Here is a 60,948-nt window from a genome sequence, read left to right on the forward strand (position 1 = left end):
CTTTTAAAAAATCCTGATTGACGGAATTGTTCTCATAAATGGGTGGGAAAATGTGCAAATAATTATAATAACGTTTATCTGAGCTTTAAACGAAAAAGCTGACAACTTCAAAACCCATTGTTCCAGTGTCAGAAAAACAGACACTGAATTTACAGAATTCACTGAATGTACAATTTATTCTGCTTTCCTCGTGTGAGCAAGGAGATAAGAAATAATAAAATTTGCAAACAAAAATTACAGATAAATAATTTAAGAAAATGTATTAAATTATGACCTTTGCCCTTTTATTGTAGTGTAGTGTAGTGTAGTGTAGTGCAGTGTACTGTAGTGTAGCTTAAATGCAGCCTGCCACCACAATCCTACTTAGTAAACTCTAACACTGCTTCCCAGCCGTCCCCTTCTGTTGCTAGTAGCTACAGCACACATGGTTCTGGTTTTCCTAGGTTAATGTTGTGTGGCACTGCTCAGACATAATGATGTATGCCCTCACTAAAGTACGATAAGACATCTCTTAACACATGGCACGAGGAGTTGTTATGACACTTGAAAAATAGGCGTTGTGGTGTCTCAGAAGCATGCATAAAACATATGTTTTTCACCAGGGCGTTATGTATGAAGTGAAGACATAAAAAATACCATCAAACAGGAGTATCCATGACCGTTGTCTTATGCAGCTCTGACATTCGCAATCCATTGTATTTATACGATTGTCAGATGAATACGATGTGCATTTCGGATTGTTTATTTGAGTGTTCGCTGAGTAGGATTTGTTATAAAGTGATGTAGATCTGATATCTTGTGTTATTTCACTGTCAGTTCCGTGAAACTGTGGTTGATCATAGAATATGCCTTGATGGGTGTCAGAATTTTTATGTTGACTTTGTATGTCAAGTAAGTCAAGTTGGGTGACTGCGATGGCGGTAAAACATTTAGCTTCATTTGAGCCGTATATGGATAGACTGATTGATCATGCCAAGGTTCCTTCCTGCAAAACAAGAGCATCTGCATTATTTATACGTGGAGGACAGAGCCAGAGCTAGCTAGGTGTTGCCAGGTTATTGGCAGAGAGTTTTGGTTCTGAAAATGGGGATTGCGTGACTATTTTGAAGGGCAGAACGTGTGTGCACCCTGTACGTATAATTTAAGCTTAGATACTGTAAACCAGAAACCAAGAGTTCCACATCTGTACAGTGGAGATGTTGTAGGTCATTCGGTTCAGTAACATATGCAGGAATATCCAGGATTCAGTTTGTTTCCCTCTCTTCTACGTTGGGCTTTGTCTGAAACATGAGTGGTAGGCCTATTTCACTCTCACGCATGCTCTCTCTCTCTCGCTCTGTTCTCACTCTCTCTCCTCAGTCTCTCTGCTACTTATCTCAATCTAAATGCAATTATTCATTTCTCCATCAACGTTATGTATGTGTTCTTCAGCGTTCAGCGTTCCTGCAACCCTGTCCCAGCAGCACACTTCTCAGTCCGTAGAGACGCCCCTGTTAGAGAAGGAAAGGTAATACGACCCCCCTGTGAAGAGGGAATGTAATGACTAATAGAGTGCACGTGGTGTTATCATTTTATAAGGAAGCTTTCTTCCCCTTTGTTTGGTCCTACAACGGATCCATCTTGTGACACCCAGAGCTTCATTGTGATGCTAATGTCTTTGCCACTCTCAAACCAAAAGAAACAAATGGAAAAAGGAACTAGTTTGGCACTCATCGTCACACACAGTCAGAATGCGTTTGCATCATCATCATCTTCATCATCACCACCTTGAAGTGTAAAAGTGATGATTATTAGAATAAATGCAGTTGAATATTTGCTCCAGTTTGTGTCTCAGAAACACACAGTAAGAGGCAGCAGTGGTTCAGGAGGCAGAGCAGGTTGTCTGGCAACCTAAAAGTGTCTGGTTCAATCCCCGGCACCTTCTGGCCAAGTGTCGAGATGTACCCGAGCAAGACACCGAACCCTGTAACTGCTCCTAGGCCAGCTGGCTGTTAGGGTTAGGGTTACCTAACCCTAACACGGTGGACACCTTACACGGTGGACAATGCTGTCGGTGTATGAATGTGTGTGTGAATGTTTGTCTGAATGGGTGAATGTATAGCAGCTATAGCACTTTGAGTGGCCACTGGTCCGAAGAGCGCTGCATGAATGCAATCCAAGCTGTGAAAGTCATCGATTATTTTGTCATTTTCCCAAGCCTTCTAACACTTTTAATGTTTTAATTTGTCAGCTTGCATCACCGTGTGCCAGTTTGTGCAGCGGCAAGCTCGTTCGAGTCTAGCAGCTCATTACCACATAATTGATATGTAATGTAGGGGCAGTCGTGGGAGAGTTAATTACCTGTCACTCTCTTTGCTTGAAACCACCCTGATTTAAATAAACAAAAGCCACAGAAAAACGAACGGATGAAATATCTAGTTCTGGCTCCTGAGGTTAGCAGACCAACCGACCTGTCTCGGTTTCTGCCCCCACTGAACCAGCACTTTCTTCTGCAGAAAAAGGGGGACCTCATGGAAGCCATCCTTGCAATTATGTATGATGTGTTCGCTGGTAAACAACACAACATATCAGACATCTGAGGTCACTGAGTTGTGGTTGAAAGTACGGTTTTCATTATTACATGGGGAGGGGGGGTGGAGAGCAGTGCATTGTGGGAGAGGCTGCAGCGGGGAGCAGAATTTAAAAGAGAAACACTCCAAAGCACACACACATGCTCCATTTGCTGCCCTCTCTCCATTTAATATCCCAGCAGCAACGGATTCCACCCCCCCTCCCACCCCCCCTGAAATGGTGTATTCATATCTGGCGAATTGAATCTCAGGTATTTCTGAAAACGGTTTGTGACATCTGGTCTCCATATTCCTCGGCGATGCTGTGTAGGCGGACAGCATACCAAATCAATTCATACCCTTTTCTTTTTTCCCTTTGCCTCAACCACAGCAGACAACAGATTGTTGTCTGGCATTCCTGGCGGACGTATCAAATCCTTCCTTAAACCGAGTATGAGAGAGAGAGAGAGAGAGAGAGAGAGAGAGAGAGAGAGAGAGAGAGAGAGAGAGAGAGAGAGAGAGAGAGAGAGAGAGAGAGAGAGAGAGAGAGAGAGAGAGAGAGAGAGAGAGAGAGAGAGAGAGAGAGAGAGAGAGAGAGAGCTCATACCTCTTTCAAACACATACACCTGAAGGAGGTCTGTGTTTTTTAATCCAGAGATATTAACGAGAGGAGTATCAGTTCATCTTTCATTCTCCATTTTGTGAGTGTCAGCCTCCATTTATACAACAATCAGTCAGGGGGGGTGGGAGGCTGGCAGGACAGCAGGCGATGCCCACCACGTGGCTCGTGTTTTTTTTGTTAAAGGTCTGATGATGATTTATGTCTTCAGATTAGTAGGTTACACTCAGCATTGAAGACACCCACCCATTTATTAATAGATTAATATGTAAAATGCTACAGGTCAGGTATATGTTTAGCAAAGGCCGTGCTTGGTATATATGAATGAAAAATCAGAGCTCTATGCATTCTTCACCCGATGGCGTCCCCTAGTGGCCAAACGTAAAACATAAATGAAGCAACTCGATATCGGATAGTTTATAAAGAAGTAGAAATGTATAGAAATAAAAACAATCTTATTCTGTTTGTGTATTTTGCTTCAACTCATTTTGTAATGCATCTCTCTCTCTCTCTCTCTCTCTTTCTCTCTGTCTCTCTCTCTGTCTCTGTCTCTGTCGCTCTCTCTCTCTCTGTCTCTTGCCCCTATCTTGTCCTTTAGACCTCTCTATAAAGCCCATTCGGCTGTGCCTAATGAACAGCATTCATCAAAGCTCCATCCCTTTGATCAGAGCAAATTCACTGTGCTGGGCCGGGGTCTCCACTCCCCAATGCACCAATGTACGCTGCTATGGGCAAACCCTTCCAGTACCCACAATCATTCACAGACACACACACACACACACACACACACACACACACACACACACACACACACACACACACACACACACACACATATATATACATGGACGCACACGCACACACGCACACGCACACACACACACAGGCATGTATGCATGTATCAGTCAGGCGCATGGAGACCCACAGAGCCAGGCTGACTCCCACACTCGTCTGAAGAGAGTGTTCTCCACACAGGGCCTGACACTAGTCTCCTCCAGCAGCCTTGATCCCTGAGTTATGCCGTCTGCAATAATAATGACTTTGTCACTGGATACGGCAAAAGACTCACATTACATGTGTGTTAGCCCACTGCAATTATTTCAATCACATCTCTTTGAAGCCCAGGGTGAGGGGGGTATCTGTGTTGGGTCACATGACCAGCGGTGCCCCGCCCCCTCCCCCGGGGGCCATTAGGAGGTGTCGTCATATCCACCCGGTACAAACGAGCTTGATGACAAATGGCGGGGGTGGCGGGGACGGGCCGGGACAGGTGCAGGAGGAGGGAGGGAGGAGGGAGGAGGGAGGGAGGAGGGTCCTCTCGGACAGGAGAATAATCTCTTCCCAGCATTCCAATCACCGGACACCAAAACTCCACCCTACCCTACCCGACCACCACCGCCACCCTCCCCCCATAGGGTCTACCACCACCACCACCTTGTTGGGGGTGTGCTGATGCTGGAGCGCTGGGTCTAACGTTTCTCCATCAGGCTGGTGGGGATGCAGCTGGAGATCCATCACTTGTCAGCCTCACGTTCAGCCTGTCCCCTAACGAGGGGTGGGGCCGGTCGCTGGGAGCCCCGGACCACCTGGAAGAGGAGGAGAGGAGGAGTAGGAGGAGTAGGAGGAGGACATTTGACAGAGAGAGTCGGGGAAAGAGGGATGGATGGAGTTAGAGAGAAAAAGGTGGAGCAAGAAGTAGATGGAGAGGGAGCAAGCTAGGTAGAAAGAGCAAGCTAAAAAGAGAGAGAGAGAGAGAGATAAAGCAAAAGAGATAAACAGAGAGAGATGAGATGATGGTGGATGGAGAGATGGCGAGACAAAGAGGGAAATAGGAAATAGACCGTTGTCAAAGGGACCGAACCTCTGCATCCTAACAAATCCATTGAAGGAGGCTAGAGTCTAATTGACAAGATCTTTGACCCAGAATGCAGTCTGTGCCTCATTTTATGCAGCATCTGGCAAATCAATAATATGTGGCACCGGGGGGGGGGGGGGTGTACATGTGTGCGTGTGTGCATGCGTGTGTGTTTGTGTGTGTGTGTGTGTGTGTGTGTGTGTGTGTGTGTGTTAGCATGTGCGTAACACAGAAGGGGACCCACCACACCTAGGTCTCTTTAATGAGTCGGGGTTCTTGTAAACCCGGATCCAAAGGGTAAAAGCATAAATCCACTTGTTTATAGGCTCCTATCCTTACCACGTTGGGACCGACTATATACCCAATAACCTCGGGCTAGCCCTAGCGGGAGTGGATGGGACAAGGCATTAAAATCATAAACGGAGCGGCCCTAATGAAATATCAATTAGGCTTGTAATAGAAGACCACTGTTAATCTTATGAGGGAACGAGCTCATTAGGAGCTTGGTCTCTCGCCCGGTGTATCATTCTTTCTTCCCTACGCGGAAAAACCTAATTAGTCCACATTATATTTCTACAGCTGCTGGAGTCGGGGGCTATCCCAGGAAACTTTCCCTGCCCGGAGATTATTATCAGTCTGAGAGGCGATCTAAATGTCAATTAGGAGCCAGTAATGGCCCACCATTATTTTTACCACATAGTTAAGGTTTTTCAGTGAGTAATATGGAGTGTCTGGCCATATAGTTCTGATAGACCTCCACTGAGAGAGAGCAGAGTGTCTCAGAGTGAGCGTTGGGATTGCTGCTGATATCCATCCCTACTTCTTATCGCGTAGTAAAGTAATAATTTTGGAGATTGGAGATTTTGTCTCAGCATGGCAGACAATAACAAAACCTACATTTTTAATCATGTGTTTTTTTCCCTCCCAGCCTGACCTTCAGCTTGCGAAACTTCAGCTCAATAATTCAGTATTTTTCCCCCCTTGGAGGTACACACACACGTGTGCAACAGCACACAGACACACACACACACACACACACACACACATACACAGGGGATTCAGTTCAGTACAGTATATGAATTTTGATGATTTTGATGCCTGGTTTTGAGAGCTGAGATTCTGACCTGGCAGATGGCTTGGCTTCTAGATCCATTTCGCTTTCAAAAATTGATTTATTTACTCCTCAGCATTCTCCCTTCATGTCCTTCTCTGCAAAACACTGGATACCCTTGGCCAGAGACAATTAAATCCCAGTTCTCTAGGTTATTATTGTTCATATGAACACTGACCTGTACAACAAAACGTTACCCATCATTTAATCTGTTTATTTTCCTCCAGCACCGGCCAATAATGACCAATTTCACCCTTAGATGGTGTGTTTACTTATTGGGTTATGGGGTTAGACTGCAGTTGTGTTCATCATATTTTCTATTTCACATAGAGCAGGGGGCACACCCCCACACACACACACACACGCACATACAGTCACACACTCTATGTGTGACTGTGTGTGTGTGTGTGTGTGTGTGTGTGTGTGTGTGTGTGTGTGTGTGTGTGTGTGTGTGTGTGTGTGTGTCAGGTTCATGAATTATACATACATGGGCCGGGTGCTCGGGGGGAGGGCGGGGGTCTGGCACTTCTTTTTTTATATATTGTACACTGTGTTCGGCCATGTCTGTTTCCCGTTTAATTTCACACCTGACCAGCCCAGACCTCACAAGTGCGACTGTCCCCCTCCACTTTGTGTTAATCACACGCAGCGCCAACCATTCCCCCCGTCTCATTGGCCGCAGCGCCGTCTCCTGCTGTTCGCTCAATTCGGTTCGGCCGGGACTTAATAGCTGTAGCTGTTATAGGCTACTGCTCGAGGTCCGGCCTCCGCCCCAAACTCCCCAACACACAAGCCGTTTCTCAATTCGCGTTCTCGTGTGTTCTCGTGTACTTGCGTTCTCGATAAACGTCATCAGTGATAGCCCAAGCACTGTTCCAATTCCAAGTACGCGAGTACGCGAGTACTGTCGTAAAACCCGTGTGTGTTCTCGATGCGTTCTCGATGAGGCCGTTCTACCGAGGACGCATCGGAGGTGACTCGTGTGGACTTGGGACTGTTAAATATCCCAGGATGCATCATCGAGTCCGCTGCTGTTCCAATTGCAGGTGCGTACTCGCGTTCTCGGAAGTCTGTACTTGAAAGTCCGGACTTGCCAAGTACGTACTTCCTAGTCCGCGAGTACGTAGTCCGCGTACTTGGTATTGAGAAACGGCTACAGTGTAATGTTGTAGCTCGCCCCCAGCTCCCCAACACACCGTGAAATGTTGTAGCTCCGCCCCCAGCTCCCCAACACACAATGTAATGTTGTAGCTCCGCCCCCAGCTCCCCAACACACCGTGAAATGTTGTAGCTCCGCCCCCAGCTCCCCAACACACAATGTAATGTTGTAGCTCCGCCCCCAGCCCCCCAACACACCGTCTAAAGTTGTAGCACTCAATGGCTTGATGTTGTAACGTATATACAGTATGTACTACATGTTTACAAAATACATTTATTCTCCTTTAAATGTATTGATTCTTGCATCCACACTGACATGCTTTCAAACAGCGTCTGGTAAATAGGTCGATGCAAACCAAAACAATGTTACTGGTTTTTTCGGTACCCCGGAAAACCAGTCTGATTGGCTGTAGTTATACTTGTCTTCATGAAACCGCAACACTGCGCTTTTCACGATAATAAAACCTGATCCTATATATTTCCTCTTGGATCTTCTGGTGATTAAATGAGGGCCTGAGCAGTCCATTATGACCCCCTGGTGGCTCCAACCAAAGCTTATCAATTAGAGCCTCCATCCAGGGTGGGAATTGGCTCACCCACGGCAGTGTTAAAGCTAGAGTAATGGCTAATTTCAATGATATACACCACTGGCACCATTACACCCAGCTCATTATGGAGTAGAGGGGGGCTCTGAGGCTAGTAGTGGGCTCTGAGGCGTGCTACTCATATTCTCCTTGTGTTCCTAAACATGTAAAACTACCACCTGTTTACCTGGATACAGGTATCTCTCTTCACCATAAGATAAGGTGATCCAGGGAAGCTACACTCACACACAGAGACAGGCCTTGTGATCCAGAGCACCAGCCTTCCCCCTAGAGCCAAATCCGGTGTTTGGAGATGACAGCAGGAGGCTACCTTTGTTGCCTCCTGTAGACATGGAATTATGGATGATGTGAAATCAGCATCATGTTACATCGAGATGCTCCCACTAAATTAGTCACTCACAAAGTTGTACTTTGTTGTACTACAAAGTTGCAAATGAAACACAAAGAGGTGTTCAGTGGTTTGAAGATGCAGACTACTGAACAATAGAGAGAAGCAGAAGAAGAAAGCAGCATGTGCAGCTCAAACTGAAGTATACGTCGTATCAGATATCTTTGTGTAAATGTTTGTTATAGAACAGAATGTTGAACACAAAAGGTTTATTGATCTAAATAGCTGCCTAGCACCACAATCACAATGCATATTAAGTTTCCGACCATTCCGACATTTTGAGGAATTTCCATGAATATGAACAAGATTTTAGGAATGAATTGGTCAAATAATACAAAACGTTGAATAATATGGTCAGTATAATGCATGTTTTTACCATTATGTGAGGCTGTGGTTAGAGGGAGAGCTGTGTTGGTTGACCAACATCAGAGCCTGTGGACCCTTGACTGTGTGTCCGGGCGGGACTGTGTTCTTCCATCTCTGCCCGTGACATTTAGAGAGCAGCGGAGGCAGAGGCGGTGGCCCAGCCAGCCTCCCTCCTGTCCCCCTGCCATCGCTTCCCAAAGAGCAAAACCAGGAGCGGCACTCTGGGGACAGGGAGTGAAATGCCAGAGACCATTTAGGAATCAGTTGGGGGATTTTTCCAAGTCTTCTGTCTCCGTGCGAGATGACTTCGGAGTAGGATTCGGTAGCAATGTGTGTTTGCTAGACAGGACCACAGGAGCACTCACCAGCTTCTGCAAAAGACTCAAAACTTGAGAGTTCAGACTTCACCTATATCCTCCCCCATACCGCCCCACCCCCCCACACCCCTCTTATACACATGCAATTGTTGTACGTCCTGGCACTTAAAAATAGTACTTAGCATTGTGTAGCATCTTATCCTAGCTATCTTTGTTGTATACGGGGAATGGGTTAACCTTGGGATTGTTAGTGCTTAGCACATGGTTATATAAACATCCTTACTGTACCGGCAGCGATATATTGTTTCTCTTTCTTCTGAAAAATGTACTGTAAGTCTTTTTGGATAAAAGCGTCTGCTAAATGTCCCTAAATGTAAATATAAATGCACATTTTTAGCAATGTAGGGGGCGAAAAAAGAACTATTCCTTTGGGGTGATCTACTCTTTAGGTATTTCGGAGACCCTTTATCAAAAGCGACTCACAGGGAATTAACCTCATCATTAACGGAGTGGGGGAGGGTGACTTTGAGTTGAACCACCGTAACCCCCGGCCACTACACTACCTGGCCCCGATATATATTTCATCATCACCATCATTTATCCCCACGTTAAAATCAATACCATTTTAAGCTTTATCAATAATTCACAGCAGGCCTATAATTGGTCCTCATTAGCACCAGTGCTGTCAAACAATAGTGTGCATTTGCATTGCACCGTATTATTGTTCCATATTGTATAACCTAGATATTATCCTCTGCATATTGAGAACGCTCTGAATTATAGAGTGTTAGAATCAAAATTGTTGAAATTGCAGCCACAGGGTTCTAGTTACAAGTCAGAACATTGCACAATGTCCACCCTGAGCATGATAAGGATCCACGTTAATTGACTCATTAGTTAACACTCGCTCCTCGTTAATTATTATTCCTTAACTTAATTTCATTCATGCATGTATATTCACTTCAGAGTTATTATGAGCGGTCGGCATTAGAGAGAAGATAACTCTGCGGTATCCCTGTCATCGACCATCTCTTCCTGCAGGGTCACTGGGGCGGAGCCGACCGCAGACTGAAGCTGCAAAGACAATGTTATCAGTGCCGGGAGCGAGGCGTGGTTATGGACGCTCCCTAATGTCATCGCCAGAGATGGGTGAGGCCTTAGGGAGACGAATGGAGCAATATAATTATGTTCTGTTATCGGCCCCCTGCAGCCCCTTACTACAGCGCGCACACACACCACGCAATCTCCCGCTTCATCCTTGTCACCCTCACCTGAGCGGCACGTTGGGTGGGGGGCACCCACATACACGTGACCCCAAAAGCACCGGCGCCTTGAAGGTGCCCTTCACCAGGAAGGGTTGATGCTCCGGCTCCACCAAACATCCCCCTACTCTCACAGCGTTTTGGTTTGTCAACCAAGGACCTCCCTCCCATCCCTTAACCTGCACCCTAACCCTAACTAAAACCCAGAGTTTGTGAGGAGGAGATGAACGGTAAATGGTAAATGGACTGCATTTATACAGCGCTTTTCTTACCAGTGGCCACTCAAAGCGCTTTACAATATTGTAAAGCGCTTAATATTGCCAACATTCACACATTCAATCACGCATTCACACACCGACGGCGGTGTCAACCATACAAGGCGACAGCCAGGTGTCGGGAGCAGTTAGGGGTTAGGTGTCTTGCTCAGGGACACCTCGACACTCAGCTAGGAGGAGCCAGGGATCGAGCCAGCAACCTTTCCGGTTACCAGTCAACCCGGTCTGCCACCTGAGCCACATGCCGCCCGCATGATCCGCCGGGTCTCATCCTGTACGCCGAGGAGAACGGATGAAACATGCAGGAGGTTTGCTTAGCCCTGCTCTTTTATTTTTCATGCTGAATAAACTTCTCACTCGCCGGGATGTGTAAACGCAGACTCCTTGCTTTTGGGCCTTGGGCGCTTAATGGTGCATCTGAGTGGAATATTTGTTTTAACTCTTTCCTGCTCACTACCCATGAAGACACACGCACACACTACACACACACACACACACACACACACACACACACATATGCACAATTACACACATACACTTTATACACACACACACACACACACATACACACACTTCCTGACACACATAAACCTACACACACATCCTCATATGTACATGCGCAAACCCACACACACACACATACACACAAACACAGGCACACACACAAAAACACACACACCCTCAAACACACACACACATGCACACACACACACACACACACACACACACACACACACACGCACACACACACACACTCACACCCTCCCCAGACACATGCACAACGTGGAGCAGTCGTCTCCTCTGGTGCGTCTAATGTGACTCAACAGCGGAACACTTACTGCATGTCGGGAATATTTAGGCCAATGAGCTGCTCAGCCTGCGCCCTCGCAGCAAAACACAGGAAAACACAAGAAGACACTCCTGCCTCCTCCTCCCGTGTGCGGTCACTCTGCTGGAAAAGCAAAGCAGGAGTGAAACGTGTAGCACTCCCTGGGTATCGTCACCAAGGTCCTGCTGGAGCAGAGGAATGACATCACCCTCGACGCTGATCCATAATACGAAAGAATAGCAGAACGGTGAGGCAGAGGCCACCTCACCCAGATTCTAGTCCGCTTCGCTCAGTACTGCCAGGGATCTTCTGAACTAGGACCGTCCATTCAGTCTTCCATCGTTTTAAAGGACCGTCCACAAAGCCTGTTTACTGCACTAGTAAATATTGCCATCATTCACCCTTCATGCTAGCCTTTCCTGTATGTTAGCCTTAGGTAACCCCCCCACACACACACACACGCGCGGGGACGTGCACAGGAGTTTTGAGGGGCAGATGCCGAATTGTTGACGTTCGATCGCGGACGAGGGCACTTTTTAACACGTGGCAAAAAGGGCAGGGGCTCGAGCACCCCTAGGGCCCTATGTGTGCACGTGCCTGCACACACGCACGCACGCACAGGCACACACACACACACACACTCTATTTTGTATCACATTAGCATAACCAAAGTTGGCAGGCTATTTGTCCTTTTAACAACGGCAGACATTTACTAAATATGAGTTTGGCTTTCGATATTGCTGCAGTGCTACGATGACATACAGTTATCAGAGGGCAAGGGGGGAGAGACGTCAGAAGTACAGGCAGGGAAGACCCATTTAGATCCAATTCATTTCCATTCAAATAGCACCGTTGGAGTTACCAATACATTCGGAGGTTTGTTTCTGTATTAACAAGGGAGAAGACCCCCTTGAGATGTTATGGAAACTCGTCTGGAGATCCAACTCCAGCTTGTGTGTTGAGATAATGCCCACTTTTAATTAGGAGTTGGAGATGTCCCATCGTTCTCTCCAACTTGAGGAGCACTTGCGTGGAGCTTATGATCCGTACGGGAGCCTCACTCAGGAAGGTAATTTGTTTTCCTGTTCTCTTGAAGGATCTTTGATGCATGCTCTTCCACGGAGAGAGGGGGGGCTCGACATGTAATTAAATACAGAGTCTGGGGAAACATGACTCGGTCAGATATCACTGGGCCTGTTTGTTAAAGGTTCAGTCTCCTCCCTTCTTTTGCCCGTTTAGTGTGTCTCCTGTTGCAGTTATGCATGCATTCTGGCTGACACACACACACACACACACACACACACACACACATACACACAACCCCAGCCGCCATCATGGTGTTTATTTCACACTTGCGTAGTCTCCTTTACGCTATGATTCTGGTCCCCGTGCAGCGGGCCCATCTGCAGGGTGAGAATGAAATGCAAATGTCCGTGCTTGCTTGGGGAGTGTAAAGGAAGGAGCAGTGGGCCATGGAAGCTGGAGCCGGCTGCTGTGGCTTCTTGGATTTTCCCCCAGCATGCTCTCTGCCTGCTCATGCCAGTTAGTTCAGTGTCACACCTTTTTGACCTTTATCGCTGGACCGCTGTCATGGAGAGCAGGGACGGTAAAATATTCATCCCCCCTCCCTCTCTCAGACTGGGGTGGGGTGGGGTTGGTGGATGGGGTGAATTCTAGCATCCTCCCTGATTCCCCCAAACATCCAACCCAAACTTCCCATCTGATGCCAGTGTGCAGATGCTAGAGCCTTGGTTTGAAACAGAGCCGGGAGCGCAGTTGCACGGTTGTTGTGATGAACTTGGTGGTGGTTAAATGCACGCCTGTGACTGCTAATGCATCTCACTTAATAAGGCCACTTAATGACTTGTCAGCCAGCAAAGGTTAATGTATGATGTATCAGCGGAGCAAAGGGTAATGTATAATAGATATACTTTCTTAGGGGCAGGGAAAGACGCGCACTTCGATTGTGTGTTTGATGAGCGGGGGGAAGCCAAGCGTAAAAGGCTGCGAAGAGATTAGTATTTCCCTCGCGCACTGATTCTGCTAAGCTGGGGTGGGTTTCCAGGAGACAGACAGACAGACAGACGAGAGAGAGAGAGAGAGAGAGAGAGAGAGAGAGAGAGAGAGAGAGAGAGAGAGAGAGAGAGAGAGAGAGAGAGAGAGAAGGAGACAGGGAGAGAGAGAGAGCAGAAGACAGGGAGAGAGAGAGATGAAGCGAGAGAGATTGGGAGACAAACAGAGATAGAGATCAACAGACAGACAGAAAGAGAGGGGGGTGAGAGAGACAGAGAGAGAGAGACAGAGAGAAAGACAGAGAGAAAGACAGAGAAAGAGACAGAGAGAGCTAGAGGCGAGAGAGAGAGACAGACAGACAGACAGAGAGACAGAGAGAGAGAGAGTCAGTGTGAGAGAGAGAGTGAGAGAGAGAGACCTATATGCATGAGGCCTTACACGTGTTTGTATTCAGAGGTAGGATATTGATGGCGTCAACATAACGATAAGAACTCTTCTGTCAGGAGATCAGAACGCCCCTCGCTAATGGGACCTCGACGATCATCGCCACGGCAACCCTGCAGGCTCAGAAAAAAAGAGAAAAAAAGCGGTCAGCGGTGTGACATGAATAAGCAATGGCCCCGCGACCAAGCCCAGCTTGAGCCATCAAACCGGGATCAGTCGTGTTCCCAGGCAGCCAATGGAGAGGGAGGGCTGCAGCCCTTACAAGGTGTCACACAAGGTGTCACAAGGTATACACCCTCTCTCTCTCTCTCTCTCTCTCTCTCTCTCTCTCTCTGCCTCTCTCTGTCTCTGTCTCTCTCTCTCGCTGTCTCTCTCTCTCTCTGTCTCTCTCTCTCGCTGTCTCTCTCTCTCTCTCTGCCTCTCTCTGTCTCTGTCTCTCTCTCTCTCTCTCACTCTCTCTCTCTCTCTCTCTCTCTCTCTCTCTCTGTCTCTCTCCCCCCCCCCCCCCCCCCCGGCTTGCTGCAGCACTCGTGCGACCCCTCCCTTCTCTGACACTGTTGTGTCACACAAACTAGTGCAAATAAACAACTACAAAGAAAATCAATAAACTAAAATGTGGAAACACACACACACACACACACACACACACACACAGGTCCTCCACACATAAACTAAGACAACTGAACGATGAACAGATCAGTACCAGCACCCACACCAACATAGACTGCCTGAAGAAGAGCAGAGTAGAGTCCTCCTAGGTGCAGTTTGGGGAAATCATTCCTCTCCATTTTCAGGCCCTTGACTTCCTGTTAATAACATTAGCATTGCTTTCTCCACGGTTTGTCGCCAGTCACTTATCCAAGTGGCCACAGCCCCTTGTAACACCGCAGCCTCCACCGCCCCTATTCCTCCTCTCCACCCCCAACACCTCCACCACCACCTCCTCCACCTCCACCACCTAAAGCTACTCTCTGACACCGGCGAGCGCCGTTAAGATTAGATTTGAATTTATGAAGATTGCCTAACCCTGTGCACCGTTGTAATCTATGCTGTTGTAGTAATTCACGTTAGGAGCCCTCATTTCCAATGCAGTCAGTGGGGCCTATATTTCACCGTGACAATGTAATCACAGGTCCACATTAAAAAGTCATTATTGTTTAGAATGGTGGTGGCGGGGGCCCTGACTGAGATACTACGGCCAGCCTTTGTCATTCAGCCACAGGTTTACCCAAGAACAGAGGGCAGCGTGATTTAGACCCGCTCTCCCCTTATCGATCACACAGGATCACACCTATCGACAGATATGCCAAGCATGCACACACACACACACACACACGCACAGGCACATATATACACACACACACGCACATATACACACACGCACATACACACAGGCAAACACAAACACAGGCACATATGCACACACACACATACACACAGGCACACACATGCACACACAAACACAGGCATATACACACACACGCACATACACACAGGCACACACAAACACAGGCACATATACACACATGCACACACACACACACACACACACACACATAAACACACACACACACACCCACACATAAAGACAGACACACACACACACACACACACACACACATGCACAGACCCACGTATAAACACACACACACACACACACACACCCACGTACAAACACACACCCACACACACACACACACACACACACACCCACGCATGTGTGAAATAATATAATTGTAGGCTGGATTTATGATAGGCTTTAGCGCTGATTAGCGGGTAATCTCAGTAACGAGCTGTGATCCCAGCAGATTAGTGAAGGGATAAACACAGGAATTGTTTGTGGTAATGCCAATAGAAGGCTGTTTCTGCCCACTACTCAGCCTATGCAGGCTCCTTATTAGAAGTCTAATTTAAGGTAGCTCATTTCAAAACCGTTTGTCATAATAAATTATGTTTTAAGCTCTGTTGTGGAAAATGTTTTGTCATTATTGCGTGTTAATTTCATGCAATGCTGCATGAACTGAAGTCATGTAACTCTCAGTCGTGTTATATATCACACAGTAAAATGTTGGTGATTGATTTACCTGCAGAGCAGCTAGAAATGAACTGGAGGGTAAAATTGTTTGTGAGGCCTTGTGTTTTCTAGTCGACTAACCAACTATTGATTGAGAACAACGTTGAAATAACAATCATGCATTTACATAAAATGCACAATATTTGTGTCGTTTTTCAGCCGTTTTGATAGATCACCAGGTTCATATTATGTTGGGGTAAAGCAGTACATGTCTTGGTATTAACAGGATCAATTTCACTGGTAAGTTGTTATATGAACCACTTCCTTAATCAACACAATTTCTAAGTGGATCAATATTTTCCCTTCTTTAAATTTTCACACATTTTCTCCAGCCACAGTCCAATCTTCCGAGCATTCGCTGTCTCCCCACACCCCAAACCCAGAGCCCTGCTTCAGCACAGCGCTGTCCAGATAATAAGACCCAACAGTAGAGTCTGTAGGCCTGAAACCTTCTCCCTCGTCTACTGAACCCCTCTCTCCCCTGTGTTGCCGAGCACGCGTAGCATCCTGGGATGTTCCCCCACGCAACACGTAGCCATCCAGTAGATCAGTTGGGATCACGAAAGCTTTATTTGTTTACCTCTAGAATTACGATCATTGAAGGAAGGGGGTGTGGGGGGGCTGGCAGGAGCCGGTGTGGTTACTGCTTACTCTGCTGATTTATAACAGACTTTTAATTATGTGAGGGCCCCACAGCTGCTCTGGGCCAGCTCACCCTCTCACCCTCGGGGGGGGGGGGGTTGGAGATCGGCTGTGGACCAACCCAGCCCCTCCCGATAGGAAGCCGCTCTCTGACATCATATATCCTTCCGGGGGTCTGCGGATGATGAGCCAGGCCTTAGATGTGAAGCAGCCTTTTTCCCCGGTCGTGTAACTCTAACGAAGACACACGCTGGCCTGTGAATGGGTTACTGCAGGGACACAAGAGAGATCACAGCCTTCCTCAAGGGCTTCATTGGGACATTTCAAAAGGTGGTGCATTGTGAAATATTTGTATTTGTTGCATTGTGAAATGTTCAAAATAAGAGTCTCATTTGATTATAAACAAAAGTTTGCCCTGAAGCATTGGTGGATCATATTGTATTTTTTGGACATCATTTACTAGTGCCCCACAGTCACTGCCCGCTGTTACTCAGAGGGCAGATTGTGCTGATCTCATAATGTCCTTCTCATAATTCCCCGGTAAATTGTGTCATTTCGATTTGGAGCGGTGTGGCTCTGCTTCAGGGGCCCTTGGGATATTAAGTCCAAAACAAACTAATTGGATTACAGCACGAGCACGTGCGGGGGACAGTGTCAGAGCACTTAGCGGCTGAGCAGAACCACCGTCAAACCTATAACCAATGCACCGCTGTGTTCGTAACCAATGAGGATGGTGGATCTCACGGGAGTCCAGCCTCTCGTTTCTCATTCGACCAATTCAGATTGCATTCCAAAGTATAATGACACTAGCATCCGACTTAAACGGACAGCCGCGGTCCCTTCGGTCGTTCCTCGTCCCCCACCTCTTTAGCGTGAGGGGGGATTGAGAGCGGGGGGCGGTAGCCATTGCGTCTTCAAGCAATTTGCAGCTTCTCAGGAAGACCGCTGATCTCGTTTGAGTAATGAATTCTGGGAGTGTCGCCCGTCAGATTGCTGTTGTTCATCGTTAATTCCACTGTCGTGTTCCTTGAATCAATATCCAGCCCTAATTACTCTTTTACTGTTCCATCACCCAGATTTGTTATAGCTGGCTTTTTTTTTATTTTCCACACCGTGATGACTAGATATCGTTGTGTATTAATTAAGCCCAGTGAAGATATTAAAAGCTGAGCCGTACAAATAACATTTTAATCAGTATGGTGTCAAATTAAATAATAAAAACAAGCTGTATTAAACACTATTTTCTAAATTATTATACCTAGTAATATTACATGTCAGGATATTTAAATTCATGAACTGGGACATTTGTAGTCACCAAGTAACTCAGCACCACAAACTACAAAATGAAAGCTGCATCATGACTGATCAGGTTTGAAGTAAATGATGTGCTGAGTATGATTACCATAATATAACAAGCCTTCCCAACTGGCTGCGGAAAACAACCCAAGACTTTGGTTTACCGAGGGTTAATCTCTGGCAAGGCGGTTTTGTCTTCCCTAATTATTTCTAATGCCACTCATTATGCTGTCCCTTGGGTGGGGGTGGGGCGGGGGTCTGGCTCCCATGTAATCAGCCCTCAGAGCCCCCATTAAGTCCACCATCACCACCACCACAACCACCACCACCACCATCCCCCCATCAACCTCCACCACCGACACAGCCATCACCACCTCCACCACCTCCCCAACCACCTAGCCTGGCTATTGCCAGACCAAGCTCAATCATAGATTGCACGTTGGTCTGGGGAAGCTGCTGTCATTTTCTTCAGCACAAGAGGCGTGATCAACGGGTGGAGTTTTAAATTGACTCTGTATGCAATTGGCTGCTTGCTGTCGCTTCCCTGTCTTCATTGTGTTAAACCAGCCAGTAGCGCGCCAGGAGGAAAAGCTACCTTGGTGATTGGCTCCCGCAAAAACATATCGAAACTAGAAAGAAATGTATCGCTCTTCTCCAGACCCTTCTGCAGGGCGAACTCAAATCGCCGGCAGAATGGGCGGGGCTACCCAGTCTACCAACCACCACCACCACTACCACCACCTCCTCCACCATCACCACCGCCACCACCTCTGCCACCACCTCCACCTCCACCTCTACCACCACCACAGCCACCACCTCCTCCACCACCACCACAGCCACAACCTCCACCACCACCACCTCCACCACCACCTCCACCACCACCCCCTCCACCACCACCACCACCTCCTCCACCACCACCACCACCCCCTCCTCCACCACCACCACCGCCACCACCTTTGCCACCACCTCCACCACCACCACCACCACAGACACCACCTCCACCACCACCACCACCACAGACACCATCTCCACCACCACCACCACCACCTCCACCACCACAGCCAGCTGCTGGTCCTGTTATCCGTCCAGCTAGGAACACCGGGAACACCAGCGGGCGTTCCACACGGACGCCACTGAGGGACGGGCCGGAGTCAGAGTGTGTCCCGTACTAAACGGCCCCCTAGCCTTGTTCTAAATCATTCATGTAGGACCCTATTGCTAGACGAGAAAGGAACGCGACGGCAGTGCCATGGAAGATGTTGGTTGATATGTTGTTGACATGTCGTCTGAAGTCACTCGGCCAGATTGTCATCGTCACGGTAACGTAGACTTGGCTCTCTGACAGGCTCACACACACACACACACACACACACACACACACACAGACAGACACACGCGCACACACACACACACACACACACGCTTATAGGCACACACACAGACACGCACACACGCACACACGCACACACACACACACATCCACACAGACTCCAGAGGAGTCCGTTCTACTGTAGCAGGAGATACCTTTGAGTCTCCTGGAGTCAGTCCGTCGATATGCACGGGCGCTGTGGACCAACTGGGTATAAAATGTGAACGTCACGGCAATCTGCCTCCCCTGCTTCCTCTGTCACACACATACACACACACACACACAGGAGCATCCCTCCATTCACCACCACACCCACCTGCACACCCATGTACACTACATCCGCACGCCTCCAGCTCATCAATAGTAATCCCCATACAGAGAGGAACCAGGAAACAGTTGTGAATCAATGTCAGGCAAACAGACTAGATTAGATCTGGGTGTGTTGGGCCGGGAGGTGGTGTGTATGTGTTTGAGTGTGTGTGTGTGTGTGTGTGTGTGTGTGTGTGTGTGTGTGTGTGTGTGTGTGTGTGTGTGTGTGTGTGTGTGTGTGTGTGTGTGTGTGTGGTGAGGTGAGGTGAGGTGAAGCGCAGGCTCCCAGGAGACCACCGACACACCGCATCCTCATAGGGACTGTGAAATGTGATTAGGTGTGTGTGTGTGTGTGTGTGTGTGTGTGTGTGTGTGGCAGGGGATGGGGGGGAGGGGGTAGAACTCACATGGGAGTCATGATGATCACATCAGGAGGAGAAGGACACTGTAACTTCTACAACTCTGACTTCATGATTTCTGTGCATGGTGTGTGTGTGTGTGTGTTTGGTTGTGTGTGTGCATGTGTATGTATGTGTGTGTGTGTGTGTGTGTGTGTGTGTGTGTGTGTGGGTGTCTTGCGGAGGATGAAATCCCCCCGAGACATTACCCGGCCCACCATGTAATGCGATACAAACCTCGGCGACCGTCACTCCATCAGCCCGACCTTGAGGTGGGACGTCCTCTCCTCCATCCCTCCTCTCCTTCTCTCCTTCCCTCAGACTTCATCCTTCTTTTATTCATCTACTTTCACCCCCAATCTCAGCGTTAAGCGTGGCATCATCTCTGACCCCCTATAGGCAGGCATGTGCACGACATGGGGGGGGGGGCAGGGGTGTGTGGGGTCCCACTGAGGGGGGGGCAGGCTCACAGGACGGGCGGCACTGTCACTTTGACGGATGAGTCTTCTCACGGGCCGCCCCGGCGATCAGGTCAGCGGCCCGGGAGATGGCAGAGCGGCCGTCGCAAAACGCTGATGCTGAACCCACTAACCGATGATGCGTCTCTGCATCAACGCCCCCCCCCCCCCCCCCCCCCCCCCCTCCCGAGCCCCCCGGCCCACACCGGATGAGGGGACCCCCGCCTCCCCTTAACAGAATACGGAAACCCGGGTTTATTTGGTGGAAGCGGCCCCTGTTTGTGAGGACGGGGGGGCACTCTAGATTGGGGAAATTTCATTGGCTGTCAAGGTCCATATCTTTCAAAGGCACACATGCACCCACAGAAGCCGACCCGTGCAGACACACAGCGACCTATACACAAAAACACACACACACACACACACACACACACACACGCTCCTCGCACATACACACACACAGGGCCGGCCCTGCGTTGGCATCCTCTTTCACAATAATGGTTTTCTCCCACTTCCCTGGCAGTGCGCTTTTATTTGTTCAGTGCAGAATTCTCCGGCTGTTAAACTGAGGAATTGACTGTGGAGCTTGTCTCACTTTTATCTCCGCCCCTGATTCATTTTCATCCCCGCTCTGAGAGGGGGGACCAACAGAGCTGGCCCCGGACCCATTACTTTGCCCCAGCACTCGGCAGTCAGCACACACACACACGCATACACACACACACACACACACACACACACACACACACACACACACAGACGCACACACACACACACACACACACACACACACAGAAAGCCACCAAAGACAGATCATCTTTTGTGGATAGAACCATTGTTTTTCCCAAAGACACCGCCACATTACAGTACTAAGAGAGATGATTGCCTGGGAATTTTATAGGCTATTACTGCAAGAGCTATGGCTCGCCGTGGTGGCCACAATTTAACCGCCAGCACCAACAGCCGCGCCACATCCATTCATCCCACACCACTTTAGCCCAGCTTCCACCAAAGCAGAGCTTTGATTACCCGAGGCACGACTAAACCCGGTTATTTCCCCTTTCTAACCTGACAGAATGCAGACAGTGTTGTCTTCCTCGATGACCTCATTTCCTTTCCCGAGACCCGACAATAAGTGAGTGGGTGCTGTGTCCAGTCCAGGGGACGGGTGGTGGTGGTGGCACTGGGAGCTCACCGGCCCCTCAATCATCTGGAGGAATAATTTGATTTGAAGAACATGCTTTTTATTGCTCTATTATTGCCGTTGTTGTTGTTGTCTTTGTAAAGAATAGAGCGAGAAAAACTCAAGAGCACAAGCAGGAGAGAATAGAAAATAATAGAACAGAGCAGAACAGAATTGAACAGAATAGACCCCAACAGAACAGAATAGAACAGAACAGAATATAATATAAAATAATAGAACAGAACAGAACAGAAAATAATTGAATAGAACAGAATATAATATAATATAATGGAACAGGAAAGACCAGAACAGAGCCGACAGTATGGCTTGTCTGGCTCCATTCCAACTACAGTGTTATAGAGGATAAACAGAAACTACAGAATAAGGATTTAACAGCGTTTTATTATTGATGTGCAGGTGTACTTTGTGCGCACGTTGAGCGGTATACTTACCGTTTCAGTATGGATTCCCCCCATCACTAAAGCCAACACCATCAACCTCCTGAAGGCCTGAGGACGGCTTCCAGGCGGCGTTGGGGGTGATGGGGACGCGGGCCGCAGTAAAATGCCCCAGCCATGTAAAGGCCCGGCCCACAGCAGTCTCGTAAAGATAAGACAAGTGTTTCTCCCTCTACTCTTTATTCACTATACCCCTAGGTTTACTTTTGTATGAACACGTTTGCAATTCCTTGGATGGATACCTTTTACGGCGGATGTCGCGGGAGAAATATAATCCGCTTGTATCTGATTGCTGCTGGCCGCCGGGCGCCACACGCCCTCGTCCCGGTTATATTAGGGGAACTAATGGTGCTGCTGCGAGACTGTTTGCCAAGCCCCATATATTTGAACATGGCGCCGGCAAATACAAGCCTTTAACATGGGTTTAAAGTTGCAGGGGTGGAAGTTTGTTGATGCTGTTGGATAAGTAAGTAGAGAGTGCTTGCTCACCATTGTAAGTGCTTGGCACCTGGTTCTAGGAACATCCTTACTGTACCAACAGCAATATGTTGTTTTGCTGTCTTCTGACAAATGTACTGTATTGTAAATCGCTTTGGATAAAAGTGTCTGCTAAATGCCCTAAATGTTAATGTAAATGAAGAGAGGAGCTTACAATTGCTTGTTTTGGTTCAACCGGGAGATAGTATGAGGTAGTAACCTTAGTTTTTCAGTTAATTGAACAAACATGGAGAATCCATCCTGTGGAGTCAATTTACAAAGCGTCTGTGTTTTGCGTTTTTCTGTGATATCTGTTGAACTACAGATTGAAGAAAAAGAGGTTTAAGTGTTGAGATGAGACCGGTCTGCCCTCTTCAGGCCTTGAGGGTACATGAGGAACAGTGAAGTGAAATCAAATCCTTATCAGCAATCCGTGTTGAGAGGATTCCTCTAAGCGTAAAATAACACACTTCACATATAAAAAGGAAATCCAATGGAGATATAAGCATTCAATAGAAGACTCTCTGCGGGGTGGGTTATATTTGGGGGCCAAGGGAGAGGGGTAGGGAGGCCCTCAAGGCAGATATTCTGGAGTAAACTCACCAGGTAACTTATTTGCAATTAGATTTATTTGATTTGGCCCGTCTCTTCCCACTGGATCCTAGGAGCCGTCGGAGCCAATTACTGCCTTACTAACAGACAGGATGGAGATGGGATCATACACTTGTGGTTACGTGTGGGGGTGCATTTGAGTCTATGTGTGTCTGTTTATTTGATTGTGTGTGTGTGTGTGTGTGTGTGTGTGTGTGTGTGCGCACGTGACAACATGACAATCTCGCCACAGTTTGGGGCAGCTTCCATCCAGCCAGCCCAGTCCACTGGGGACCTCTCTGGGAAATGACACCCCCCACCCCCCTCTTTCTATCACTCCATCTTCCCTGAGCCCACACACACACACACAAACAGTTGCACACACACACACACACACACACACACAATTCAACTGACACAGTTACGTCATAGTCAATCATCAGTTTGAAGTTCCATTCAATTTGTTAGCCTCCTTTATCCAGAACTTTCATCAGAGCTCCACCAGCGTTCTACCTGTTCATCTGCTCAGTCTCCTGGCCTCTGACGACCTCAGAAGGTAAATGAAGCAGACACAGGCCTTAAGCCCTGCAGAGCGCCTCTCTGACTGCTTTTAAACAGGCGGCTCACGCCAGCCAATGAACAGCGCGGCGCGTCCCGCCTCCACTCTGTCCTGATTGGATACATCGAGTGACGACGCTTGTTGTGAATAAGAGCTGTTCAATCGGTTGACAAAACGGAACATTGTCGCTATATTATATTTACTATGTTTATGTGTATTTCAGGGTTTCTCAACCGTGGGATCACGACCCCAGCATTTGGTTTTATGGTTACAATTTGGTTTTGGGATAAGGTTATTTTGTTTGCTACACCATTTCCAGGATGTTTGTCCCATATCCTGTCAGCTTCATCCAATCTCTTCCAAACTAGCAGCACAGCTTTGGCCCAATTCAGGTAGGGCAGGGGGAAGTTCAGAGACAGAGGAGGACGAAACATTTTGGGGTAAGAAAAAGCAGTAAGGGTCCCCTCTCTTCTCTTGTTTTGGGGACATTTCTGTCATGGTTCTCCATATCAGGTTTCAGGTTAATCCACTCTCTTCCAAATTTGTAACCCAGCTTTAGCACACATTAATTCAGACAAAGTTTGGAGAGGATTAGAAAAAATACATTTTATTTTATTGGTAAAATAAAAAAATAAAACAGGGGGTTCCCAGTCCCAGATAGGGCTCTGTTGTGTGTGTTGGGATGTAAAAGATGAAACTGTAAGACCTAAGGATGGGGTGCAGATCAAGAATGGTGGCCTTCGTCTTTGTTTTGAGATTAACTCAAACCACAGAAATTCCTGTTTATAAGCACGCTGAGGTACAGTGAACTTGAATCTTTTACCCATTATGGATAAGAAACAAATCCCCCATTGCTTGTTAAGGGTTTAGTCTGACAACAAATCTAAAACCAGCGTTGTTCTGGATTGTACAAAGACAGGTAGCTAAGTCAGAGGGCAGCCTGGCAGGTCACTCATGCAGGCCAATGAAGTCTGGGGCGTTAAGAACTGAGTCTTCAATTGCTCTCCTACTCTGAGCTGCATTTCCCTTGAGGAGTGTTTGGCTTGTCTTCTGCTGGATCCACTCTCTCCACCTAAACAATATCTGGTAACATCTATCCTCAACTGCCCTCCGCCCCGCAGGCCAGGGAGTAAATCACGTGAGAGTTCTTCACGTCGGGCGGCGAGGTCTGCTCATCCAATCAGGTGTGAGGGCTTAAGGGATCGCAGGTCTTACTGAGTACAGAGGACTGGCAATCTGGAAGCCATTGAGGTGATGGAAAAGGTGGAGGTTGCTCCGAATCACCACCACCCACTCCACCCTGTGGAAGAGACATCGTTCAGATGGAGCTTGACTTTGTCAGAGCTCATGAAATATATATCTTTTGGGATTTACTAAGAATGTGAGCCAAAGACCACATTGACATCCTGGTTGTGTACATACCTGTAATGGGTCACAATCTAAAACGAAGACCATCCAAACATCTTTGCCGGAGAAAGCAACGCATGTGATAATAAATCACAGCCGTAGTTTCATGGTTGTGTTGGTCTGCAGAGTGCATTGGCTCTCAGGCTCAGGACTGGACCTGCTTGTTTCTGTGTGCGCCATGGGTTTAATATTTCATCTCCTGATACGGTGTGGCACTCAGGGAATTAGAACAGTAAACAGCATGTGGCTTTGGATACATCCTCTAGTAATAAAAAACAATATTGCATGATAATTATGCAGGATTTTTAACAATATGCTCACACACATTTGTTTTTCTTCCCGGGAATGAAAACTGTTGGGCGATTGCAATTTTTTTTCCCCTTTTTTATTAGCTCTCTGAGAAACACAGTGTCAGGACCGGCGCCATCAGACCTAAAGCAGGAGCCCGCCTTTATAGCCAGGCCGTTCAGCAATAAAAAAATTAATGAATACATAATGCGAGCTGCATATTAATGTAATGTACAACATGGGACCGGATGCATCCTGTGTCTTCTGACACAGGATGTTATGTTTTATTTCCAATGAATCACCTTAAAGCCGGGAATGTGTTACAGTATGCTTGATGCTTATCTGTGCTATAATAGCTACAGGCAATAATAAAACGATTTTGCCACCAACAATAAGTGGTGGCACAAAAAGAGATAAACACACAACTTCAGATGTCCTGCATTGATTCTTGGGGCGTCGGCTCAGCACACCCCAGTAAATCTGACTTTGGGACGTGACACCTAAAGTTCTTCCTATTAACCGCTGAATCCCGCGAGGCTGACCAGATGCTCTCCAGGAGATAGAAGAGGGTTCAGATCAATACATCGGTGTGTTCCCTTAATCGTCCCAGCAGAGGTTCACACTGTGGAGGGTTGAGACTAGGGAGGGGATCGCTCACGGACTGATAAGCAAACAGCTGCCGGTTCCCCTCGAGGCCTCAGAGCTCTGGGACCAATGAGGGGAGGGGGGGGGGGGGGGGGGGGGGGGCTCGTAGGGGCTGGAACCTCATTTGATTGAGAACCAAACTGAAGGGATTCTCTTATTGCCGTCTGAGCGGCGGAACGTTCCTCCCTCGGTGGCGACGGCGCTTGTTTCCAGCAGGCCTCGTGTCCCTTCGTACTTGTAAGAGAGAAAATGCATGAACACGTGTAGCCTCACCCAGCAACGGCGGGTGGCAGGTCAGCGCTCCGTGCTGTCAGAATGAGCCATGGGGGGCCGAGGGAATCGTCTGTCCGCTGAGACGCGTCACAGGGGGCCGTAAATCCACCTGGGCCGTTTCCCTCCAAACAAAACTGCTAGATTTCCCATGAGGGTGTCCCCCAAGACTCCCCCCACCCCCCCCCCCCACACACACACACACACACACTGACACAAAAACACAAACACACACACTGACACACATACTCTCACACTCACACACACACACACACACACACACCATGCCATCAGACTAAGAGCAGCGTCCTCATGGACATGCTTTACGGACGTCCCTTCTGGATATAACTTTTCAAACGCCATTTTAAAAACTGTGGAAATAAAATCCAAGTCCGACGGGTGTGTGGTGCGGCCGTGCGGAGAGTGGGTGGAAGAGATCGAGACAAGGTTATTGTAAACGGAGGATTGTGAAATAGCGATAAATCGACATGCCTGACATGTCCCTCCATCTGTTGAAGGCCCAAAGCTTCTTTGAGTCATTTATTTCATGGACAAACTGTTCAGATGTTATTTTTCTTTCTTTGTCTCCTGGTTCGATCATCGGGGGGGGAGGGGGCAGTGTGAGACATTTCTCACACCGGCTTTTACGATCTGTCACTCAAAAAAGATGGACGGTTGCTATGGACACAAGGACATAGACATGGCATTGAGATAGAAATATTTACATACTATAAATCTATATTTACAGCACAAGATTGATGATGGAAGTGTTGATTGAGTGGATTCCCGCTCTTAAAATCGCAAAGGTTAAGGTGTGATGATTCTACGATCTATCAACTGTAATTGATGTAGGAACATGGAATAATTAGAATTATATAATTTAGTTGGAATTCAATTCATACCAACATGATAATCAATAATCGATTTAGGGCAATGTACATAATCATTTAAAACTTAAATATAGCCCATATATATATATATATTTGACAGTAGACGTTTATAAATTCATAGTATATGTGTTTGCGTGTGTGTACAGGTTTGTGTGTGTGCGTGTGTGTGCATGTGTACGTGTGTTTGTTTGTGTGCATGCGTGTATGTTTGTGTGTGCGCGTGTATGTGTACAATGCTGTGCGTGTGTGTGTGCATGTGAGTGAGTATGTTTGTGTTTGCTCGAGTGCATGTGTGCGTGCACTTGCGTGTAAGTCTGCATGCACGTGTGTGTTTTCGCATGTGTTTTGTGTGTGTGTGTGTGTGTGTGTGTGTGTGTGTGTGTGTGTGTGTGTGTGTGTGTGTGTGTGTGTGTTCGTATCCAGGTCTGTGCAGAAGGAGCTGACGTGGACCACCAGTGTAGGACGTGACCCTGGTTATTTATCTCTCCTGATGAAATCCTCAGAGGTTGACGTCTCCATAAATAACCACCGTAATTATTGTGGTGTGTAATCAAACCCGGGCAGATGCAGGCCTTCAGGTACAAACGACACTGATGGTCCCCCCGGGTACAACGTCCTCAAAAAGAAAACCTTTTGCATCGCCTGGCCATCTCTTTGTGCGTCCAGGAGAATATATCGACGTGGCTGTTGGTTCCTTTGTGTCACCGGACACGCGCTGTCCTGTTCTTAATGTAACCACAGGGCCATTACGCTCGCGCGGCGTAATTCAACTGAGGTATTCTCCTGCATCGACAAGCTCTCCCGAGCCACGAGGGAAGCACATTATCAGAGCCCCGCTAACACAATCACAGCTAATCAGCAGACCTGCTCATACACACTCTGATCTCATTTACTGTCATGAATGGATCATCATGGAGCAGGAGCTGTTTGTTAACACCAGAGACCGGGGAAAAATCGAGTTCTGCCGAACAACAGGAAATCGGAAACTGCTGAGGAACAGAACAGATCCCCTTGTACTTGTCCACAGATCGAGGAAAATCGTATTTATTTGAATGATGTCAGGCGTTGTTGCTATGGTGACCCGGAAACGTTATATTTTTTACGGTTGGCCTAATACCATCAAGGATTGCCGGAGAATTAACGATGATCGCCTTCAATACTACAGATGTTAGATTGTTCCTTATAATTAACTTATTGAATTTTTCTGCACAATTTGCCGTGAATTCTTCGGACTGTGATGCGCTTTGTCAGCACAATTTACTGCCCCGGTAGAGCCGCTGAGAGGACGATCCATAAAGTCTGCACCCCTCACACTCTCCTCGGTGGTGGGGGTTAGAAACGGTGTCACAGATAGATACATCACAAAACAGGGGGGCTGGAGAGAAAGAAGAGACCCAGTAATCAATAAACATATTAGGGTCCGTCGTTAACAGAAAAGTCATCAGCGCAATCTTCAACGGCTCCATGGAGTGATGATGAGCCGGTTTGTTCTTACTTTAGTCTCTCTCTCTCTCTCTCTCTCTCTCTCTCTCTCTCGCCCTCTCTCTCTCTCTGAAGCTAAACATGTAAACCTGCATTAGATACCCCGGGTTGTAAAGGCACGTACGGTAACACCAATCCCCACTAATAAAAGAAGAACTGAATTTTCCGACAGATTAAATTTAACTATGGCCTATCCCGGGCTTTTGAGTGGTCCTTAAGAAGAAAATGAGATTGGGTGGTGGGAGAGGAGGGGGAGGAGGGGGAGGAGGGGGAGGAGGAGGAGTGGGAGGAGGGGTAGGGGGCAGCAGGAGGATGGTGAGTAATGACACATAAACATTTACTATTTAGTGTTTCCTTCAGCCCTGGCCGTGGCATTCATAACACCCTCCTTATTGAGTTATCATAAAGTGAGCTGTGGGTTCCTCTTTTTCTCTCTCTCTCTCTCTCTCTCTCTCTCTCTCTCTCTCTCTCTCTCGCTTTCACTCTCTCTCTCTCTCTCTCTCTCTATCTGTCTCTCTCTCTCTCAAGCTCGATTGACCGTAGCGGCACTGATCAGACCACGCCCCCCCTGCCCCCCAGTGGTGGTGACCGTGGCCATGTCTGTGGGTCAGTGAACGTGGGAATCGGCAACACTTAACCTTTCATCTCATCACCAGGCCTCGCGAGATGTTCTCCACCGTGGTGGACTTTTTTAGGATGTTTTATTGAGTCACGCCAGAGGAGAAGTTCATCTGCAGAGGTGTGGGCCTCTCTTTCTTTTATGACCGCCCACGATTGATATATGAACAGTTGACCTCATATTTTGAGGTCAATTGTTATTTTGTCGCTCTCGCACATTTCCAAATGCAGAAGGGAATACTGTTGAATGCATTGAATTCAAATGATTATGACCTCTGTGATGGAATACATCTGCCTTGGATAGGTAACATAGGAATACACAATTCTGTGATTAGCAAATCTGTTGGACAAATTGCGTTGTGTGCAGAATTGATTAAACCGCGTCTAAATGATTTAGCAAACGATCATTTTAACAAGAGCCAAAGACAAACAGGATTTGAACAGGCTGCAGCACATATCAAAAAACACCCACTTGTTGGAGAGCAGCTGCTATGAATGGCTCTGCGGTAAACCACCATCATTAATGTATAATCCTACATTTAAATACAATTCTCGTCTCTTAATCTGTGGTCAAACCCTGATCCTCTTTGCTGCAGCGGCCCCCCAGTGTGAGTGTAGCCCCTGTAACCGGTGCTCAGTTTAGACCCGCAAATTGAAGTGTAGTTGATGAGGCATTGCTTCCATTCCCTGGACTTCTCTATGGGACAATACCAGCGTCGGAGGCGGTGGGCACCTGTCTGTCCTCACATGCTCTGCTCCATTCAGCGATCATCAGTCCATATTGAAGACATCACACGGGCATCTCTCAGCGGTGCCATTAAAAGGCCTTCCAGAAATCATCATTATTTTTCCACTCGGCCGACCTGGTGGAGGCAGGCAGAGCCCTGCCAACATCGCTATGGATGGAGGGGCGAACACCTGCAGCAATGGCGCAGCTCAGAGGGTGGCCGGTGTGTGTGTGTGTGTGTGTGTGTGTGTGTGTGTGTGTGTATGTGTGTGTGTGTGTGTGTGTGTGTGTGCGTGTGTGTCTGGGGGGGGGGGAGGGACGTGCAGATCCAATCAGGCTATCGGCCCGAGAGCAGAGCCAGGGCGCAGGTGTCCCCGGGAACACTTGACCCTGATTGGCAGGTGGCACGGGTGGACCATTAGCATGGCTCTCAGAGGTCTGACCGGTGGTGTGCGACCCGGCACGGAACACAGCTCGTCGACAAGAGGCGGTTGGCATGACAACCTTGCCGTTGTTCCTAATGTCCCGAACATTAACAAAAAATAAAACCTTGCCTCGCCTCACTGAGGAGTTGAGTGGGGTTCTGTGGGTGGTGGGAGTCTGTATCTGTCTCTGTCTCTCTCATTCTGTCGCTGTCTCTCTAATTCCCTCTCTGTCTCTGTCTCTCTCTCTCTCTCTCTCTCTCAGAGGCGGTTGGCATAACAGTTGGCACCAGGTTTTAAGATGATTTGTTGTGCAGTACACTTCTCTGTTTCTTGTGTCTGTGCCTGTTTCTGCAAACGTGCCAACTGTCTTTAAAGGGATCCTCTTTCATTGGCCATGTGGCGGTCAGCATTCTCTCCCTGACTGAAGGGAAACGTAAGTCCCGAGTGTGGCTGGAGATGTGTCTGGTAAGTGCAGCTGGACTGGCAGCACACCAGGGCGTCCTAACAGGATTATCTCCAGAGCTCACCTTCTTCCCGCTGCGCTCCTAATGGCCTGCGATCACACACAGAAAAGGTATTCTGCAGAAAATCATCGCGGGTTGACTGAAGCAGAGGACAACGTAACCGTGCAGAGACAGATGGGGAGGTAGAGAATGGCTGTTGTTGTATGGGTTCCAGTGATGTAATTACAACTTATCCGATCAGATTCCTGGTGGAGCCAATGGACACCTGCGGCGGCCATTGTCCACTGTTCCCCTCGGTCAGTCTCATCTCATGGTCTGTGGAGATTTTTAATGGGCAACAGAAGGCATTTAGAAAAGCCCAAATAGGTCAGATGAGCAGACAACAAGTTATGAACATGTTGTAAAAGTGGAAGTGGGAACGTGGGAGCGTTGGCTTCAGGCTAGCGGCGCCATTTTGTTGGAAACAGTTAGGTTCCAGCCCCAGGCCCTGCGGTACACATGCTTTGTGTGATTGTACGAGATAGTTTCAACAGGAGGTAAATGGGGTCAACACTTCATATCGCCTCTCCATTAACCTTCCATGGGAAAATACCCCTGTTCATATCGCCAAGAAACGTTATTATACTCCACAATCATCGATTGGTTAGATCGAAGATATATTACCATTACTATATTACTAAACTGTCACAATGCTGATTAAAGTACCTTTCAATTGGCTATTGATAGTTTATGTGTTTATTCCTACACAATAAATAGCTTGAGTAACCTGATTATTTGTTTGCCATCCTGTTTTATAAAGTTGTGTTTATTATTAAACCGATTATAATAAAATTCAATATCCCCGTGGATGTGTGACGCTATATTTTCCACTAGGGGGTGCTAGAGTGGAATACAAGACAGTAGTCCAGTTCTGAACACGAGTTCTGTTTCTGAAAGTGATGCAAGTTGCAATGCTTGTTTTAGATAATAATAATAATAATAAGGAACTGATGGACCTACTATATACCATAATAATTATACCGGTCGTTATAAAGGCACTCATTAGAGTCTTTCATTGTGCGCATTTATAAAGCCCTTACCTTGCAGCAGTCACATCCAGTAGTACTCTGTGACCCCTTCAAAGCCTCAACCGTAATGAGCAAAGTAATGAGGTTGCCTATGGACATAATTGCGCGTGGTTTAGGATGATGCATGCGTTAATGAATGAGCCGGTCACGGTTCAAGGGCAGTATTTGCTTTCTAAGCACAACTGGAATTAAAATTGACTCAGAGAAAAAAACGCAACAAACTAAATTATGAATAGCGGTGAGAGGATGATTTATGACGACGTGGGGAACATCACCTGAGGATTGGCCTTACTGTATTTACCAGTGCGCTGTTTGTCAGTAAAAGTCATCGGGTCAGATAATTGGTTAGAAAAGAGACAGATGGCGGGAGCGTTTACTGCTGATTACATGGAGGTCATAAAGTGGGTTTCTGGAGCAGGATTTTTGCGCCAAGCCAATAAAAACTGACAGAGCCTGAATCACCAAACGGTGGCTCCTGCCCGCCCCAGGTAGGATGGCAGCAGAGAAAGAGAGAGGTTTAAAATCGCTGGTGGACCGCATGCCTTACCGTAAAGACTGTAATATATAAAGGAATAAATACATTCCTTTTTACGGACGCTTTTATCCGTAGCATGGACTGTGCGTGCATTCTTAGCACGGAAGGCTCTATTGGGAATCAAACCCTCTACTCCTGACTCCAGTGTTAATGCTCCTCAACTAGAGCAGAAAGCAGCGTCTACTGTTCGCTTGTCCGGCTTGGTAACAATGGGTCGTGTGGGTTTGGAGACTGGAGTCTCACAGGCCTCTCCGTGACTCCTTCAGATCCATCGAGTCGGCATGTTGTGAACGGGGAGCGGCTGTCACTCACAGAGAGGAAATGTTCCGTTCCCCGGGCCCCTGGGTGAGACGGGTCAGCACAATGTGCACAAAGCAGTAAATAAAAATAGTATCTGCTGATGCAGAGCCATGCGCACTGCTGTGAAACGACACGTGGATGTGAAAGAGGAGGCAATGTACTTCCACCACTGCTGCTGACTCGCTGGACTATGCAAAAAGAATTATCCCGGCAAACGGTTTATTAAATCCGCGGTGATTTACGAGCACATCCTGAGAAGTAGGGAACTGGAACCCAAAATACATTGTTCTGCAATGGCTGCAGAACAATCACTGTATTTTGGGTTCCAGTTTGTGTACCATTTGTTTCACGTGTGTACACAGAAAGCGTCTGAACAAATGAACACGCACTTTGTTGGGTGCAAAAGGTATTGATGCATGGCATTTCACGCATGATCCCTCTACTTCCACTTCCCCCGCGACGTCTCCGTGGTGTCAGTGCGTTCTGGCGAGGCGAGGCGTGCCGTACGTCCAGATTAGCCTGGCGCCGCGGCGTGTTTGAATACAGGCTGCGGCTTGTTTACTGAACACGCAGACAAATTTGTCTACCAACTGCAGGCGACAGGCAATCCATACTCCAATTACAGGTGGATTCCTGCTCTCGCGGAGACCATCCGTCAGCATCGAGGAGCGCCGTTTGCCATCGTAGGCTACTGGTCCTGGCAGAGAGGCGTTCAGGAAAACCTATGAAAGCGAATCGTCTTAACAAGCAGTGTGTATATAATTGCAATTAACTAATTGTACTTTGAGCTGGATGTGATGTAATGATGTGATGATTTGACTAATATTATCCTTTAATAACTCCTCATTATGTTATTATATTAATTATATGCATATTATTTAGGCTTCATTATGAAACATTAACTGAACCAATGTCATGATCCCAGGGGACCACAGGTCCATCGTGTTGAACGGCGTCCGGACGTCGTCACGTCTATCATCAACAAGCACCTGGACATCTTGTCCAGGTGCGTGTGTGTCTCTCTCCGCAGCTTGGCTAGCCCTCTCATGAGGACATGGATCTCCATGACGATGCGAAGATGAGCAGACGTCCAACCGCAAGTGTCTCCACTCAGTCCTGGAGGCCTTCCCGCACCCACCTGGTTCCTCCTGCACTCTCTGCCGGCTCTCTGTCGCTTACCCTCCTGACCCCAGGGTAAAGTGAGCAGGATCACCTGCCTGTTGCCTCCAGCCTGGCCTCGCTCTCTGGCGGCAAGGGTATAAAGTAGCCCGCATTACCATAATCAAGTCCCTCGGCTTCTCCTGATGCTATTAGTCCCCATGCACACACACACACACACTCACACACACACATGCTAATGCTCTCTGAACCCTGCCCATGTACTCCGCCGCCATTATTAAAACCTCCTCCTACTCAGCTGGGTGGAGTGGATTCTAATGGGGACAGACTCTGATCGCTTGGTTGTATTGCCAACACAAACACACACACACACACACATACACACACACATGCATGCACACAAGTGCGCACACACGCACACACATACACATGCACCCACACATATGCACTCACACATGCACACACAAACCTATATATGCACACACACACACACACACGCATGCATGCACCCACGGGCGCCCACACACATGCATCTGCACTCACACATGCACTCATGAATACATGAATTTACGCACACAAACGCATGCACATAGACACACACACACACACACACACACATATACATATACTGTAAATGCAGACACACATAGACACACACATATATATGTGCACATCCACAGGCTACCATGCTACAGCATACTGTGGACAGAGGGGTCCAAGGATGGGTCTCCAGCTATGGAGGTCAAAGGGCCCGTGATGTCGTTATGTATGATAATCAAGTGGCCCTGGGCTCTTTTCGCCTCCTCCTGGGCTTCAGGGGAAGTCGCTGCCCTCCGCCCACAGAGTAATGAGCAAACAAGTGCTAATACCCATTAGCGCCCCCTTCTCCAGGCTAATGTTTGCCTAGTCTATAAAAAGTACTCTGTAAGGCGTTGATGAGGGGAGTAATAGAATATTATGTTCACGCTTGTAATTAGTGTATTGTGTGGCTCTTGGCTGTGTCTTACTAAATCATACAAGTCTCATGACCTCAATATGAAATTCAAATACATTTTTGAACATCAGTATATTGCCTGTTCCTCTCGCATTCACAGACTCTATCTCCAAGCAAGGTTTTGGAAGCTGATGGGATTTTCAGTCAGCCTATTAAATATTTTTGTGCTTCAGGATCACTATTCCTTCATATTTATGCTTTTTTATTTTTCTTGCAAGCACGGAGGTACTAAATAATATATGCTTATTTAATGCCCTGTGAATATTCTTAAAATCAGGTCAAGCTAAAATTAGTTGAATTGAAATTCAAATGAGGTTCAGTCGATAGTGGAGAGAGAAGGATAGAGAGACTGCTAGAGCGAGAGAGTCGGAGAAAGAGAGAGAGACAGAGGGACAGATAGAGAGAGAGAGCGCATTGTAGCTCAGTATCCATCCATTTCCTGCTTGCTCAGACCCTCTCACATGCTGACTGGGCAGCAGCGTGTGTGTAGCACTGTGATTGGACCAGAGCCCTGTCATTCAAAATAAACAAATCCCCTCTCACTTCCCCTCTCCTCCTTCCGCGATGCGTCGGCGTGGAAGGAAGCAGGGAGGGGAGGGAGGGAGGGGAACGGCTCTGTGGAGAGTGAGTCGCTAAAGCTCCCTCAGCCTCTCACCACCTGTCCTTGACTCGCTCTCAACAAGGAGCTCTCCGTTCCTTAAGCACTCTCTCTCTCTCTTGTTCTTTCTCTCTGTCTCTCCCCCGCGCTCTCTCTCTCTCTCTCTCTCTCTCTCTCTGTCTATGCTAGCATCCGAGCGCTCATTTCTCTCTCTCACATTCGCTCTCTCTCTCTCTCCCCCTCTGGCAGTTCACGCTTCGCCCGCGGTCCGCTTCGGCGAGGAGCAGCAGCGGCGGCGGAGGCAGGAGAGGGAAGTGGAGGAGAAAGGCGGAAGGAGAAAGAAGGAGGAAGGAGGAGAAGGGAGGAAGGACAGAGCCCGAGGGAGGCAGTGGTTTGTCCTGGGCTCCGATGGCAGGAAGTGGTGCCTCCTCCGACCGGGACTAGGGGATGCTGAGCGGGGGGAGGGAGGGCCTCTTCGAGCTGGGACAGCAGCTCCAGCAGCAGGGGGAGAACCAGGCCGCCCTGCACTGCTTCCTCAGCTGCCTGCTGGGACTGAGCCACGTGCAGAGCTTCACCTCCCTGCCCAACTGTCTGCACCAGGTGAGCCAGACAGGCTGACCGCCCGGGGGGGGGGGGGGGGAGGGGGGAGCACACACACACACACACACACTCTCTAACACACACACACACACTCTATCACACACACACACACACTCTCTAACACACACACACACACACACACACACACACACACACACACACACACTCTATCACACACACACACACACACACTCTCTCTTACACACAGACATACACACACACACACACACACACTCTCTAACACACACACACACGCACACAAACACACTCATTGTCGCAAGCACACTCCCTCGCATGCACACACACACACACACTCATGGACACAAGCAAAGTCACAAGCGCATACACACGCCCATGGACACAAGCACACTACCATGCACACATGCACATACACACACACACGCACACATACACACACGCACTCACACACTCACATTGACACAAGCACACTCCCATGCACACAAGCTCCCACCACACAAGTATTTTGCAAGCATGTACAAACACCCATGTACAAACGCTGGAATGCATAAACACACTCAATGCTACGTGCAAACACACGTTCTGTTAACTCGAACTATTTACACACACACTCTCTCCCTCTCTCTCTCTCTCTCTCTCTCTCTCTCTCTCTCTCAGGTGAAAATACTCAAAAACACACACATACTCAAACATTGTCTCACCTGTCTGTCTAACCATACAGATGCATTTGAGTTGCAAGCGTTAGCACCCTAAGAAGGAGCCTAGGAGTTAGGAGCCTAGGAGTTAGGAGCCTAGGAGTCAGTACACACAGAGGACAGAGCTCTTCTCAACATCTGTAGGTCCAATGTCAAAACCAGTGACACAATCCATCATGGCTGCCACCTCAATGCGTCACGATTGGCTGTACTGGAAATACAAAAAGATCTTTCAATAGAAGCATGTTTCAAAACAGACCAAGGATACATGATTAATTAATTAATTAATTAATCATGATCATCACTTGAAGTATGAATGATAGCTTTGTCTCTGTTTACAGCAAGGTTATATTCTCCATGCATCACCATCGTAGCTACCTTAATACAATACAACTTGGTTTAAACACCTATGGTACCCTGCGTTATGTCATGGGCATTAAGTGTCGGTACTGTGACGTAACCTACTCCAATGATGCAGATGGTAATCAGATGTGTATTGAGAAAATCACCCAAATGTCTCATATGTCAGTGCACTGTACGGTTATGTCAGTGTAACGCGACTCGTTGCATGGAGAGCTGGAGGTTGACTGCACAAGTGGCACACAATAACTGACAAGGGCCATTACATGCATGTAAACAACAACAAAGGACTCTGGGAGATGAATTATTCAGCGTCCACTACTCCTGTCTGATATTGGATTCTCTATGATTTACAGATCGCGGAACTCTTCATCAGTGAGAAGAACTGTATCCTTAAATCAACCCCGTAACAACGCAATGGCTTTAGGACAGGCATCTAGAAGTCGTAGGTTCTCCTGGCCCCAGCGGTGTGCATGACGAGGGCCAGATAAGGGCAAGATGGCGGTCAAATGAGGATCGTCTTCCCGTAAAGGTCACACTAGCAGGGCATAGCAGCACATGGAAGCGCAGTAAATTCTGCTACAAAGCAGGCAGGACCACTGAGGCCCATAGAAATCTGTGGAAACACTGAGGGTGGCTGTGGGTTGGTGGGGGGGGTGAGGTGATGTAAAGGGGTCTCCGCACAGGAGTCCATAATCACAACATTTGTCCCTGAGTGCCTCTGCTTGTGTTTTTTTGTGGGCAGCTCGGGGGGGCTGTGTGTCGGCCTCTTAAGAGGATTTGTAGCCCCTTATCTGCTGCACAACAGAGTGTGGGAAGCACTAATTAACCTGTGTCTGCACTCCCGGAGCCGCTCGCTGCCAGGACGCCTCCACCACACTACAGCGCTCATAAAGATAATAGAGAAGTGTCACGTTTCTAGATATACAGCCTCGCCCTCAGGCTCTCTCCATCTCCCTCTTTCTCTCTCTCTCGCTCTTTCTCTCGCTCTCGCTCTCTCTCTTTCTCTCTGTCCCTCTCTCTTTCTCTCTCGCTCCCACTCTCTCTCTCTCCCTCACATTTCTATCTCTCTCTCCCTCACCCTTTATCTCTTCTCTCGCTCTTCCTCTATCTCCTCTCTCTCTCTCTCTCTCTCTCTCTCTCTCTCTCTCTCTCTCTCCCTCTATCTCCTCTCTCTCTCCCTCCCTCTCTCTCTCTGTCTCTCTCTACCTCGTTCTCCCTTTTCTCTCATATTGAAGAGACACTTCAACCGTTGACCTGCCTTTGCCTGCTCAGGTAATCTACCTCAGCAGATGGTTCCTCTTGATGACGCATCTCCCCAACATGTCTGGGCTTTAACCATCCACGAGTCTGCAGAGAGCCTCCAGCGAGCCCTCCTGGGGTGTAGAGGTCTCCCCGGCCTATAGGGAGCGTTTGAAGGACCAATGACTGACGATCGGTATCGCCGTCATGTGCAAATGCGGCGTAGTTCCGTAGTTCCAACTGTGATTTACTTTTGGAGAAGTATGCCACATGCACGTTTATGTTGTGTTTGACATAATAGTGTATACACTGTGGCAATATAATACTGCAGTATAGTATAGTACACGTTTTGTAAACCTAGCCAGAAAAGAGTCATGAGAGAGTCATACCAGCATTGTGTGTATAGTGAGTCAGAAACGAGTCATGTCTAGTTATAGTTAGCCAGATACTAGTCATGTCTATCAGTATTGTCTGCACAAATCCAACATGTTTACTAGTTGAGGTTTGCTAAGGAAAGCGTCTTTCAGATCAGCAGTGTGGTGTGGTGTGGTTCAGTGTGGTGTGGTTTGGTGTGGTTTAGTGTGGTTTGGTGTGGTTCGGTGTGGTGGGGTTTGGTTTGGTTTAGTGTGGTTTGGTGTGGTTTTGTTTGGTGTGGTGTGGTGCGGCTCATATGAGAGCACTGAAGGGGAGGAGGTCTTAAACGGCCCTTGAGAGGTTGAGGCGATAGGGCCGCTGAGTCATACCAGAGAGGACCTCTTGAGCTTCACGTGAATTTCACCATGGCCGTCCAATGCACTGAAGGAAACCTTTACATGTCGCCAATGTCCCACACAACGTCCCAACCAAACCAGTACAGGTTTGCAGGTTGTTTTCATACTGGTTAACACATTGTAATGACATGTGCTTTTACTTGATCCAGGTTCTCCTCTTTAGTCCTGTCCTAGTCAGGGCAGCTTTGGCAAATACATTAAGTTCTGCTATCAGAACATGGTCGCATCTAAAGGTCACCTCTGAGTGGCGCCCGCAGGAGCATTCAAGGGTTGCTTGACGAGCAATTCATGGGTAGGACGTTGATCTCCTTTCCATGATATCCCAAGTCAAAGGTAAACACGCTGAGCCATTCATCACATATCATCAGTGAATAAACACCACCTTTAACATGTTTATACACGCTTGTGTAGGGGGTTAGTTGATATGGTTGAAATGGATATCATCTGAAAAAACCTTGGATCCCCTTGGTGGGGAGGCAGGGGGGGTGGGGGGGGCTATACTTCAGATGGTTATTTCCGTCTGGGTCCTTGGTGGAATTGTGTCACACGTGCACCCAGAGGTGCCCTTGGAGGTGCCTGATTTAATGGACACTTTTGGAGCTCGGCCCAATTACCGGCCGTCTAGAAGACACAAGCCTGGAGGTGGAGGCGTAGGGAGAGGGGAATGTGTGTGTGTGTGTGTGTGTGTGTGTGTGTGTGTGTGTGTGTGTGTGTGTGTGTGTGTGTGTAAATGTTTGTGTGTGTGTGTGTGTGTGTGTGTGTATGTGTGTGTATGTATATGTCTGTTTGTGTGTGTTTGTGTGTGTGTGTGTGTGTGTGTGTGTGTATCTGCATGCGTGTGTGTGTGTGTGTGTGTGTGTGTGTGTGCATGCTTGCGTGCAAGTGCATGTGCGTGCGAGTGTGCGTGAGAGGGAAGCGTGAGATTTCCCTTGCTGGGTCGGGCTGTTGTGTTGTTGCCGTCCAGGCGAGGGCTATAAATATGCCGGTGACCTGCAGGGTAGTGCTGCGACCTCTGGTGACACCGGCTCCTCTAATCCCCCGCCCTCCCAGATGGCCCACTTGTTACTGATCTGACACCCACTGTGGCTGCCAGGTAGCCCACCCAACCTCTGCCCCCACACACACTCACTCTGGTCTTGAAAGCAGGATGTAATGTGTTGTGTTTGGACGTGTCAACGTTTTTCTGCTCTCTGTGATGAATACAGGATCACTAGTTCACTCAGTTGTGTTTTGTTCTTCTTGCCCAGCGTATCAGCAGAGAGTGCTGTAGCGTGTCTTGTTGCTCAGGAGTGGGAAGCTTATGAATATTAAGCATGGGAGCAGAATGAAGGAGTGGGATGCATGAGGCCCGCTGGCGTAGATGTTTACCTAGCCCAGCAGGTCAAAGGGGACTCACGCTCTCACTAACACCCTGGAGGTGGAGCGTGTAGGACTGAGCCAGGTGAGACACCGTCTACGGCGCTCTGATGCAGTCGAGGTGAAGTTTGGATAAATTACAGTTTACACAATAGGATAGACAGACGCTTAGACGGAGATTCAGGAGGACAGCGCTGCGGTGTCTGTGTTTATTTTAGGTACATTCTTCTTGGAAGTGAACTACAAACTCCCTTGTCAAGTATCAATGGAGTCACTTGGCAACCAGAGTAGCTCTGTTGTGGAATAGTGAGGCAGGGGCTATTTTAAGAGACGCTTCAGAAAGTAAGCATGTTGTACAGAGACGATCTGATGCTAAATTTAAAGAAACGTTTCAGTATCAGTATTCTACCTGTAAATGTTATTATACTTGCATAACTAAACGATTCTCTACCGAAGAACAGGAGATGTGAAAACAATAGAGAATGCAACATAGAATGTACAAAGGGTAATCTTTGTCGCATGGCTCTGTATTTTATTTTAGCATCAAGATATGACTTCTTATTTAAATAGAGTTTGTGTAGGTCTTTGAATCATGCCACCTAGCTGGATGCAGCTGGAGGTGACCTTCACTGGGTCCTGCAGACATGGGACGCAGGGTGGGGAGGTTGAAAGACGGTTTACTGTAGAGGTTTGTAGTTAATGATACATGGCGCTGTTGCTCCATGTTGTCATGCAGAAGATCTGTGTGTGTGTGTGTGTGTGTGTGTGTGTGTGTGTGTGTGTGTGTTGATGGCTGGTTTAACCTGCGCACACTGAGACCTCAACCTGCAACAGGTGTGCAGCCTCACCCAGCCCCAGAGTGAGTCCAGTCAGACTCGGCCTGGTGAGGCTGCTTCAACCAGCCATCATCCACACACACACTCCCACGTCTCTCTTTCCATGTCGACGGCTAGAACATTGTTGAAAAGAGAACATTGTGTACACAACGCAGTTTGTCTCTAGATGAATATAAATCCTAAGAACAAACTGCATAAACAATCCATCGAATCAGGGGCCGTACATCACAGGCTGTACTGAGGAGGAGGCGGGGGTTGGGGAGCCAGACCTTTTAAAATGCAACAAATCTGTTCTGCCACTGAGGATCCCAAAGCGTCCTTCACGCCCCCCCACCAGATGAGAAGGCCCTGCAGTTCATCCAGGCGGAGAAGATGTTCTACGAGGTGGCTCTGATCGAGCTCACAGGCAAGTGACCCCTCACTATCTCTACCGTACTTCTTTTCAAAGGCTTTTCTGGGGAGCCCACCATATACTTAATCAGTGGTTCAGACCGTTCCTACTAGTGTAACCCCTCTAACCCCTTCCCCGGCACATTTTTCCTAGAAAAAATACTCACAATTTAGTGAGAAACATGGGCCTGTGCTTCATGTAATTGTTGGCAAATTTCTCCCTACAAAAGAAGCCCAACACCAGGGGAGGGTCAGAGCATGTAGAGGTGAATTCCAATATATTCTTTCTGAAACTGCCCACATTTTGGTGTTTCTGGATGCGTTTTCTATTTTTACAGATTCTCCTTTCTCCTTGTTTACATTTCAACCACTACATTTTTGTTTTGTCTAGCTTTCAGAATTTAAACTTGCTCAGGGTAAAAAAAATAATTATAGTGAGCTATTTTTTTACCCCCATTTGAGAACCACTGTACTAAACGATACGGGGAACAGACCCGGGGGGGGTGGGGGGGGGGGGGGTCTGACGACTCTGAGCCAGAGAGCTGATGGCTGATCATGTCGATGCAGCCCAGGGTTATCCTTGGGGAACGACTATAGGCTTGGCCTCGCCAGGCGGCTGCCAGCCCGTGTTTTGAATGAGAATGAGGTACAGCTGAAGGTGCAGCAATGATTGGACGAGGGGAAAGTAGTCAGAAAATCCACCCTGGGTAAATAAAGATTAGAAAACAGCTTACATATGGCTCTAAGTAAGAGCAACTTCAGGTGCAGCAAGATATTATGTGGCAGACACGCTGTGTGTGTGTGTGTGTGTGTGTGTATCTGGGTAGACGCACATGTGCCTGCATGTGAGTAAGGCGTTCCCGCCCCGTCCGTCGGGGAAAACAAAGGTGAGAGTGCGATTTAGCAAAACCAAACGAGCCAACGCATGCTTTCACAACCAGGGTCAGTCGTTCATCACCTGCTGCCGCTGCTCCAGACAGCCTCCTTCCCCCCTCTCTCACGCTCTCTCTCTCTCTCTCTCTCTCTCTCTCTCTCTCTCTCTCTCTCTCCCTCCTCTCCTGCTGGTGCTGATGCAGCAGCGGCTCGTCTCGCCTGATAGAGGGTGGAGCGGGAGGAGAGGGTGGAGAGGGTGGAGAAGAGTTGGAGGACGGAGGCGACGGCGGAAGACGAATGGCTGCACTTGGTATTATTTCATCTGGAGCGGTGGCTGCAGCCCGTCCTGCTCCCTGATTCAGCACTCAGTGGGATTGGAGTCTGGGCCCCCCGCCCCCCCCCGAGGGGCCACAGACAGAGCCACTGGTTCGCAGTGGGGCCGGCGTTTTGCTTTGGCTCCCTGGCCACCTTTGGGGGAAACTGTTTTCACCACATTGGGGTGGATGAGGTTTGGACAGTGAGCACTGTTCTTTGGCATCACCCGCTCTCTTGGTTTCACGTTGTCACATCACAACAACCAAACGCATGGATCAGAAACTAGTAGTCATTGTCATCACGTGCGTGTGTGTGTGTGTGTGTGTGTGTGTGTGTGTGTGTGTGTGTGTGTGTGTGTGTGTGCGTTGCCTCTCTTTCCTTAGTGTGTGTGTGTTGCCTCCCTCTATCCTTACTGGATGAGCGTGTGCGCTACCTCTCTCTCCTCTGAGTGTGTGTGTGTGTGTGTGTGTGTGTGTGTGCGCTACCACACTCTCCTCTGAGTGTGTGTGTGTGTGTGCGCTACCTCTCTCTCCTCTGAGTATGTGTGTGTGTGTGTGTTGCCTCCCTCTATTCTGAGTGTGTGTGTGTGTGTGTGTGTGTGTGTGTGTGTGTGTGTGTGTGTGTGTGTGTGTGTGTGTGTGTGTGTGTGTGTGAATGTGTGTGTGTGTGTGTGTGTGTGTGTGTGTGTGTGTTGCCTCCCTCTCCTCTGAGTGTGTGTGTGTGTGTGTGTGTGTGTGTGTGTGTGTGTTTGTGTGTTGCCTCCCTCTCCTCTGAGTGTGTGTGTGTGTTGCCTCCCTCTCCTTTGAGTGTGTGTGTGTGTGTGTGTGTTGCCTCCCTCTCCTGTGTGTGTGTGTGTGTGTGTTGCCTCCCTCTCCTCTGAGTGTGTGTGTGTGTTGCCTCCCTCTCCTCTGAGTGTGTGTGTGTGTGTGTGTGTTGCCTCCCTCTCCTCTGAGTGTGTGTGTGTGTGTGTTGCCTCCCTCTCCTCTGAGTGTGTGTGTGTGTGTTGCCTCCCTCCCCTCTGAGTGTGTGTGTGTTGCCTCCCTCTCCTCTGAGTGTGTGTGTGTGTGTGTTGCCTCCCTCTCCTCTCAGTGTGTGTGTGTGTTGCCTCCCTCTCCTGTCCTTATCAGTGCTCCTGTGTCTCTAGTCTCCAGTTTGCCCCACTCTGCTGCTCAGCCGCCACACAGCTCAACTTCCCTCCAGGACTCTAGCCCACAGGCACGCCGCCAACCCTCCAGGACTTCCTAGACCTTTCTCCCCGGTAGATTTAACCGGAGACCCAGAGAGGTGAAGGGCAGCGGTCGGGGGGTGGGGGGGGGGTTGGGAGAACAGTCAGTCAGGTCGCGGCCGCGAGAGAACCAGGACAGAGAGAGCTGTAGAGAAAGTGAGGAAAGAGAGAGGTCTGTGTGACCGGGACCCCATGCCCTGTGTGTGCGTGACAGGGCCCCAGGAGGACGCCACGCTGGGCTCGGCCGGGTGGACCAGCGCCGAGGAAGTCCTGGACCAGGCGTCCCAGGCCCAGCACCTGGAGCGGCTGGCCCAGCTCTGCATCATGAGCAAGAGGTAGGACTCTCTCTTTTCTGCCTTTATGTCTGTGTGTTCATATCACGGGACTGCATCATGAGCCAGAGGTAGGACTCTCTCTGTAGCCTTTGTGTCTGTGTGTTCATATCACAGGACTGCATCATGAGCCAGAGGTAGGACTCTGTCTGTAGCCTTTATGTCTGTGTGTTCATATCACAGGACTGCATCACAGTGTTTTTGTCTCCCCTGCTCTCACAGCTGCTCTCACCCACAGGTGAGAGCACACAGAAATAAAGCTAAAACAGGATATTTACCTGCCTATTTATAAGTGCATAAGGCTCTATTTGGCTTGGTTCCAGTTATTTTACTTTTTATTTGGGCGTTTCGTACAATGGAAACAAATAATAGAATAAAATGTGTACTAGATTTAGCTATGACGTGTCTCTGCTTGTTGGATTTCCGGATTAGTAAAAAAACATGCTTTAAAATAACTAAAATAAAATAAATAATATGTATGTGGAGCGATTTGAGCTTTGGTTGGATTTACACTTTAATAAATGCTATTATATGCAATGATAAATGCTATAAAATCTACTGTAATATATGCTATAATATACATAACTCGCTGGAAGTACAGTGTTGGATGATGTATTCCTTTCATTTAAATCGGTAAAACAAAAAATCATTCTTAACATTACTTAAAAGAAGTAAATAAATACTGAAGTTCCCGTAACAAAGAATGCTGGAAAACTAGAAATTCAATATGGTGACCTTGTTTTGATACGAACACGCACGCATTCTTCAGAACTGGACTGAAGTAGGAAACTAACTTCAGTCCTATCTGCCTATCAGGTAGCAAGTTCGACCGTTATCTCCACTTTCAGAAATGCTTTTGCTCTGAAACTACCAGTAACAACTAGTCACCTTGTACACCAGCATCAACACCTGTCCAAAGTGAAGCATCCCACCCTTTGTCCCAACACGTCTTCAATAAGAGCTCAGTTTGAGTTATGCGGGCCTGTGGCCGAAGGAGACACCGCAGCGTACGCACGGCTGCGGGCTGCCAGAAGAAAGCGTTCACTGGATCCGGGGGCTCCTGTTGCAGGGGTACTTTGTTAGGCCAGAACAGAGACACTTTTTCTGTGCTCCTGTTGTCATTGTTGGGATTAAACCATTTAACCCTAAAGGGGTGACAGAGGTGCCGGGCCTTTTCAAGGTGAAGGGTTCTGGATATTACTGCTCTGGGGACAATAGCGTGGAGCGATGGGGGTTCTGTCCCACTGTCGCCTTATAGGGCTTGTGTTTTGGAAACAAAATAAGCGCATGCAGGAATTTGACTCTGACCCCTTTGCACCCGTTTCACGATGCAATACTTTCCCACGAGGGACCTTGTCTTAAAATGAATCCACCATGAAAACGCAGGGGAAAACATGTATTGGTCTTCAGTTATGGCTGCGCTGGTTCCAGGCAGGACAGTGTTCTGTCTGGGCGTTTGTCCCGCCTGTTGTGCTTTCGGAAGTCCTTAGAGGCGCTGAAGGGCTTCTCTGCCTCGGCCCGATCAGGTGTCCTCTGAAAACCTTCTAAATAAGTGCAAGGCGACACCTGGCCATTACTAATTAAAGCCCAGTGTGGCTCAGAGCGTGGACACCGACATCTGTCACACTAAACATAGGTTGCTCCGCATGCATGCGTGAGGGCGATGAATGTTCACGGCTAGGGCATGGCGGCGGTGGGGTGGGGGGGGGGGGGGGGGGGGTGGTGGGGGGCTGAGTTAGAGGGTAAGGGTCTGACAACAGCTGGCCAACCCCCTCCTCCCCCCCAGCCGTCCCATGCGCCCACAAAAGAGGGGTTCACCTAGAATAGTGCAGACGGATGGGGGAAAGTACGGACAAGGGCACGGCCCCCGTAAACAGACCTGTGCGGGCCGGGCCGGTTGTAACTCAGCCCCCTCCGAGGCACCCGGCCCGGGCGGCGCACAAACTGGCAGAGACGGAAGGTTTCCACTGCGGATCCCCGCGTCTCCAATCACGGCGCCGCCCTGTTTGGATTTCTCCCTCGTGTCCCTTGTGCTCGGGGCTGACACGGATACGCTCACCGGCGACACGGCCGCGCTCCACTGAGCTTGATTAAGGTTACCCCCCCCCCCCCCCCGACACACACACACACACGCACACACGCCTTCAGTAGTCCGGAATCTTCCGTTAACAGAAAGACGTGTTTGTGTTTGTGTGTGCCGGTGATCGCGCGTCACGAGTACGTCAGACGCACAGATAAGAGATGGAAGAGATAATCGACTGAGTGTTGGCTCATTTGGCTCATTGACTTCTTTCGTCTTCCTAACTTTAATTAATTTGCTCTTCCTTTTTGCTTTTCAGACCTCATCTTGCTCTGGAATATAGCGGGAAGGTATGTTCCATGTTTTCATGTTTATTTATTTCCTATTTTTGCACTTTAGCAACAGTGGAAAAATAAATGACATCGGGTTAGGTGATGGGTTGGATGATGGGTCACGTGACGAGTCAGGTGATGGGTCACATGATGCTCAACATGTGCTCATACTAGGACTGTTTGATCCTCTCAGGCCACCAAGATCCACCAGAAGACCTTCGGCCACGACCACCCCATCACGGCCCGGAGCCTGGAGCTGCTGGCCACCGTCTACGCTGAGATCGGCAAGACTGAGTATTCAGGTGAATGATACTCAGACACAAACCGACCGTGTGGAAAGTTCAACACCTCCGCTCCATTTTATATCAAAAGTGTGTGCTATCAAACACCTGCTGTACGATTTGGACTATCTAAATATAAACTGTGTGTGTGCATGTGTGAGGGCGCGTGCATGCGTGTGTGTGCGTGCGTCTGCATGTGGGCGTGAGTGTGTGTGCGTGTGTGCGTGCACGTTTTCCGGTTTTAACGTGGGGTCGATATAAGGTTGGAAACTCTGTCCTGTGTGAGGAGAGGGAACACAGGCCTCACTACCACATGAAGCTGTCTCCGGACATTTGTCAAAAAGCGACACAACAATGTCATTCCTGAGGAACTTTGCACACAGCGTGCAGAACAGCACGGAGCAGCACTAAAACGCTGTCTCCAGCCTGACACTAATGTCAGCTCAAGACAAGGTCCATTGTTTGGTTGAGGAGCACGTCTAAACAGGGAGATGCTTTTATGTAAAGGGAAACTTTGAATTGAAGAAGAACGTCACGTTGTTGCTTTGACACAGCAAGTCTTTGCACGGATGTCAACATTGAAAATTAAAGTGCTATTAATTGATGTAGTACGAGAATATTAAACATTACATTAAAGTGCTCTTCTACATAGACTTTAGAAGTAAAAGGAAAAAAAAAAAGCAACAGCGTTGACAGTTTGGGGCCACGGTGTAGTCGTGCTATTGCTTGGTTTGCGTGACGAGGAAACAATGGGGGGTTGTTTTTAGATTTAGTTTCTATAAAGGCTGGTCTGCTTTGAACACTAATGAAAAGTGCTGGCCTTGGTGAGTCTGACATCAGAGCCATAAAGGGCATCTACAGGGAGATGAATACACTGTAACATGCTCATTTCCCCCGCTTGTTATGCAGCTCCAGGGATCCTGTAGCATACTAGCTGATTCCACCTCTAGGGCATCGTCTGGCTCATCACTGAGAGACACACAACATTGCACTGGGCACACGAGGCCAATGACAGGCCTCTGCAATGTACATGTTTCTGTATGTTGATGTTTTTTCTAAATGCAATCTGTTCTGTTTTCTTGCGTTGTAAATCAAGCAGGCCAATAAACGGGTGGGGGGGGGGGGGGTGTACCACTGCCCTTCTTGTGTGTAGTGCAGGACTTACGGGACAATCACACATAAAGATACGAGCTGGTCGATGTAAAAACTATCACTGGCATGTCGATAACATCCTGTTTGGATAATAATGCAAATAATAGTACAAATAAGCATATCAAAAGTATATCTAAATATTATTACTAGCATCACCGGCACCAATCTGTTCAGTTAGTTTAACCTGCTGGTAACAAAAGCAGCACATGCTTAGAAACACACAACAACTTGAAAACCGAATGTTAAACTCGCATTTGTCAACATAGGAATGAACAGCAGAACGCTGAACAGCATGACGAGATAAGAGGGCCACTGTTCATATCCGTCACGAGTCTGGGGCAGGCCCCATGCATCACGCAGTGTCCCGTGACGCGGACAGGAAGGAGTTAACCCTGGCAACGGCACGCTTGTTTGCCCTCCTTTGCATGTTTACCTTTTAGCTGCCATACGTCTGCAGGCACGAGCCTGGGAGGCTCCAGTCGCGGCGGTGTTGTTGTGCAGTGTGTTCCTCTGTGATGTCACCAGCATGTGGTCTCTGCTCCTAGACTCCCTGGGCCAGTGCGTCTCTGCGCTCTCCAAGCGCTTCGCCACCGCCGAGACCTTCAGGGATGCGGTCAGCAGCATTCCCTATTCACATCGGGAGAAGCGCTCCGAGATCCGCCACAGAAAAGACCACGTCCACCACAAGGAGGACCATGAAGACAACAAGGTACGGATTCTCCTCCATGACCAGGAACCTTACCCTGGGTTTCTGTTTCTGGGTCGAAGTCCATCCTTCATGGCGGATCTGAGCTGATCCTGGTCTGATCTTCTCTGCTCTGATCTCCAGGTTCTGAGTGCAGGGAGAGTGCCCACCTCCATATTGAAGAAGACTAACTGCACCAGCTCAGACTCTGAGCCAAACCACCGACGGAAGGGGGAGCGGAGAGTTCGCTTCAGGGAGCCGGAGACTACTGTACACGGTAAGGATTACCTTTAAAATCATGTTATTTTGTAGCTCAGTAAGCCCTCATCACTGAGGGCCATGGACGACAGGAAAGGGGTATTATATTTGTACCTAAGACCTGCTCATGGCTTTATTACTGCAACAACACCGGACAATAGCTTCTGTTGTTTGCATACCGGCTCAAGGAGCAGCGTCCATCTTGGCTCTTTGTTAACTGACTGATACTGGGCTTGGAGAGAGCGTGATACATCACACACAAAGGAGTGTGCAAGTTCAGGAGCGGTTTGGAGCTATTTTTTTATTTGGTAGGCTGATCCACACAAGCATCATAGATCCAAATGTTTAAATGTGTTTTGTTTTTAAAATATGCTCATATGAATGTCATGAAATGGTTAATTAAAATTTGAATGCAAACAACGCAGCTATGGACCGCACAAGAATAGATTCTTGTTTTGTCCGTTTTTACAGACATGCTATTCTATGACTGTTTAGGTGGTAAGTCAAAAACGAAATGCATGAAGAGTTGAACCACCTGCCTGATTTACATTGCTAACTGTCACAGAATGTGTGTAATAATGAAGCAAAGCATCAAATCCTATGTCACGATTTTACGACTGCAATGTTTCATGTCATGCCACCTTTGTGTCCACTTCTCTGTTTGTATTGCCACTGATACAAAACATAATGTAACACATATTTAAAATGTTTATGCACTGCCTGGATACCGCGTTGCTCCACACCACAACGTGTCTCACACTGGGCTTGCTGGGTCACAAACTAGCCATGTACAGCCTCCGATTCAAACAAGGAAAACTACCCTTATTTCTGATTTACAAATCAAAACAGATGGCGTGAATTAACTAAATGCATCTGGTTGTCTCGGGGTCTAGCCTATGAGACGACTCCGGCCCGCCCCCACCTGGCTCTCTTCACCTGCCTGTTCCTGCTGATGTCACTGCTGGGCGTGGCCATGTACTGCACGGACCGGCGACGCCCACAGCGCATGTGTGAGGAGCTGGAGGCCTGGCTGGCGGTCTACCTCCTGCACATGAAGCAACTGGTCTGGGGCTGCTGGATGTGGCTGACCGTGCAATGACTGGGACCGAACACAGGGGGCGACACGGAGCACGGTGGAAACGTTTTTAGAAGTCAGTGAGAGTCCACACACCACTTCAAGCACTGTAGCTGTTGGGGGAAGACTATTGTACAATACACACTATGAACGGTGAGGCAGTAAGGTAACATGTGGATCCCATGCCTGTATGAATATTTAACTATGTAGTGGGTATGCCACACTTTTTAAATTGTGAGGACGTTTTGCACATCTGCAATGTTGAAGCTCATGTAATGCTCACCAACTCGCAAATATTTTGAGGTTTTTTTCTGGCACAATACTCGTATGCGGGCAAATGTTTTCATGGAATGCAAATATTTATTTGGGCATAAGACTGTCATATATACACCCAATGTGATGCAGAAGTAAATGTGTATATAATATATGGCCTATCATAAAGGACTAACACAACATACAGCCATGTAACAATACTTCACTGACTGTTGCCTCATGGGCTGAGATGGCTTTGAACGGACAGAAAAACCCTTTTCAAATAAGGCTGATTATAGCACAAAAAAACACATTTAGATTGGAATCAATAAAAAAAAAAAACACACACACACACAAAGTGTGAAGCATCACGGAGTGGGTCTGAATGACTTTAAAGTAATTAAAGACCAAGAAAGGTTATTGACACTGCATTCTAACCAAGCCTGTATAAAGATTGTCAAATTGGGCTGAGGAGAAAAAAACGCCTCACAATTGATTGTATTCTGTGTTGTTGATTACGGCCCAGTGAATATTTTCCAACTGTCCTAACACTGCTGTTAGACGGTGTTTTGATCTGCTTATAAGCCACCAATGACCTTCCTTCAATGTTATTTATTCGTCTAAACTCTGTCAACATCTACAACCAATGTCCAGCTTAACATTATCAATCACGTTTTTGTGTTCTTCTTAGTTAATATTTATATTTTCCCCAAAAAAATTTTAAGGTTTTAATCTTGAGGTCAAAGACTCATTCATGTTTTGGATAATGAAGGCTAAGTGGCATGGCGTATCTTGAATAATATATGGTACCTGATGAATTCTAGGATATGTACCATTAGAGAAAGGTTTGCAATTCTGGGGCCAAAATGCAGGAAAAGGTGACAGGAACGAGTTATTTCAGTGTGATCATCCATAATGGCACCCTCACACCGTGTCCAGTCAGCCGACAGGAGAAAGGAACAGCAGACACATGACATTCAACCTTCACTTTGAGGAACAACTCATGTCACAGTTTTTGAGTAAAATATTGTTTATCCAACAGGTTTCAGGGAAAACAAAGGGAAGCATTGCACTCTGAAAGTATAGCAGTTGAAGCAACAGAAGGCTGACAGAGCCTAGGTCGGCAGGAGAAAGGCTCCGTTCCGGTAGTACTGGCAAACACAATCGCTATTAGCAATAAAAAGCACCCAACTAGCTCCTGAATGCACCTTTTGGTTGAGTAGCTGTGTTATGGCAGTCCAAACGTATATATGGTCACTTTGTAAGGAGTGCCTTTTTTAGGAGGTTTACTTAGTTCTTAACTTTTTTATGATTTGTTTTTGATTGTTTTGAATAAAACTGTCATTACATACCAAAGTCCACTGAATGGAAGACTTGGTCTTACCCCCGACCCATGGATTGTGTGTGTGTGTGTGTGTGTGTGTGTGTGTGTGTGTGTGTGTGCGCGTTTGTGTGGTTCTCAGTAGAAATTCTTCTAGGTATACATTAGTACATTGACCTCATGGCAGCATGTAAAGAAATAAAGTATATATTCTTGTGAGTATGATACAGGAGAGTTAGGTACTTTCCTGTCCTCACAAAGGACAGAAGAGTACTCTGGAATGAGACGCCCAACAAAGCAATTTGATCAATGGCAAAGTTTGACAAAATACATTGGAGAGTAATACTTCTGGATGTACAGTTGTGTATGAACTGCGAAAGCAAACAGCGTTATTCTACAGCATGCAAGGGTTCTTCCTCTGCCAAGTTATAGTGTGACTCCACTGGGAAAGCACAGACACCCTTTTAGGTACAGGATAGTGGCACGTTTAAAACCCCTTTGGTTCATGCATAACAATCCATGCAAAAGCTACAGCTAGACACAATGGTGTGCACTATAAGCAGTGAGTCTGTTTGAGTCATCAGTATGACAGGTATATAAACAGACACTGCACATCGCTGCTTGTTGATAAGTATTAAGTATTACATAGCCTCTGCAAAGCTAAAACCTCCTGTTTGATTCAATCCACTATCGACAGAATCTGAATCTTCGATTGTCTATTTTGGCATCTGTCTTGCTCACAGTAGAAAACGAGGAGTGTGTGTGTGTGTGTGTGTGTGCGTGTGCATGTGTGTGCATAGGGTGACAGTGTGTATGTTTGGCCATGCATGCATGTGCGCGCATGAGTCTGTAAGTGCGTGCATGAATGTGACTCTATACATGGCTGCACGTGTGTGTGCGTCAGTGTGTGTGTCGGTATGTGTGTGTGTGTGTGTGTGTGTGTGTGTGTGCGGGTCCGTGTTTACGTTGGTATGTGTGCGTGTGTGTGCATCTGTGTGTGTGTGTGTGTGTGTGTGTGTGTGTGCATCCGTGTGTGTGTGTGCGTCCATCTGGTGTCTGTGTGTCCTCCTCCGGCCCTCAGATCAGGCCGGTCTTCAGGTGTCCGTCGGAGCGGCAGCGCAGAGCGGAGCGCCCCAGCAGCAGGTCCTTCTCGTGGATCAGGCTGTCCAGCAGGTCCTCCTGCCGGTAGTTGTGGTACACCTTGAGGAAGGCTAGCACCGCGATCCCCAGCCAGGTGAGCCACGCCGCCCATAGGCCAAACTGCCAGAGAGAGAGAGAGAGTCAGAAGGGCTTCCTGGTGAATCCTCCTTCAGTATGCAACCATAGCAACGAGCTGCATCACAGTGCACATGCAGAAGGGCTTCCCGGTGAATCCTCCTTCAGTATGAAACCATAGCAACGAGGTGCATCACAGTGCACATGCAGAAGGGCTTCCCAGTGAATCCTCCTTCAGTATATGAAACCATAGCAACGAAGTGCATCACTGTGCAAACATACTCACCTGAGCTATCGCAAACTGGTCGTAGAAAGCTGAATTGTTCAGACCGAGCTCCAGGTCGCTGTCTTGAAGTTCTTCACAGCTGAAACCCACAATACATGGAATCAGTTTAGGAACATTCAGGAAGGACTGACGAAGAGGAGCTCTGAGGAAGAGGAGTTACCTGCTGGGCATGCTGCCTCCCTCGGTGACGGAGTCACACCACAGGTTGAATCCCACAGTGACGATGGTGCTGGACAGGAAAACGGTGAAAACGGCCAGGGAGCTGATGAGCAGGTTCAGGAAGGCGTTGAAGATGGTGCTGCAGTGGGAATGTGTAGAATGATGAAGAATGATGTAGAACAGGTGTGGAGAGCTAATGGCAAAATGTAAACGTCACCTAGGCCTATCAAATAACAATGTAAACATGATCTGTTGGGTTAGCACATTTTCAATCATTTTCAATTTATTTAGGATTTTTTTCATTTGAAACATGTAGGACTATAAACAAGTATACCCCGTAATAATGTTTTTAAATTTATTTTAATTTATTCATTTCCAACTAAAACAATTCATTTTAGGAAGTGGACGATCGAAACCTTTAGCAATGTTATGCCATGTCTGTAGGGATTTCTGTGACGCTAACAGGGAAGGAGGGAATTGAATGCGTGGACAGTATTAATGATGACGCACAGTTACAGTATTGCCGGTGTTTCTATATATCATGCATGTGTATCTTTTGGAAGAACAATGCCGATGTGGCAAATGGGTGTTTGGTCCAGATCCTCATCATACATCTGGATACTTTAGGCTACGTCGCACCAGGGCGTGGGACATGTTAATAATAGACCGTCCAACGTTGTAGCTTAAATTAGCAAGAGCTATAGAGGCTATCCTATACAGCGGTCATGACGTTCCGCTCCGTGCAATTCATCGTGAACCAGCCCACAGGTGTACCATCACTCACTCGTCGTGTCCTTTGCATAGGAAGAACAGCAATCTCCATGCCTGCACTGCGGACAGGATAAGAGATGCTATTCCGACAAAAGTGATAAAGCTGCAGGACGACTCGGGTCCCCACTCCTCCACGATGAACCGCTGCTTCGACACAGTGATGTTCTCGTTCTGCCAAATGCCCCGGGTGAAGAGCAAGCACTTCCCCCGGAAATCTTCTGTGTTTTCCGACAGGGGCACCACGGCAATGAAACCAAATACAAAAGATAAAAAATAAAGAATACATTGCGCGAATATTAAATTATCAAGAGCCATTTTTCTATCCCCCCTCTTCTGCCTTACGTCCCAACCAACCGCGCCTGCGCAGTGGATCCTGCATCCATGGCGCGTCGGCGCAGCATCCAGTGTCAGCATCCGACTCGCTTTGCCGCAAATAATTAATTAGGCCCCAAGTCTTTTACCCATCATCTTCAATATATACACTATTTTGTCGGTCCACATTTGCAATGTTATAAACAAATACTCAATAGGAATTACAAATATATTTTGATTGAGCATTATTTTCGGGGGATTTGTAAGCATATATTATATTTCAGTATCATTATCTTTGTCACATGGATGCATGCATTAGCTCTACATGGTATTTTCGCCCTTTCTCTCTCTCCATCTCTCTCTCCCTCGGTCTTGCCTCCCTCTCTCTCTCTCTCTCCCTCTACCTTGCTCTAGCCTCCCCCCCCCCCCTCTCTCTCTCTCTCTCTCTCTCTCTCTCTCTCTCTCTCTCCCCCCCCCCCCCCCCTGTCCTTCTCTCCTTCCCTCTTTCCCTCCCTCTCTCTCTCTCTCTCTCTCTCTCTGTCTCTCTCTCTCTCTCTCTCTCTCTCTCTCTCTTCCTCTCTCTCAGACAGAGAGGCAGGGTCTCATGCGCGCTACACACTAGAGTAATGGTTTGTTTATGGATGGTGACAGCCCTTAAGGAAGGGCAGGTAGCCGTCTGATCTGTCTACCGCACGCTCGGCTGAGCCCATCTGGAGTACAGTAAGGATACAGCTATAGGGGCCCATCCCTGCACTGTCCCCTAGCCCCTGTATCCCCCCCACACACACACACATACACACACAAGCACAAACACAAGCACACACACACAACACACCTCATTCACAGTGCCTGTCGCTATGACCTCAGCCATGTATAGAGACATTAAAGTAGAATCAAACACAAGACCACACACACACACACACACACACAGGGGCGGACCTACCATTAGGCAAACACAGGCAATTGCCTGGGGCCCCGAGATTTCCAGGGGCCCCCAAACGTCCCATAAAAAACTGATTAATAAAGTTTTCTTCAATTTAAAGCAATTATTATTATTTTTTGTCTTAGTTTGCGCGCTTAAAAATCCATAAAAATGCTTAATCTATCATGATCTTTTGACTGCCCCCCCCCCCCCCTCCCTTCTCATGCAATGGACTATTCCATGTTACTGTGCATGTGCAGGCTTGATTCAGGAAGACGGTACCAAAACAAACTAGTTGGCGCGGGTTGAGAAAATGAAGCGGAGTTATACGATATATATATATATATATATATATATATATATATATACAGTGCAGAACGAGAATGTGGAGGGCCCCAATGACTGTGGGTTTGCCTTGGGCCCCCAAATGACTAAGTACACCCCTGCACACACACACACACACACACACACACACACACACACACTCCTCCTACCAATGGTCTATTAGGTCGATAGGAGCCTCTCCTGCAAGCAAGTCTGAAACCTCGAAGGGGACGTAGGTCTGGGTGGGGTCTGGAGGGTAAGCCTGGCCCTGGGTCCTCTTTAGGATGCACACACACACACACACAGGGCCCAGGGTGTGTATGTAGGTGTGTGATCATGTCTAGAGTGTAAGCAATGACATCTTTCTTCCAAAGGTCAAATGAGGGTCAAACATGGCAGTGCTTTTTACATGGACCAATCTCAATCTCCACCGGGGGGTTTTCCTCTGAAGTCTCTCACTGTGCACCAAGGCCAGTATTTACACCAGCGTTTCCCAGACATTAGGCAGCTCTTTGTATCCATCATACGCATGGCGGTAGCCCCCCAGTGCCCCCCCCCTCAACGCTGCATGTGATTTATGGGTCATTTTGCTTTGCTGTGGCACTCGGATTTCCATGATGTTATCAGTTGGTAGATTAGTGTGTGTGTGTGTGTGTGTGTGTGTGTGTGTGTGTGTGTGTGTGTGTGTGTGTGTGTGTGTGTCTGTCTGTCTGTGTTTGTGTGTGTATATGTGTCCGTGGGGTCTGAAAAAAAACAGGGATTTAATTTCAGTTAAAGTTGGCCAGTGTGGTTGGGGCGTCATTAGCAGAGTGTTTGATCCTGCACACTCTCTCCTACGGGGAGACGGAGGGCCCTTCTCAGCTTCTTTTGGCCCGTGTGATAAATGGTTCAGATTATCATATTCTGTGATAGATCACCCTGCAGTCTGGGTGGTTCTTTATGGCGTCGGGATGAATCCATCTTCTGCTCTACATTGCTCTGCTCTTTTAAATTGTCTCGGGGGGCTTAAAAAGGGCATTTTTAGTTTTTTGATGATAATCTGTGAACTGTAGCCAGACCCACCTAGCGAAGAGGACTGAACTCAAACCAAAAGCACCATGGGATATCACATGTGTGGCCACGATGTGCGGTGAGAGAGGTCAGACATGCATATGCATGTCCACACTCTCAAACAGAACACACACATATATACACATATATCACAAAACCTCTCACGTGCGCTTGCATACCCTGTGTGTGTGTGTGTGTGTGTGTGTGTGTTTGTGCGTGCATGCATGTGTGTGTTTGTGCATGCATGCATGCATGCATGTGTGTGTGTTCTAAGTATTACATTTTGTGTGTGGGCTCAGCCAGGACACCCTGGGGAGAGCCAGGGTGTCAGGCTGAGCTATGTCCTCAGTGCGTCCCCCCCCCACCCCTCCCCATGAGTCAGGGAGGCAGGGTGGGGGGAGGGAGGATGGAGCACTCTCTGTGCAAACACAGGGAGAGAGAGGGGGAGGAGGAGAGAGGGAGGAGGAGAGAGGGAGAAGGAGCGAAAGAGAGGGAACTGGTAGATAGGGTAAGAGGAGAGAAAAGGGGGGAGCCGGTAGATGGGGGAGAAGGGGGGAGGAGGAGAACAGAAGAGGTGGGAGCTGGTAGACGGGGGGCAGAGGGGGCAGCGGTGACCACCCAGTGTATTGAGGACATCCATATTTCATGAGCTGGAATGGCAGCAAGGCAAACATTACCTTCTCAAACGGAACGAGACAAAACCTAACAACCCCAGTTTCACGGTGATACACACACACACACGCACATGCACACACACACACACACACACACACACACTCACACACACACACACACACAATGTTTTCATTTCAAAGAGAGCATAACTATAAGTAATTCATTAGTTGTAGTATGTATGCTTTGATAAAAACAGTGCTAAGTATTGTAGGTTTGATTGGTGACTAAGTGAATGTTTCTGATCCAGTGCGTTTATGAGAGCGGGCGTGGTCATCCATCAGAGACGTGCCCTTGAGAGAGCCATCATCAGCTGTCACAGCCAATCAGGCCAGTCGATTGGAAAAGGCCCTCTGCCAGATGATTGAGCACAAGGCTGGACCTGCTCATGAGGTTAGGGCTCTGAGGTCCAGTGGCAGGCCGCCGTAGTCTGTGTATGTTTCTATAAAACACAATTGATAAGATTGATATTTTTTAGGGCTCTATACAAACTAACTAAAGCACACCGGATTAGGAGAAAGATTTAGTTTGCATCAAATGGAGATAATCGAACACAATATTAGTATTTTTTTTTTACAAAAACCAAAAAGAGACAAATTATGAAATTCTCATTAGCTGATAAAGCTAATGAGCTGTCAAAACGCTGCCATTCACCTGCTTTCGAACAGGATCTCAATTTCAGAAGGCTCCATTCCAATCATCATGTTATCCTAATCTGCTCTCCTACCCGGTACTCCCTCCGGCCCCAGGGACCAGCCTCTGTCCTGCCGGGCCCTTCCAGAACATGGAGACCCGCCGGCTCCTCCTGGTCTGCCTGGAGGAGCAGAACCACCTCCAGCAGACACAATTACAGCCTCATATCCTGGCCTGGGATGGGGACGGGTGGAGGAAATATCCTGTGACCATTCATCTTGGCCCGTTGGGGGGCGGGATGCACGGGGACTGAACGCAACAGAGCCCGCCGCTGATTAAATGCCCTTAATATAGCCCATCTATCTCTGGCTCCGATCCCTGGATGTCATTCAGCGAGTAACTTCAGCCCAGCAGCCCGGCCCGGCTTCAAACATCAGGGCTTTGTTCATATACGAATAACAAAACCATTGTATGATTGTATGTTGTACGTCATTGCATTCAACAATAGTACTGAGCATCGTGTAGCATCTTATCCTAGCCCTTGTTGTATACGGGGAATGGGTTACCCTAACAATTGTGAGTGCTTGGCACTTGGTTCTATGAACATCCTTACTGTACCGAGTCGACAGTGATAGATTGTTTCTTTTTCTTCTGACAAATGTAAATCGCTTGATAAAAGCGTCTGCTAAATTCCCTAAATGTAAATGTTAAAACCCTAAAGCTTATAGATCATTCTGTGGTATCAGTTCACTACGCACCGTCGGATGACGTCACCGGGACGACGTAAAAGTTAACATGATTAACGGCCGTCTTTTTTAATATCCTGCAGATGTGTTATCGGGGGCTGGGGGACTGAACGGGGGACCGATCGTATCACTTATATCATCAGTGTCTCTGACTTATCTCCACGCCTGAGTTATTTCTGCACACTTAGCAGAAATGAAACATATTCTCTTCTCCCACCTCGCTGATGTGGCGCAGCCAGGCCGGGATGAATCATTTATACCGTTTACAGGAACTACATTATACACATCCAGTACAAATTCAAAATTCAATGTGATGAATTACCAGCTTGGCTATAGCTACGCATGCACGTACACACGAAAGCAGGCACACACACACACACACACACACACACACACACACACACACACACACACACACACACACAGTATTTATACTAGGCTAGGTTAGTGTTGTACAGCCCTTGAACATGATGACGCTCATTCAAAAACTCCTTATTAGGTTTCAGATGCCATGTTGTGTATAGTCCCGAGTCTTGAACAAAGCAATTAAGGGAGAGCCTCTATAAAGCATTGACATTACTCAGAAAACCAAATTGATTGCCTATTTTAGTGATCATGACACAAGAAAATATGTAAGTCCTATCAAATAACAGAATAAACATGGCCTGGTTAATTTCCTGGATACAAATGATGCTGTTGCATACCCGTGTAATACCGTATTATGGATGACATCATTTCTGAGAGCAGGTATTTGGGCGGTGTTGATGGAGGACCGGAGGAAGGGGGATGAAGGGTAGAAAATAGACCACCTGCTGGGTCAAGATAAATAGCTCTCTCCCGGGAACAAAGCATGAGATCATCGCCACATCAGAGCGTCACTGTCCGTCCTATCACTGAAACAATACTGACCCCTACTGGTCAGGATGCTGCCTTTCACTAGGGAGTGTGTGTGTGTGTGTGTGTGTGTGTGTGTGTGTGTGTGTGTGTGTGTGTGTGTGTGTGTGTGTGTGTGTGTGTGTGTGCGCGTGTGTGTGTGTGTGTGTGTGTGTGTGTGTGTGTGTGTGTGTGTGTGTGTGTGTGTGTGTGTGTGTGCTTGTGCGTGAGCGAGAGAGCGAGAGCGAGAGCGAGCGGGGAGAGACAGAGAGAGACAGAGAGAGAATGAGAGTTGACTCCCTGCAGAGAGCTGGCTTGTGGTAACAGGGCCGACCCGGTACACATACAGATATAAATCGGTGCTCTTGTCTCATCAGATAGACCTAAACAAAGACTTGACAAGCAAACACGCAAATCCTCACACTACTCGATTCGTTGCTCCAGCCACCGTGGGAACCGTCATAAAAGAACAAACGCAAATATGGCAGAGGAAATGTAAAACAATGGCCTGAGAAACGGCGTCATTATGAATTTAATTTCATCCACCACTGACTCCTTCCAGCACGTTTCATTGGTTGACCTTCCTCCCTCCCCCGTCACAAGGGGGGGGCATCAGTGTGGGCAATAGGCCGTGGTTCCCCCGGCCCCCCAGGGGAGACCAGTGAGGCGTGACCATGCAGGAGCCACTGGTGTTAAAAACCACTGGTGGTAAAAGAGCACCACAGAGAGCAGGGGGTGGTGCTGAGGCTGACTGGGTCAAGGTTAAGAGACCCCCCCCCCCACCACACACACACACACACACACACACACACACACACACACACACACACAGAGCTACATGTCATTTGTACACAGCAGAGCACATGTGACCTGGCAGCTGTGTCTTGTTTGCTACAGAGCACAACCAGGGTTTATTATACTGTTAATACACACATTGTGGCTCTGGCCCACTTACTGTATCTCTCAGACACAAAAACACACACACACACACACACACCCAGGAACAACCTAACACACACACCAAGGAATAACCCAATACACACACACACACACACACACACCAAGAAACAACCCAATACCCACACACACACACACACAGATCATTTATATATATTTATATTTACTAGCCATGGTCAAAAATCGATTTTTCCTCACGTGAAATACATGACTCATAAAATGACAATTGTATTGTTTTATTAGCT

At 47.8% G+C, this 60,948-nt stretch overlaps 2 protein-coding genes across 2 annotated transcripts; one reads left to right on the plus strand and one right to left on the minus strand.

Annotated features, from left to right (window-relative positions):
- The first annotated feature begins 35,820 nt into the window (after positions 1–35,820).
- On the plus strand, positions 35,821–51,804 carry cUnh14orf180 (chromosome Un C14orf180 homolog). The gene is made up of 9 exons (XM_084481774.1): positions 35,821–36,034; positions 37,425–37,455; positions 41,610–41,678; positions 44,290–44,410; positions 46,747–46,777; positions 46,953–47,061; positions 48,738–48,901; positions 49,022–49,154; positions 50,029–51,804. The coding sequence occupies exons 1-9, from the start codon at positions 35,882–35,884 to the stop codon at positions 50,232–50,234; spliced, it is 1,017 nt and encodes a 338-aa protein (XP_084337900.1). The 5' UTR covers positions 35,821–35,881; the 3' UTR covers positions 50,235–51,804.
- A 1,056-nt stretch (positions 51,805–52,860) lies between these two features.
- On the minus strand, positions 52,861–54,535 carry tmem179ab (transmembrane protein 179a-B; the record flags this gene model as incomplete). Its single annotated transcript, XM_084482624.1, has 4 exons — positions 54,228–54,535; positions 53,445–53,582; positions 53,285–53,363; positions 52,861–53,043 (listed from the first exon to the last, which is right to left on the minus strand). The coding sequence occupies exons 1-4, from the start codon at positions 54,527–54,529 to the stop codon at positions 52,861–52,863; spliced, it is 702 nt and encodes a 233-aa protein (XP_084338750.1). The 5' UTR covers positions 54,530–54,535.
- Between the last annotated feature and the right edge of the window lie 6,413 nt (positions 54,536–60,948).

The sequence above is a fragment of the Micromesistius poutassou genome, assembly GCF_964030765.1.
Source record: "Micromesistius poutassou genome assembly, chromosome: 17".
Classification (NCBI taxonomy): Eukaryota; Metazoa; Chordata; class Actinopteri; order Gadiformes; family Gadidae; genus Micromesistius; species Micromesistius poutassou.

Bases quoted from the DNA above. Each gene is read 5' to 3' on its own strand.
- cUnh14orf180 (XM_084481774.1), top strand. From the start codon at position 35,882: ATGCTGAGCGGGGGGAGGGAGGGCCTCTTCGAGCTGGGACAGCAGCTC. The intron at 37,456-41,609 runs GTATCCTTAAAT...CCCCCCCACCAG, and splicing joins CTTCATCAGTGAGAAGAACT to ATGAGAAGGCCCTGCAGTTC. The intron at 48,902-49,021 runs GTACGGATTCTC...TCTGATCTCCAG, and splicing joins AGGACCATGAAGACAACAAG to GTTCTGAGTGCAGGGAGAGT.